Source organism: Lissotriton helveticus, chromosome 5_1 (genome assembly GCF_964261635.1).
Source record: "Lissotriton helveticus chromosome 5_1, aLisHel1.1, whole genome shotgun sequence".
Taxonomy (NCBI): Eukaryota; Metazoa; Chordata; class Amphibia; order Caudata; family Salamandridae; genus Lissotriton; species Lissotriton helveticus.
Genome location: NC_136065.1, coordinates 1,768,934,729 through 1,769,006,817, shown reverse-complemented (window position 1 = coordinate 1,769,006,817; position 72,089 = coordinate 1,768,934,729).

The window sequence follows — 72,089 nt, the reverse complement described above, 5'->3', positions numbered from 1 at the left end:
CAGTTAGGACATTTACAAGATTTCACTTACAAAAAGGAGTCCCAAATGTTCTCAAATTTCATTAACGATTTGGTGCCTCTTTGTTTAGCCAGAGCAAATTCCATCACATAAATTTCATTAAGACCACCATTCCATGATATGTGGAGGAGTGGGAGAGATCCATGCACGAGGAATTGTTAACTTGGCACATGACAACATAATCGAGATTAAGGTTTGCTGGGGTACATTAACTGGACAAATATCCAGTAGAATTAGGGGTGCAGTAAGAGATGGGGGTTGAGTCAATTTTTGTTTCATTACTTTATATAAGGCCTTCCAAAATTCAGATAGCAAAGGACACGAAAATAGCATATGTTCCAAATCCGCTGCGACCAGAGCGCACTTGGGGCATTTAGTTTGTTCAGTATATAAAACATTTATGGACCATTTTGAGATCTTTTCAGGAGTGTGATACAACATGCAAGTGGTTTTAAATTGCTGAAGTCTCAGGCTGGAAGAAGAAGTGACGCTATAGCAGTTTCGAAGAGATTGACTAATCATACTTGGGGTAATATTAATCCCCAGCATTTGACTCCACTTTACCGGTAAACAACCTTTACAACGAAACTTTTACAACGCACTACCATTACAACGCGGTCATTACAACGCAAACCATTACAACGCATTGCGCTAGGGGGCGCTCTAGGATAGGGAATAAGTTTAATTTACTATCCAACACCTTCCCTAGTGTCCACGGGGACTGGAGTTGGAATAGTAAATTAAACTATTCACTATCCAACACCCCAAAGCACTATGCGTTGTAATGGATTGCGATGTAAAAACCGCGTTGTAAAGGCAGGCGTTGTAATAGCCTTTGTTGTAACATCATACATCCCACTTTACCACCAGCCTGGAGCAGTCAGCGATCTTATACACCCCAAAACTTTTATATCCAATACTAATTAAGGATTTATTTTTGTCAGAATACAGATAATCCCAAATATTCGAGTCCAATAGCTCAAAAAGTTTCATTTTCCGAATAAAAAAATCAAACATCTGTATATATTTAAACCTCATTAGTTCTGTGACCTTATACAAAACCTTTAGTGACTCAAAGCTCAAAAAACCCTGTGCCCCGTATAAGTCCCCCAGTGTTTTTATACCACATGTACCCCAACTGTTAGTTGCCCCGTCATTAAAAATGCCGGGAAGGCCAGGGTTCCCCCATAATAAGAGTTTAGGGTGATAAAAGAAGGTGTGACAAAAAAAAACAAAATTTTACGCCAAATTTTAACTAGGTCCCTAGCCGTCTTAAATTTTACTCTTTTATAATAATTAGGGTTGTTTACTCTTAGCAAAAATAAATTAGAGTCCATGTTTAACATGAAAGTGAAAAAATAAGGTTTATTATCTGTGCAGAGTAAACCCCGCAAACGTCCTAAAAAAGTTGCCCAAAAATATACCTTAAAGTCTGGGAAGTTCAACCCACCGTCCTCAGGGGCAGCTTTAAGCAGTTCCATAGATCGCCGAGCTTTACGATACCCCCAGATAAAGCTCCTGAAAATTCCGTCTAGCTTCTTGAAAAAAGAATTGCTCAATGACAAAGGGATAGAGCGAAATAAATAAAGAAATTTGGGCAGTATTTTCATTTTAATCAAATTAATCTTGCCTATAATGTTGAAGGGAATTTTGTGCCATTTCTTTAACGTCATTATCATATTTTTAACTAGAGCGTCATAATTGATAGTTATTATATCTTTAATTTTAGCTGAACTTCTCACCCCTAAATATGTAGCTGTCTTGCACAGTCCAGATACTACAATCGCCGGTTTGTAATTGGCAATAATTTGATTTTTGTTTAAATTTAGTTTATAACCGGAAACATCTCCGAATCTGTTTGCCTCGCCAATAATTCCCTTCATTGCCTTTATAATATCTGTGGAAAATATGGCAATATCATCGGCATATGCCATAATCTTCAATAAATGAGGACCCCGCTTAAAGGTAATAATATCAGATTGTGACTGTAAAGCATAAAGAAAAGGTTCCATGGATAAAGCAAACAAAAGTGGAGAGAGAGGACACCCCTGATGGGTGCCCCGTGATATAGAAAAGCTAGAAGAAGTCAAACCCGCATAACACACTTTCGCAGTTGGGTTATCGTACAATGGTTGAATCCAGCTTAAACATTTTCCACTAAAGCCAAATATAGTCATTACTTGTCATAGGTAGTCCCACCCCACTCGATCAAAAGCCTTTTCTGCATCGAGCATAATCATACCGAGTGGGGTGGGTTCTGTCTCTGCAATATCAAAAGCAATGATGGCCATATTAATGTGAGCCGTAGTGTCCCTACCTGCTACAAACCTATGTTGTTGCGGGTTAACTATTTTAGTGTCCTTAATCTTTAAAATTCCAACCGCGACTTTCCCATAGAGTTGTACGGAGCTCGCGCCTGTGTTCTCACACTGCACCCGTCCTCCGTGGGTCCCCTGTGTCATTACCTTGGACTGTTTCTTGGGGTGCCAGCAATTCTACGTGCTCTAGGCACTGTGTCTAGTCAAGTCGTGGTTGTTATACCACTTTCTTAGTATATGGTTTGGTCTCCCCTGGAGCCCACTGTGTATTGTGCTATTTACTGTTGTTCTATTGATTTAATATTGTGTGCTTTGTTCTCTAATCTCAGAAAGAGGTTAGTAGAGTGTGTTTAGTAATAAGTACATATATTTTATATATTCCATGTGAGGTTCTCCTTTCATTTGGTCATTCAGGAGGTTCTGATCTGGTAAAACAAGCTGCTTTACATTACTTCGAGACCTAGCCTGAAGGCTGCTCTACATAGCTACCACTAGCATAGCTTTCAATAAAGGTTGTCTTTAACCTAATCATCAATAAGGGTTATTTAGACTTGTACAAGGTGCCCACTATAATTAGTGGTCAGCATTTACCAGGTCAGCTTCTCACAAAGATCATCGCAAAGGGGGCTGATTCCTCTGTGGCTGGGCTGGGGGGTGAGAGAAGACCTGATTCAGGGGAGGTATAGAGACCGCTGGCCACCTGTAATTCATACCAATTGTCCTCAGTGTAGTGTTGAGCGAACTCATCTTCAACACCATCATTGTTGCCCAAGTCCATGCCAAAAAGGGATTGTAGTGTTTGTGATCCCTTGTGGAGGCGGCAAATCATGTGGGGAAGTGGCACTCAACAGTGGTCAGTAGAGGTCATATTGGTGGTGACTTGGTGACTGAGAGTACTATTGTCAGGCCAGACGTTGCAGACACTTATCAGTCTGCGATGTGACTTTGTAGAGCTAATATCAAGCCAACTCCTTATGCCTAAGCCTTCCTACTCATGTAGGTATGAAGACCAAGGAATATTGATCAGGATTAGGGAAGAGGGTAATTTTTTCTCAATTAGCTACCGGACCTTGGAGAGAAAGGAGAACTTGCTAGAATCGTATTAACTGCATATACTCTAAGTTCTTCTAGTTGACTAAGTGCCCACCCACTTGTTTTCAGAAACTACCAGCGATTCAGCTTGCTATTCTTTGGAGAATCTGCACCGTGGTATGGATTCTGGGATCGCTTCTGGTTGCAGTGATCTAGGTCAGTTCATCACGCTTATTCTCACATAGCAGAGATTCAGTTATCTATAAAATATGTGCAATGATTATCACATGATTTCATGCACACAAAAAAACAATTTGGCATTGCTTAACTCAAGGTTACTTACAAATGTCTCTGAGTTAAAACTCCATGATCTAGTCTCTTATCAGTTTGTTCCAAAGGTTTTCCCTCACACTCAAAGAATATTCACTGATAAGGAGGGTGCTTAAGTTAAGTTTGGTTTTCTCAATCCTGGTTCAACAAACTTTACACAATGATTTCCAAAAACATTTCTCTTTTGCCAATGAGTTACCTCTAGTAGGAGTTGACCAGTCCTTTAGGGCTTTGAGAAATGCAATGCAGGATTTAAGTATTTGTTACATTCTGCACGTTACTTTTGTTCAAATGATTGCCTTTTCTGTCTTACAGATTGCGCGCAGAACAGGGCGCCTGAAGTTGGCGAAGATTACAAGGCTATGAGTGAGGAGCGGATCTGAAATCTTCCAAGGTGAATTGCTGCAAAGTTGCAGTTGAATGCGTCTTCATTGAGCAGTCTTGATGCCAAGCAAGGACGGGAGCATGGGCATGGTTTAACTACCAGCAGCACCTAATATATATTTTTTTTTTTTTTAGTTTCAAAGTAAGTTTATTGGCAAAAAGTAATATAGTAACTTATACAATACAACAGCATGTTAAAGAGATAGATATATACAGTATAACGGTCAGGAAAAGCAAATATACAATAAATACGAAAAGAATAAGCACTTCTGACATGTCAGAGAAATACAAGAGTGAAAAGCTATAAGCATATTAATGTCAAATAACCAACGTATTATGCAAGCTATGCAAAAGAAAAGTGAAAGTAATGAAATTGAATTGAGAAATAACAACAGAAAAAGAAGTCATGGGGGTTTGGCTACCTCTTGTTGCAGAGGTGTTTGGGACAGAGAGCGCTTGGCACTTGCGTCAATAAACAGGTGTCCAAAGGCCAATTCGTTTCAATGCCATGTGAGGGGGATATACGTATGTTGTGTCTAGTCTATGATTGTAGCAAATGGCGTACCACCATGCCTGATATGATAATTTGGTAAAGTCCTTCCAATTTCTAGTTATCTGTTGGAAAGCTACTGCTAGTAGAAGGTCAATTATCTTTGTGTTAGAATCGCAGCCATCCCAAATAGAAGATATGCTGCCCAGAAAAATGTGTAAAATGGAAAAAGGGTGACTAGAGGAAAAAATAGAATTAATTTGGGACCAAACCTGATTCCAGAACTTCTGGACGAGGGTACAATTAAAAAGTAGATGAAATAAGTCTGCATGTGGTGAGGAACAGGTCCAGCACGTATCTGAGATTTCAGAGTGTCTTTTACTAAGAACAGCCAGGGAGAGTAAAAGTCTATTGTAAATGAAAAAAGTGTCTGTGTAGTATTTGCGGCCCTGGAAGATTTCCGCAATTTGAGCCATATCTTGTCCCAGAATTCTACAGGCCAGGTCACTGCTAAATCCTCCTCCCACATAGTTTCTGTCTTAGATTTAGCTCTTGGGACAGATGGGCTGTTTAAAAGCCTATACATTATAGACGCTCTAGTACCATGAGACAACAGTGGCCGAAGTGCTAATGTGTGTGTATGTTCAGGGGAAGGAGCTGAAGGAGGATTCGTATGTTGCGTATAAGCAGAATGAACTGCTCCTGTTAGGATAGAGTACTTAGATCGGAAAGAGGCTGGTAGAGCAAAAGAAGCTGCAGCCTGTGAGAACGGAAGGAGCACATTATGTTCATATAATTGATGTACCCAGATTAGGCCTTGTTGTCTCCAGGATTTCCAAAAAATGGGTTTATTATGTATTAAGATAAAGACATTATGCTAGATGGGTTGATCAAGAAATGAGAGTAAGAGAGGAGGTAGAAGAATTTTGGAAGTATATTTAAGAATGGGAGTGGATATAGATTGTGGTTTCCGAGAGAAGGAAAGATATTCAGAAAATGAAAAGGGGGAAAGAAATGACAGTTCGAGCTTAGCCCAGAGAGGAAGATCTGTGGAAGTTGCAGAGAGCACTTTCGATGCTTGATTTAATAAGAAGGATTTGTGATACAAAGAAAAGTTAGGGAAATTGACTCCGCCCTCCGTCTTTAGACGAATTAATTTCGAGATGGACATTCGCGATTTCTTATGTCCCCATAGAAAGGTAGAGAAAATAGAGTTAATTTTTTAAAAGTGTTTAAGAGGAATAGAAAGAGGAATATTGGAGATGGTATAAAGAACTATAGGAGAAAGCATCATTTTAATGGTGTCCATCCGGCCCCACCAAGACAGGTATAGAGGATGCCATTTCACGGTCAAGGTAGATATTCTTTGTGCGCAATTGTCCATACAATGGGTGATTGTACCTGAAATGGAAGAAGTAAAATGGAGACCTAAATATTTAATATATTTGGAATTCCATGTAAAACCTGAGGTTGCAAAATCAGCCGGAAAGGTGTATTTGGTGAGCGGTAATATCTCGCACTTATCTTTATTCAATTTATAACCTGAGAAAGATGCAAAGGAGTCAACCTCTTCCAGGAAAGTGGGAAGAGAGATTTGAGGTTGTGAGAGAAATAAGAGAACATCATCAGCATAAGCTGCCATCTTAACATGAGTTTGTTGAAAGTTGAAACCATGAATATCTTTATTTTGACGAATACGTATTAGGAATGGCTCTAAAGCAAGATTAAAATGAAAAGGAGACAGTGGACAGCCTTGTCGGACACCCCGTACCTAGGGGAAAATAGGATGAAATCCCGCCATTTGCCGATACAGCCGCCCTTGGATTTGAATACAAAATAGAGATCAGTGCAGAGATTTTTGGGCCAAAGCCAAACCAATCCAGCGTACGGAAAAGATTAGGCCATTCTACTCTGTCAAATGCTTTTTCAGCATCCAGAGCAATAGCTGCTAAAGATTGGGAGGAGTGAGATGTTTTAGAGAGAAAATCAAAGAATAACCGAGTATTGTCTGTCAATAGTCTACCTTTGACGAAACCAGATTGCTCTATTCCCAATAATTTGGGCAGTTGGGACTCCAAACGCAAGGCGAGAGCCTTGGAAAAGATCTTGTAATCAATGTTTACCAAAGAAATGGGTCGGTAATATTTGCAATATTGTGGATCTTTACCATCCTTAGGGATGAGGCAAATAAGGGCGTCCCAAAAAGAGCCAGAAGATACACCAGATTGTAAAAAAGCAAGTATTAGAGTGTGAAGTTTAGGGATAAGCAAAGAGGCAAAATGGGAAAAAAACTCTACAGTGAAACCGTCCGGACCAGGAGCTTTGTCATGTTTGAGTGTTTGTAAGGCGGCAAGTAGTTCCTTTTGTGTAATGTCGATGAAAGATCCGGACAATCAGTAGGGATACGTTGAATCTTGGAAAGGAATTGAGAGATGGTGTGATCGGAAGAGAGAGTTTCAGAGGTGTACAATGATTTATATAATTGAAGAAATTCCGTTAGGATGTCATCATCTTTGAATTTCAAGGAATTATCGCAACCATATACCGAATCTATATTTATTTTGTTCCTTTTGACCTTTAAATAATTAGCTAGTAACTTCCCAGCTTTGTTCTGCCCCCATAAAATTTTGCAGTAGATTTGAGCAAATAATTTAAAGCATTGGTAGTCGTATCTTTATTAAATTGAAACTTAGCCTGGAGCAAATCAGATAAGCATTCTTTCGATTTAGAAGAGTAATAGGAGTTTTCTAGTTTTTTAATTTTGGCAAGCAAGTCATTAGTGATTCGCTGGGATTTCTTTCGTTTATTGGAGACGTACCTTAAAATGAAATCCCTAGCTGATGCCTTGAAAGCATCCCACACTACAGGGAAGGGGATATCATCTGAATGATTAAAGAAGAAGTAATCGTGAAAAAAGGAAGGGAAAGAGGAAGTAAAATCTACGTCTAAAAGCAAAGTATTATTAAAGCGCCATTTCCGAGTCAATGTAGGGTTGTGCAAAGTGTCTAAAAGGATGGCAACTGGGGCATGATCAGAGATCAAAATGGACCCAATACCTGCTGATATAAGTGATTGGGAAATATGGTGAGAAAAAATAAATAATCAAGTCCTGACGGAGTGTGATGTGTCGGCGAGTAAAAGGAAAATTCCCTCAGTGTAGGACTGCAAAGTCTCCATGCATCAATAAGTTTGTGTTGTTTAATTGTTTGTGTGAAAAGGTTGTGAGATTTATGGGGGATAAAAGGACTGGATGACTTTCAGTCCAAAAAAGGGTCAAAAACCTCATTGCAGTCACCTGCAAGTATAAAATTATCATCATATTGTTGTGTGGGTTGTTGGGCTAGGGAAGTCCAGAAGGAAGTATCTCCATTTGTGGGTGCGTAGATATTCAAAGGTGAAAGTTGGACACCATTTACCATAATCTTGACAAAAACCCATCTACCCATTTGATCGGTGCATTGCAATGTTACCGTGGCTGAAAGGGATTTACGAAGAAGTATAAGGACTCCATTACGTTTACCATCTCCCGGGGAAAAGAAGACCTCCCCTACCCAATTCCTCTTCAGCTTTGCAGATTCTTCGGCTGATAAATGTGTCTCCTGTATACAAGCAATATCTGTGTTAAGATTGGCTAAGTGTGTCAGGACTCTCTGTCGTTTGATGGGTGAGTGCAAACCCCTGACAGTCCATGAAACAATCTTTAAAGGCATATAATAAAAGTGTAGAACTGCATTTAAAGCCAATTAAGACAGAGACTTAAGCTAAATGAAATGAAATGAAATGAAAAAGAGACTTCTAAAGCGCACTGTGGCCAAGCGGCTTCCTGGCGCTGAGGATCACCTCAATGTCTAACCAGAGGGCACGGAAAAGAGGGGATTAGTCTGGGAAGGCCTGGAGAAAGAAGAAAGTTATAAGGGCTTTACGAAAATGAGAGAAGATAGGAATAGAGCGAATAGAGAGAGGGAGAGTGTTCCAAATCTGAGGAGCCCGCACAGAAAAGCGTGTGCCACCTGTGCGGGATTTGCGGAAGCGGGGGACGTGAAGAAGAGAAAGGGATGAGGACCGAAGAGTGCGGGTGGGAACGTGAGAGGAAATCACCCGCACTCTTCGGTCCTCATCCCTTTCTCTTAGATTGTAATCAACATCAATCCAACTGTATATAAATTGAAACATTTTAAAACAAAGTATGAGAAGGAAAAGGGAGAGAGAAAAGTAGAAAGATGGTAGCCGAGGAAGATAACAAGAGATCAAGTTAGAAGAAAGTGTTGAAAGGAGAAAGCAGGAAAATATAAGCCGTGGAATGTAAGGAGAATAAAAGAGAGGGAAAGTAACAGAAAATAAAGAGATAATAGGTAGAATAATAGACTTACAGAACATCCAAAACATAGAAGGGGTGGAGGGATGGAGGCCACACAGAACAATGACGGGTCCAAAGCTCAGGAGGGAAGGCGGACAAGGAAAACGCCATCAACGAACTCCAAAACATGAGGAAGGGTGCAATGATCAAGAAGAGACCTGTGGAAGGTAAAACAAGAGAATAATATATAACTGGGGGAAAAGGAGAACAATAAAACTGTGTCAACAAGTTAATAGGCTAAATATAATGCATAAACAAAAGCAAAAACAGCGAGATAAGAGTGAAACTCATGAGATGAACTACAAATGATCATTTAGAGGTCGATGAAGAGGCAGTATCCATTGTGTCAGTAGTATGAGAGTAAAGGAAACTCTTCAGCTTCAATGGGTCATCATACGTAATTGTGTTGTTATTAAAAGTCACTTTAAAAAGCTGTGGGCGAAGAGCCAAAAATTCCTTTCGGCGATTTGCAGTTGATTTAGCATAATCCTGAGAAAAATAAATGGATTTTCCCGACCAGGTGATGCGGTTTAAGGCTCTGACTGCCGATAACATTTTCAGTAGATCCGAGTATTCAAGGAAGTAGAGGATCACATCCCTTGGCCTCTTTGTAGGAGAAGCAGAAATTATGTTGGGTGTGGGACCTAAACGATGAGCTCTCTGTATATTCAGACTGGTATCTTCTGGTAGCTTGAGAAGTTTTGGTAAAAATGACTTGAGAAAAGCAATGGGGTCAGATCCCTCCGTTCACTCGGGAAGACCATGGATGCGAAGGTTGTTCCTCCTATTTCTGTTTTCCAAATTTTCAATTTGTTTGTAAAGACCTGAACCTTGTGCGCATAAGGGGTCCACTTTGGAAACAGAGGAATTGAGGGAGGATACATTGTGTTCTAAGGAGGTAACTCGCTCATCCACATTTGACCATTTGTCAGAAAGCATCTGCAATGTAGATTTTGTGTCCTCTATGAAAGGGCGTAGGGACCTGATTTCTTCCAGCAAAATATCCATGGTGACTGAGGCAGGTTGTTTAGGAGGAGAAGGAGGGTCTTTTTTCAGTCTTTTAATTGATCCTTTGGTGGTAGAAGGAGCCGAGGAAGTAGAAGATGAAGGTGAGTCCTTGGGCGCGATATCAGATAAGTCCTCCATTGATAAACACTGATATCGTGAACTTGTGTGTATCAAACATTTGCGTGGCGAAGAAACATATGTGTATGAGTTCTTAGTTAGCCTTCCCATAAAGGAAAATAGTGTGGTAGAGTGAGGAAATTATGCACAGAGAGAATACAAGTCAAAGAGACTAAGATATCATTTCCATAACATGAAAAAGTCATCAACAGGGTGCGTAGTATACCAGCATATCAATAAAACTGAATATTAACACTAATACACAAATTGAAGGAAAACGCTCAGTAACGTAGGTAGCGGTTACAAGATAGGGAAAAGCTACAATTAATTCAAATTACGCCCTGTGAAACCTGTCATAATAAAGAGAAAGAAAACATAAGCTACCTATGATTGGTAAAACCTAAAAAAAACAGTGTTATATGCTTGTCTGGAATATCAAAGCAACCAGAGATGGGGTAACATAGAACAACAGCTGTAAAAGTAATAGATTAGTGCATGACGTAGTGAAGAGCTGAAGAAAAATATAGCCAGTCACTTGTTGAATGGACCGTTGGTTGAAGCCTAGATAGTCCGAGGAGTCATGAAAATATATGCTTAACGGTACCTTAAGGATGAATTAGGTGTACATGGTGGACAAAATGATGGAGCTGCAAAAGCATATGTTGAGGTGAGATACCATTCAATCCTTCCTGAATAAGCAAGTGGAAGTGAACATTGGTTCAATTAATCCATATTGTCACCATATAAAAAACATGAAAAAGGAAAAAGGAGTGCTCAGGAATAACAACTATGGCCGCACACAACTGGGTGAAGAAGGTTGCATAGGGGCAAAATCCCCGTCAGCAGAGAGTCACAAAATGGCGGCATATATTATAGCAGCATGAAGTATCAAGTACAAGTGCTGCAATTGAGGAGAAGCCCAAAACCGGGAAGCACTTAAGGCTGAACGAGGAATATTCGTTGTACAAGGAGGATGGCTTAGAAATCCTTGGCAGAAAAGAATAATCACCACATTGGAGCAGAGCTCCATCAGTGGTGAAAACAAAATGGTGGCCGCAACATCGGGAGAGGTGCGCCTCACTCACTTGGCGGGATACATTCAGAATACGCCAGCAACAGCCACCAAAGTCGGTTCTCCCAGGTCCTCAAGTGTTCCGACGACGTTACCTTCAGTCAGAGAAGGTCACATGACTGGGTAAGTCGCGTTGTGAGCGCCGCCTTTTCCGCCGCCTGGGAGAGCTATGAAAACACCCTCATCTTCTTTGGGTGTTGGCCACGCCCCCAGCACCTAATATGTCTGCCAAGATCTCAGCATATCTCAGTGAACACATTTGAGACCATGGCAAACCTCAGCAAAACACAGTGAACACAACTGACACCATGGCAAACAAGTCAAAGTAAGCACACAACAGTGAACGCTAAGTGCCAAGTCCCGTAGACACACCGGGGAGCACACAATGAAAGATGCTCGGGCTGAGACATAATAGGAAACATTGCATCCTAACTTACCATCAGTAAACAAATTCATAGCACAGGATATCAGTAGTGACAGAACCCTTCCCATGATGCTCCCAACCGTGCCAGCAGAAAAGTAATTGGTGGTGTGGCGAATCAGAGGAGGGTTAAAATCACGATAGGAGGAGGGTCAGGGAGGCTGAGCTGATTGTGACAGTATTGTTATCTCCTTGTCCGACATCAATGGATTTGGCACCGGGTACGAAGTTCCAAGAACCAGAGTGGACCTAGGTGTCAGAGGCATAGTGACAGGCTCGGAGGATGCAAATCAAGCACGGGTCGAACCTGCAAGTGGTTTGGCAGGTTGGGCTGTGGGGGGCAGTCAGCTGAGTGGCACGGTCACCTTGACCATAGTCAGTAAGCATCATAGCCTCGAAATGGCTGGGCACCATGATGAGGTTGAAGTGGCTGGCGGTAGGGGGTACCTCTGCCAAAACCGCAAAAGGAACGATTAGGCTGCTGTGGCTGGCAAGGTGGGGCAGATAAGTAGCCCTGCTCTCTTTGAACCACTCCAGGTCAGAACCTGCCTTGTCTCCAATGACTCGAGTCCCCTCACAGGGTATGTCCAAACCTAAAAGGGACAACTGAATATCGTCTGAGAACCCCTTCGACAGGCATGGAGACGAATGGAAGCACTGGTTCCAATGACTCTACCGATGGAGTCTGTGGTATCCAAGGCACAAAAAAGTGTGAACTTTGCTGAGTTTTCAACCGTCCTGTATGACTTGGGTCAGAACAGGTTGAACATATTCCGGGACACATGGTAGGACTTGAGCCATTGAATACCAAAAAAAGGTGCGGCCCAGCAATCAACTGCCATTAAGGGACCTGAGGGCCAAAATGCAAGAAAATATTCAGGTTCGTCCGACTGGTAGATGCCTGCACCAACAAGCTTTCAGGGGGAGGGGTTTTAAGACAAAAATGTGTAGGTCACACAGGGTGGAGGCGTCTTGCAATCTGGCGGCTGGCTAGGGAGCCAGGGCAATGAATGGCCTAGGTCCCTACCCTAAGATTGTATCTGTGAGTGTCTCATTGAAGTGAGTAAGGGTTCAGTCAATGTCTACTCTGGCTAAAGTGGGAAACTGAAGGTCAAGAACACTGGCTGCCCCTTGCATGACCATTGCGAAAGATGCACTCTACCCAGTGGAAGGGCCTGGGGTAAGAGGAGTCCAGACTCAGGTGAAGGGTCAAAGTCAATGGCTTCTTGGAGGTCAACATACCAATTTTCTTTGGTGTATGGTTAACTCATCTCATCACCTGCATCATAATCGTAGTCCAAATCTGTACCAAATAAGTAATGAAACGTAGGTGGTTTTCCTGGCGGAGGTGGTATGTCAAGTAGAGGAGGTTCTAATTGGCCTGGAAATAGAGCGCATTATCTGGAACAAATTATCCTTCAGTAATGCCTTATATGGTAGAGACAGGATATAGCAGCAGATTTGTTACCTTTGAATTCTATGTCAGGACTGGAGGCGAGGATTATCCTATTCTTCAGTTCACTTTATTGAATAGCAGCCATATAAAGTAATCAGTAAAATACAAAAAACTACCATTCCCATGGAACATTGGGAATAACACACAAGGTTTAACAATAGTGTGTCCAGGATAGAGTGACCATGTGTCTCCACCAATCCTGGGGCTCCAGGCACATCATAGTCCTCTGTTACTCTCCATTCCCCCTCTTTCTTCGCTGCTCGCAGCCAAGATAAATGTGCTTCTTTACCTCTCTACAAGAAAAAAGTACCTGCAAGGGTTTTATTTGTGTATCTTATCAGAGCTCAGACTTCGTAGATATGTCTCATTGTTTGTCTGGTCCAGCTTAATTTGGAGTCTGTACAATTAATATTAAAAGCTACAACAAATTGCCAAATTCTTAATTCACTGACAAATGTGTATATTAAAAAGGAGAAGTTAACAGCAACACGGGAAAGTTTTCTTATTCAAAAAAGTTATCTTTATATCTTGATACATAAAGTAAAATAAAGGGTACAGATCATAAAGAATCAATCATTGTGACAAATGACCAAAGGAATTAAATATTTATCCTAATGCACATTTGAATAACACAAGTCCAATCAAAATTAATGAAAGCCTAATACTCCTATTTAAATAATAGAGAGGATAAGTGCAAAATCAATTGAAACTGCAGAGATGGACTTGCGGTCTGACGAAACAAGGATAGAGGAGATCCGAGTGCTGCGAGTACTCTCTGCGTCGGCACAAGGTAACTCGTTTGCTATTTGATGAAAGACGGATATTGGGAGATCCGAGTGCTGTTAGAACGCTCTGTGCCAGCACAAGATTGGTTTGCAGCCAACAAGAAATTGTATCCAAAGAGGAAGTCTTAGCCGAACCAACATTACCGCCTCTATATTTGTGTCTTAAATACACATCCAGAAGCTAATACAATCTGGGTCAGAAATTATTCACATCTGCGGACTTAGTCCCATACTGATTAAGGGTTCATCGTCACACTGTAATTTTTAGTCCTGAAGATGGTTGTCAAAATTGAATAAGAAGACCGAAACGTCGACTATCAAGTCCATCTCTGCAGTTTCAATTGATTTTGCACTTATCCTCTCTATTATTTAAATAGGAGTATTGGGCTTTCATTAATTTTGATTGGACTTGTGTTATTCAAATGTGCATTAGGATAAATCTTTAATTCCTTTGTTCATTTGTCACAATGATTGATTCTTTATGAACTGTACCCTTTATTTTACTTTATGTATCAAGATAAAAACTTTTTTAAATAAGAAAACTTTCACGTGTTGCTGTTAACTTCTCCTTTTTAATATACACATTTGTTAGTGAATTAAGAATTTGGCAATTTGTTGTAGCTTTTAATATTAATTGTACAGACTCCAAATTAAGCTGGACCAGACAAACAATGAGACATATCTACGAAGTCTGAGCTCTGATAAGATACACAAATAAAACCCTTGCAGGTACTTTTTTCTTGTACATTTGCCCGAACCCGCAAGGGTATATTGGGTTACCCACCCCCCTTTTTTCATCTTTACCTGTCTGACAGTTTCTAGAATGTTCTTTGCTTACTAATTTGCATAATTAATTGCTTGCTGCTTCATTGTTATGCTGTCTTATGTTGTGTCAACTGTCTCGTTGCCTCGCTGCTGCGCAGGCTGATTGCTCTGGTCACGGAGAGCGGACGCGCACTTCAGGCGGCTGTAACGCCGGTGCGAGTCAGGCTCCGCGTTTCATTGCATTTCTGTGTTTTTTAGGTCTTGCCTACGCAGCGCGCATGTGCTGTATAGCAAGGATACCTTTAGCCATCGGCAGAGCTTTTCCGGCAAAAACGTGCACGCGTTGCATTGCTTCCAATGGCAATGCTTGCACGTTTGGTGATTTCCTTGCGGGAGCGCGTGACGCCATATGGTGGAGCAATATGGCTGCACGCTCACGCAAAAAGATGGCATGATGGTTTTGCTGCTGGGGTGACACTGGGGAAAGGTTAAATCTACTAGAAAGCATTGTGTTTGGGTAAGGGGGAATTAAAGGTAGCGAAGATGGGTCTATGCACTGCCTCGAAATGGATGTGGCTTTTGTTTGGTGCTGTTGTATATAGCGCCAACTTGACCCAAAGGTTTCAGAGCGCTTTACATGAGCACCAGTTGCCTTAAAGACTGAGACATTCACTTTGTTAGGCCTGGGGAGATGAAGTGATTTGCCCATAATCACAGGATGTTGAGTGTCCCTGCCAAGACTCCCACCCAGTTCCCCAGCTTCAAGGTTGACCTTTCTATTGAAATATTCGCAGTCACTGGCAATCGCGGAGGTCCGCATCACAGTCCATCGTTTTTCAACCACCATGCCACCTCAGTTTGGACCCAGACATATGCCAATCAGTCTTGACCCTGTACCAGTAGGAAGAGTCCAACCCGAACTGCCAGGCCAGGTTGTCAATGAACCAGAACACAAGCAACCAGTGACTGCATCCAAACCCAGGTATGCAAAATAACAATGTATTGGGATGTAGCCTCGTTATTACTAGTGGATGAGATTGATTCACTGGTAAGATTTATAGACTAGTCGTCGGTGGTAAGGAGGGCCTGCTATCTCTGGACTTGATAAGGGGCTTCTGTGAGTCTCTGGGGGTAGTTTCCAATGTCACAACCAGATGTTCCAAAACCTGAGGAACCACTTCTTCGTTGAGATCAGGTGATAGGTGGAGAGGCAGCATCACCCATCTTGCTTCAATAAGCAATGTAGAGAACCAAGAAATCATTGGTTGATGTGCTTAAAAAGCAAGATAGACCCCAGATTCAGGTTACCAGGAGAACCTATAAAAAAGTATTAATTGATGCTAAAGAAGATAAATAGCAGAGAAAATGGGAAGGCCTCTAGCCGCTGCTAGATCGAACCACCATTGCTCCGTCTGGAATTTGATGTCCTATAGTAGCAGGGATAGGTTTTCTTTAATTGAAATCAACATTTCAGTCAGCGATTGGGTTACCCATTTCTCTAGTCTATACATGCAGAAGGGAGATTTCACGGACCCTTAATGTGAACAAATGGGCCTGGGGCCAACAGAGCAGCGTTGTGGAGATAGAGTGGAGGAGGTTGTAAGCCCTATGGCAGAACGCATCAATGAGCCTGATGCCCTGGAGATATCAGCTCATGAAATAAGCTTGGCTATTAAGGGAATTGTCCCCACTAAGCCCCTGGGTTGGGTAAGATACCTAGAGATTTGTTTAAGAGCGAGATAGGTTATCTGGAGTAGCTATTTCTCAGTGGTAATCACTGCTATCATGAAAGGAGCACCTATCCCACCAACTTGGACAGAGGCAGAAATTATCCTCATACTTAACAAGCATTGGCATAGCCAATAGGTCTCGCCTTTGGGACCTTATAAGTGTATAACCATGCAACAGTTAATGTTGTTGCACCATGGATATTGTGCTGCATAACTAAATACTTAAAAGGTCCCAAAAGCGAGACCTATTGGCTATGCCAATGCTTGTTTCCCTAGGTTTTTGCCTCGAGTCACCCGCTACTCAGGTTGACCCGATCTGGCCATGGGAGCGCCTCCGCTCCCTCACGGCCGAGTATACCGATGCTCGGGGCTCGGCGGAGCTATCCTCCAACCGGCAGAGGGCGCCTCCTGGTGTTCTCAACCCACGGCATGCTCCAAATTCCGCGCATTCTGCGCATTCCAACAATCAAAGCCACGAGGAGCCTTGTCTGCCTGTCTCCTCTACGCCCGCATGTCGGGTCTGTATCCTTGCCATTAGGCAAATTATTCTCCTACGTCCCAGGGGTTACACCTGTGTATCGGGTCTGTATCATTGCCATTAGCAAATTGCTTCAGCACGCCCCAGGGGTCGGTACCTCAGTTCTTCCATACGCTCGGGCACGAGTCAATAAGCAGGTTCTACTGGACCTGCGGTGACCCTTTTAGACAGACTTCCCTTTGAATTACTGCATCAGGGCTACAGGGTCCTGGGCTTCCAGCCCAGATTGCGAACTTTGCCCGCCCATAGTAGAGGCTGACACCCAGCCCCCCATACTCAACATTACCTGTCACCCCTTACTTACCTGGTCTTGGACCCCAGTTTGTAAATCCAATTTATGGATCCTACCAGGATGATGACAAGGGGAGGAGGACCCCAACTCGGCGCTACCGTGGGATGACGACTTTTATGATGCAGTAGTTGTATCCATACACAGGGCGCTCGCTGAGGCTATACCCCCCCGGAGGGCTTGCTGGCCGCTACCCCACCCAGTGCCCCCCCCCACTGACCAACAGCCTCCATCAGCCAAACGCACCCGCGACACCGGTGTAGACACTGATGCTTCCGCACCACCCCACCAACACCCCCCACAGACCCGTGGGGGTGGCGATGATGACAACGACAATGCTGGCCCGTCTCGCCCCTGACGCCCCTCCCACCCAACATCCTCCCAGGACGACCAAGGCCTTTGCCTTGACATGTTGGACCCGGACGACATCCTTCATCCGAGGTCCTCGGACTGGCCCCCACAGATAAGGTTGCCCAGTATGTGGCGAGTCGTAGCCGACACCCACTGGAGCCCAATGCCCGCAACTGCCTTCGGGCAGAATGTCCACGTCCATCCCTAGAGGGTAAGGTGGCCTCCACACCTGATATTGATCCTCGTATGGCCACATTCCTCCGAGAGTTTGTTAAAGATCACAAAAAGGGGATCGACAGGTCGCGGCGCACTTGTCAAGACAAGCTTTTGGACACCCTAGGGCCACTCACAAAGATCCTCGACATGGCCGAGGAGGCTAAGTCATCGAGACCCCTTATCTCCCCTGAAAACCTATCTCCTTGGGCACAGCGCGCGGTGGTCTTCTTGGACAATGCCAACTGTGCCCTGTCTACAGAGCGGCACAAGTCCCTACCTATTAAGGTAGACCCCAAGCTTGGGGACCTGGCAGATTCTGAGGCAGGCCCGTTGCTCAGGGCAACCTCTTCGGGGAGCCCTTTATTTAGGAACTGGGGAGGTTTGTCAACAACTTCACGTCCCTCTACAAGACGCAGTCCTCGATCAAAAAGGTGTTCCACCCCCGGGTTTTCCGCGGGCCAGACGAGGAAGGGGCCGCTCGTCTGGCTACCCTAACCAGCACAGAGGACAAGGCTCCACCCAAGGAAACTATCAGGACCAGGCCAGATTTGGGAATTTCTATCCAACCAGAGGTCGGCGCGGAAAACACAGAGGAGGCAGTGAGTGTTCTCCCTTCTTTCCTTCTAAAAGTAGGGGGCTGTCTGGCGCATTTTTTCCAGGCCTGGACTTCCATCACGAGGGACGCCTGGGTCTTGCAAATGGTAAGGGGGTTTCGAATAGAGTTCCACGAGGAACCCACGCAACTCGTTACTCCACGGTCCCTCTGCTTCTTGTTGGCAGATGCCACCTTATTCGGCCAAAAGGTCAGCTCACTCCTAGACAAGGGAGCAATCGCAGAAACTCAACCTCACCCAGATGTTTTATCAGCAACCTTTTTCTGGTGGACAAGACAGATGGGGGCCAGCGGCCTGTTAACAATGTCCGCAAGTTCAACAAGTGGCTGATCTATCGTCACTTCAAGATGGAGGGGATTCATCTCCTTCGGGATATCCTCGGGCCTCATGACTGGATGGCATGCCTAAATCTCAAGGATGCCTATCTTGCAATCCCCATTTTCCCTCCACACAGGAGGTTCCTTCAATTTTTATGGAAGGACAAGACTTACGAGTTCACCACTCTCCCATTTGGCCTCTCCTCAGCACCTTGGTGCTTCACCAAGGTCCTCTGACCGGTAGTGGGACGCCTGCGGGTGTCGGAAATGAGGCTCAAGGTCTACCTCAATGACATCCTCCTGATGCCCCAGAGCACTCTCGGGCCAACTCCAAACTGCGGTCGACCTCCTTCAAAGCCTGGGGTTTGTCATCAACAAGGCGAAATCCACCCTGACTCCCTCCCAGTAGGTCCTCTCATAGTCTACCATCCCGGAAGATGACAAAGATCTGCCACGAGATTCGGAGAGCTCTCACTCAAACGTGGATCTCCCTCAGACAGCTGACACGCATAGTCAGACTCATCCCAGTCTCGATCCAGGCCATTTTTCCGGGGCTGCTGGACTACCGAGCCCTCCAACGCCTCAAAGCAATGCACCTATGCAGATGCCTATCCTACTCACAGAAGGTGTTCCTTTCCGTGGAGGCCAGGGAAGAACTCCAGTGGTGGCTCACCAATATGGAGGCTTGGAATGGGAGAGCAATTTCCGGTTCCACGCCAGATATCGTTATAGAGTCTGATGATAGTAGATCAGGCTGGGGCGCAAGGTGTGGAGAGTTCACCACGGGAGATCTGTGGTCGCCACTAGAACAGCGGTTACATATCAAATGTCTGGAGCTCTTAGCGGGCGTGTTCATGATCCAATGCTGGACCAAGGATTCAATCCGGTCCTGCGTCCTCCTCAAGTTGGACAACATTTTGGCGGTCCGGTATATCAATCATCTCGGGGGCACGAAGTCGGAAGCCCTCTAGGACCTTGCGGCAAACTTTTGGCAGTACTGTCTTCACCACCAGATCTCCATCACAGCAGAGAGCCTTCCCGGGCAGGAGAATCAAGTGGTAGACATTCAATCACATCATTTTCATGACATGAGTCTTTGGAAGCTACACACAGGAGTGTTTGTGGACCTCCAGAGCATATGGGGTTCCTTTTCAGCGGACCTCTTTGCCTCCCGCTTGGACCACCAACTTCCCCGGTTCTTCAGCTGGAAGCAGATCCCCTGGTGGAAAAAATGAATGCGTTCCTTCAGAACTGGCTAGAGGAATCAGGCTATGCCTTTCCCCCATTCGCCATAATAACGAGGGCATCAGCCCAGGTTTGCCGCCAAGGAGCAAGCATGGTGATAATAACCCCGATTTGGAGGTCACAAGTTTGGTTTCCCGTTCTTTTGGAGCTTTCTTCGGATTCTCCAATCCCTCTTCCCCGCTTTCCAGCTCTCCTCCTCAATCCAGACAAGGATCCCCACACACTCATCGTGCAAGGCTCCCTAGCCCGGATGGTGTGGCGGATTACAGGGGACGATGGGCAGTCCCAGGCCTTTCAGGAGCGGCTGAGAAGCTCATGTCCTAGGCCTGGACCGACAGTACTGTCAAACGCTATCGCTCTACCTAGAGAAGGTGGTATCGTTGGTGTGTGCGACTGGGTATCAATCCCATGTCAGCAGATGTGAATTTTCTTGCCACCTTAGCGGAGGAAGGCCTGGCTTATAGAACCATTTTTTTTTGTAAACCTTTTTATTGGATTTTACATTTCATACAAACATGTCATGCAATAATCATTCGCAGCTGTCGGGATACAATATTTCATGGGTCTCGTTATCGGGACGGGGAGCGGTGGGATGTGATGTACGCCCCTTGGTGAGTGACTCATGAACTAATGGAGGGGGAGCCTCCTCATCACCTCTGATAGCGACGTCAGGAGACATCGAGGATATGGTCGGTGGTGAGAGCACCTCAGTACCTTGACCCGTGTGATCGAGGATATGGTCGGTGGTGAGAGCACCTCAGTACCTTGACCCGTGTGACAGTCTTTAGTCCGTAGTCCCTTGGATAAGGGTATCGTAAAATGGTAATCCAGGTTCAGAACTGAACTGGGGGACTTATAACTAGGGTAATACGGGGCCAGGGGGAAGCGGGGGGATGGGAGGGGCTTGGGGTCACAAAGGGCGAGAGCCCGAGTGGTGATGCTCCGCTTCAAGCTACTAACTTCAGCTACTGTGCATTTTCCTGTCCGTTGAGGTGACTCCTAAGCCGCAGCCTATGGGGAGCAGGTGGGGCGGGGGGAGTGCGCGTGGACAGGTGAGGAGACGTGGGGTCTCGGTGTGGCCTGTGGATCTTGTGTGGGGTCAGTACCGGTAGTGTGCTCTTGCTTAAAATTATGTAGGAGCAGTGCCCATTCCAATGAGATAGGGCGCCTTCGTATACCGCGGGCCTACTCCTGGCGGATGAGATCCTCCTCGGCCGCGGCCCATTTCTGTACCGCCCCCCACCAAGCCGCCACTGGGGGACCGTCAAGTGCGCGCCAGTACATTGCTATACTGCGTTTTGCCAACAGAACAGCCAGCAGCGCGAATTTGGTCTCTACCTTTTTTGTTTTATTACGTTTAAAGATGCCTAGGGCGCAAGCCTCCCAGGTGTGAAAAACTGCTAGGCCGGTGACGGTTTGTAGTGTAGTGCGTATTGTCGTCCAGAGGAGCTGGAGCCCGGGGCACCTGGCTTATAGAACCATTAATACCTTCCGTTCCGCTATTTCAGCGGGCCATACCATGGTGGACGGGTTTCCGGTGGGTAGAACACCCTCTGGTCTGTCGCCTCCTCAGAGAGATACGCCTCTCCTTACCTCCAGAGCTCAGGTACTCAGCCCTTTGGGATGTTAACCAGGTCTTGAATTTGTTCCTGTCCTGGCAACCGCATAGGTTCCCTTCCAGGAAGGAACTTTCGGCGAAGCTGGCCATGCTCCTTTGTCTAATCTCTTGCAGACGGGTCTTTGGACGTCAGGGCCCTGGACGTCTCCGGTCGGATCTTTTGCCCTACGGGAGTTACTTTTACGATCCGTAGGTGCACTAAATCTGGGACAAAGACCATTTCATATCCTGCCTTTCCGGATTCCGCAAAGCTGTGTGTGGTCTCTTGCCTCAAAGCCTATGAGGAAATGTCGGAGCAGTTCCACCCTCCAGGAGAGCATCAACTGCTCATTGCCATCAAGAAGCCTCATAAAGCTTTCTCCTCCCCCACTATCACCCATTCGGTGAGATGGGTGATGCAGGAAGATGGCATTGATTTACGTGTCTTCAGCGCACATTCTACCAGAGGGGCAATGGCCTCTAAAGCCTTTTATCCTGGAAGATCGTCTGGAGGACATTCTGAACGTAGCAGATTGGTCTTCAGACTCTACCTTCCAAAAACATTACATCACCATATCAACAATTATAACCTATAAATATAAGTCTTCCGTTAACCAACTCCCATGCCTACCTCTTCACATCTGTCAATCCCCCAAAACGTGTAACACAACTAATAACAACCAACCCATCCTTTCCCTGTCGATAACACAACTTACCCATAATCAACAAACATCAGCTAAGAACTGCCCAAAAACAAATATACCCCGCACGGCACCTGCTCCAAGAGACAGAATACAATAAAATACTCCCCTGCTCCCCTGTTCCAACGAAACCAACCAAAATAGAAAAAACTAACAAACATTATAAAAATATATGAAAAAACTGTAAATGGCTATAAAAGGGGGGGGGGGGAACTAAAATCTATAGAAAAATATATATATAAAAATTCCTGCCTAAGCTCCCAGCCACCAGGTCACCAAACCTAAAATGGTGGCTGGGAGCAGGAGCCCAAAGTATTTATGATTGGGCTCCTATTGGCCTCTGCCCTGCTCTATACCCCCCACTACCCCTCCCAAATCGCCCGGGGGGACCTCCCTCCAGTCTGCTGCCCCCCCCCTCAAGCCACCCTTGGGAGGGTGGGGTGAGGGGGGGGTGAAGCAGACCAATGCAAGAAAAATGGGGATAAGGCCGCTTTATTGGAACAGGTGCACATAACATGTTAAATAATCCTCGGCCAAAAGCCTTCCAAAACTAAACCTCACTAAATACGTAACAACCCTAACCCCCCCACCCCCTCCCCTAAAATTTCATGACCCCGCCCCCACTCATACAATACAACATTTCAAACATTACAAAAACATTACATCACCATATCAACAATTATAACCTATAAATATAAGTCTTCCGTTAACCAACTCCCATGCCTAACTCTTCACATCTGTCAATCCCCCAAAACGTGTAACACAACTAATAACGACCAACCTATCCTTTGCCTGTCAATAACACAACTTACCCATAATCAACAAATATCAGCTAAAAACTGCCCAAAAACAAATATACCCCGCCACCCAGAAAGGCGGGGAGGGAAACTGCTCCTTGCCATCAAGAAGCCTCATAAAGCTTTCTCCTCCCCCACTATCACCCATTCGGTGAGATGGGTGATGCAGGAAGATGGCATTGATTTACGTGTCTTCAGCGCACATTCTACCAGAGGGGCAATGGCCTCTAAAGCCTTTTATCCTGGAAGATCGTCTGGAGGACATTCTGAACGTAGCAGATTGGTCTTCAGACTCTACCTTCAAACGGTTTTACTTTCAACCGGTAATTGAAATGGCTCACTTGGTGGTGAGTAAGCTTTAAACAAGCATAATCCTCGCCTCCGGTCTTGACATAGAATGAAAAATTTCCTAGCTATCGTAACGGAAAGTTTAAATTCTATTAAGGACTCAGAGACGAGGATTATCCCACCCAGGGTACAATTTCCTTGTAACTTCCCACCCTCGTACTGGGGTAAGTAAATCCTTTAATCCACTTTGATTCACATTGATTGTGCATGTTTACACTGGAACCTATCTTCTCTATTTTTTCCCCTGCAGGGCTAATCCTTAGCCATGACTGTCTCCTAAACTATGTTGTTTGCTTTCAGCAGGAGATTCCAACAAGCAGGATTCGTGAAGCGGCCATGCTGGCTGATCTTGAGTGACGAAAGAGGGGGAATGGAGAGTAACAGAGGACTATGAAGTGCCTGGAGCCCCAGGATTGGTGGAGACACTTGGACACTCTATTGTTAAACCTTGTGTGTTATTCCCAATGTTCCATGAGAATGGCAGTTTTTGTTTTTTACTGATGATTTTAAATGGCTGCTATTCAATAAAGTGAAGAAAGAGTAGCATAATCCTTGCCTCCGAGTCCTTAATAGAATTGAAGCTTTCTGTTACGATAGCTAGGAAATTTTTCATTCTTCCCTGGAACCAGAATGGATCCTGAATAGCATTTCAGTCGTACCTCTGAATGTCGGTAGAGGGCGTTGTGCGACTCCGTAGTAACGTCGACCATTGGATGAGAAGTCGACAGAGTCCATATATAGCCCCTCCCAATGCGCGGACGCCAGTATCTTCAGAGACTACATTCCACGCCAAAAACACAGAGTCAATTACAGAAACTGGACATGGAAACAGTGTGCCAATAAAGAGATATCTCTCTCTGGGAGTCAAAACAGACCTATCTGCAAGGAGAAATATTCCAATAGTAAGCAGGAGGAATATCCCAGTATCAAGCAGGATATTGTAGATAGGAATAAATCAGTTCACAGAATGGGGAGGGTGAGTAAGTAATATATATATATTCATCCCAAAGTGCCTGAAGCTTCTGAGAGGCACACGACAGTCGTCCTCCCTCCGGGTTTCTAGATCAGCGCATTTCTCCCTCTTGCAATTATCACACTTGCCCGACGCGTTTCAGGGAATTGATCCCATCATCAGGGGCTGCCAGCAGGAAACACTCGTTCAGGCGTCTATGGTATCTCGGATCTTTATTTAAACAAGTCACCTGGTAGGCGTAGGCTCAATGCCGCGCCATACCTTCCTTTCTGGGATTTGTAGTCCGTTTAGATGACTGTTAATTTGTTTTCCTTTTGAGTAAAGTCAAGTGTTTGAAGAAAAATATGTAATGTATATATACACACACAGGTATATATAGACAGAAGGAAAATAATGTCTGCTGACACAGGAAAACAAGGCCAACTGACTGGTGCAGCTGCACCAGACCCAGAGGGTTATCTCGTGAAGGAAGACTGCAGGTTGAAAAACCTTGCTAGAGAGAATTCAAGACTTGCATCTTTGATCATGAATTGCTAACACCAGGAAGATTGGAATAGATCTAACAAAGCCTTCAATATACCTCTGTATATGAAGAAAAAACTACAGCACAGCTTCCAAATGTAAGTGAAGACACAAAGACACAATAAGAGGAAAGAACTCTCACGAAGAGAGAGTACGAATTCAAAGGTACAACTAACCCCGAATAGGTTAAACACATAAGTGCATTCCATATCAGAAAAACAGAAAACCACAAAGAAAACGGCGTACGAAAAGAGGAACCAAGGGAACCAAGGGCCAAAGACCCTTGCTAAAAGAGTTCAACAGCCACCCCACAGAACAAGGGCCGCTTTAGTACTGTTTTAGAAGACACGCTCGCCTAATACATCTCTGAGCGTCGCATGCGCGGTTTCATGACGTGTGGCACACTTATTATTTACAATGGACTGTTGGGAGGGAGGGGTGAGGGGGGGTGAAGCAGACCAATGCAAGAAAAATGTGGAAAAGGCCACTTTATTGGAACAGGTGCACATCACATGTTAAATAATCCTCTGCAAAAAGCCTTCCTAAACTAAACCTCACTAAATACGTAACAACCCTAACCCCGTCCCCGCCCTCTCCCCTAAAATGTCATGACCCAGCCCCCACCCATACAATACAACATTTCAAACATTACAAAAACATTACATCACCATATCAACAATTATAACCTATAAATATAAGTCTTCCGTTAACCAACTCCCATGCCTACCCCTTCACATCTGTCAATCTCCCAAAACGTGTAACACAACTAAAAACGACCAACCTATCCTTTCCCTGTCAATGACACAACTTACCCATAATCAACAAACCTCAGCTAAAAACTGCCCAAAAACAAATATACCCCGCACGGCACCTGCTCCAAGCGACAGAATACAATAAAATACTACCCTGCTCCCCTGTTCCAAAGAAACCAACCAAAATAGAAAAAACTAACAAACATTATAAAAATATATGAAAAAACACTAAATGGCTGAAAAAGGGGGGAAAACTAAAATCAATAAAAAATTATATATGGGAGGGGGGTTGGGAAAAAATTCCTGCCTAAGCTCCCAGCCACCACGTCACCAAGCCTAAAATGGTGGCTGGGAGCTGGAGCCCAAAGTATTTATGTTTGGGCTCCTATTGGGCTTGAAACTAAAACAAGGCCAAAACCTAAAATGGCCACTGCCCTGCTCTATATACCCCCCCACTACCCCTCCCAAATCGCCGAGGGGGACCTCCCTCCAGTCGGCTGCCCCCCCCCCCAAGCTCCCCTTGGGAGCGAGGGGTGGGGGGGGGGTGAAGCAGACCAATGCCAGAAAAATGTGGATAAGGCCGCTTTATTGGAACAGGTGCACATCACATGTTAAATAATCCTCGGCAAAAAGCCTTCCAAAACTAAACCTCACTAAATACGTAACAACCCTAAGCCGGCCCCTGAAATTTCATGACCCCGCCCCCACCCATACAATACAACATTTCAAACATTACAAAAACATTACATCACCATATCAACAATTATAACCTATAAATATAAGTCTTCCGTTAACCAACTCCCATGCCTACCTCTTCACATCTGTCAATCCCCCAAAACGTGTAACACAACTAATAACAACCAACCCATCCTTTCCCTGTCGATAACACAACTTACCCATAATCAACAAACATCAGCTAAGAACTGCCCAAAAACAAATATACCCCGCACGGCACCTGCTCCAAGAGACAGAATACAATAAAATACTCCCCTGCTCCCCTGTTCCAACGAAACCAACCAAAATAGAAAAAACTAACAAACATTATAAAAATATATGAAAAAACTGTAAATGGCTATAAAAGGGGGGGGGGGAACTAAAATCTATAGAAAAATATATATATAAAAATTCCTGCCTAAGCTCCCAGCCACCAGGTCACCAAACCTAAAATGGTGGCTGGGAGCAGGAGCCCAAAGTATTTATGATTGGGCTCCTATTGGCCTCTGCCCTGCTCTATACCCCCCACTACCCCTCCCAAATCGCCCGGGGGGACCTCCCTCCAGTCTGCTGCCCCCCCCCCCCTCAAGCCACCCTTGGGAGGGTGGGGTGAGGGGGGGGTGAAGCAGACCAATGCAAGAAAAATGGGGATAAGGCCGCTTTATTGGAACAGGTGCACATAACATGTTAAATAATCCTCGGCCAAAAGCCTTCCAAAACTAAACCTCACTAAATACGTAACAACCCTAACCCCCCCACCCCCTCCCCTAAAATTTCATGACCCTGCCCCCACTCATACAATACAACATTTCAAACATTACAAAAACATTACATCACCATATCAACAATTATAACCTATAAATATAAGTCTTCCGTTAACCAACTCCCATGCCTAACTCTTCACATCTGTCAATCCCCCAAAACGTGTAACACAACTAATAACGACCAACCTATCCTTTCCCTGTCAATAACACAACTTACCCATAATCAACAAATATCAGCTAAAAACTGCCCAAAAACAAATATACCCCGCCACCCAGAAAGGCGGGGAGGGAAACTACCCTCCTTTCTGCCCCCCAGTAGGAAAAAATTCCCAACAAACTCCTTACTTCTGAACATTCAAGCATCTAGACAACACTTCTCTTATCTCCAGCAAATAAAGATCCATACCCAACCTGGATAAATGGACTCCATCATCACAGAAAAATTCAACTGACTCAAAACGGATATCCTTGTAGGACACACTCCCGAAACCCAAATGACGGCAAAACCTGGAAATCTCTGCATTCACCTTCCTCCTAGCACGGTCAATGGGTCTAGGATTCACTGCCCCTCTCCAAAGCTTTTGCGGAATTAATTCTGTCCATAACACATGGCAACCAGACCAACGCTCTTAATCAAAGATAAATCTTTCTTAATCGCCAGCAGCAAAACCGCTCCTTTCACCCCACAAAGGTCGTTCTCTCCTAGATGTATCAACAGAATATCCGGGCATATCACTCTCACCATCGCTTTATTCAAACTTGGAATGAATTCCCTCCAAAGCATGCCCCTTTTCCCCCTCCACACAATATTAAACATTTGATCATTAAAACCCAACATTTGTCCAAAATAACTGTGCCGCCTGAACCCGGGCCCATTTGATGAACAAATGCCCCACTATCCAAACTGTCACTTCTCGAGACTGGGGCCCAGCTACTGAACCTGTGAAGAGAAAAATAAAATGAATCTCAAGGCAAGGAGGATGACGCATGCACCTCCCCGCGTTGCTCCTCACATAACGCTGAAAACAATTAGAAGACCAGCACCCTAACCGCATAATTTCCCCTTGAGACCAACCCCCATTAAGCGCTTCTGTCGCCGCCGCGCCAATCCTAAAAGAATGCGTCCCATATTGCTCGCCCTCCAAGCCAATTTTCTGCAAGGCTTTACGCAACACCATACGCAGTTGATATGCTGTAACGAGCGACCCATTAATGTGTTGAAAAACAAGGTCGCCGTCTGACCCCCCTGACATTGTCTTCCAACAGCGAGCTAAACGCAATGGACAGGTAACTTTAGGGGACCTTGCTTCCAACCAGACCCCTTTCCCCAGCTTCCTCTGATCGGTTTTAGAACTAGAAAGCCAAACATGCACACCTTCATCAGAGAAAAACACCTCTCGCCAATAAATTCCCTTCTTTGATTTGGAACCCAATAACTCCGAAACCCGAAAAGCCCCAAAAAACATAAACGCCATCAACACGGCAAACAAACAAGCTTCAAAATCATCCCTGCACACTAAAGGTAAAACTTCCAATAAATTATCCAAAGTCTGCCACGAGAGAGGAGCACGGGACAACTGCGTACCTCCCCACTCCCTGGCCCAACTTTCAAGCATCCTCTTATCAACTTCACCAGCCGAAGGAGAATAACCCCAAAAGAGTTTCCCCATAAACTAAATACCGGCTAACTTCCCTGCAATGGTCACCCGTGAAAGGCATCTTTCTATAAGGTCCAAAATGAACTGTACTACATCTTCAGACCGACGCCAAGCTTCTTCGCGTCTACATGCCCCGGACTCCAAGTATTCCTTCCATGCCAAGGAATATGCTGTACGCGTGGACACAGACAAAGAACCTACCACCAGTTGAAATACCCTACGTTGCCTACATACCAGAGATGTTCCGGCATTGGGGTCGGTGTCCTGTCCGCCTCCTTGGCTGCGAACGAGACAAAGCATCAGCTATGTCATTGTCCACACCGGGAATGTGCAAAGCTCGAAACGTAATATCATGCTTCAGGCAGCCGAGCACAAAAACTCTCATTAACTTCAAAATCTGTGCATCTCTAGCCGACTGCCTGTTGACGATCTCAACTACCGCCATGTTGTCAACTCGAAACAGGACCTTCTTGTGTGCCAATTCCTCCCCCAAAGAGTCAATGCCACCAACAATGGGAAAAGCTCAAGAAATGTGATGCTCCTCCCACCATCCTTCCAGTTCTTCTGGCCACTTTTCTGCACACTACCTCCCGTTCCAGTAGATGCCAAAACCGTCACTGCCTGCCGCGAATCTATGACAGAATATCGAGAATGCAAATATTGACAGACAAAATATTGGCGCTGGAATATCGAAGGCAAGTATATCGACACCCTATCTACAACATGGTAAGTACAAAAATAACGAAAATAAAATATCGATGTTAAAAATATCGTAATTAAAAATATTGTTTTTTTCCAGTAAAAAAAAAAAATTTAATTAAATAAATGATACTTATATATAATTTAAACTTATTTAAAAATTTATTATAATGTTTAAAATGAATAAATAATACATATTTAATATTAAACATTTAATTAAAATTAAACATACAATATATAATATATACTTAAGATATATATATTTATTAAATTATTTAAAAATATTAACAAATACTATAAATTAAAAATACATCAACATTCATAAATTAATAACATAAATAATAATAAATAATTATATTTAATAAATAACAACAATTAAATATACTTTCAATATTTTAAAAATTAATTAAATACAACATTATGTAACATATTAAATACATAAATAAATATAAATAATATTGGATAGCGGAAGGGTAAAAATTACTATTCAAACTCCAAAGGGTGCAACAGTAGGGAAAGCGTTGGATAGCAGGTGGGTAAAAATTACTATTCCCACTCCAGTAACTGCAATAGTAGGGAAAGCGTTGGATAGCGTAGGGGGAAAAATTACTATTCCCACTCCAGAGATTGCAACAGTAGGGAAAGCGTTGGATAGCGGGTGGGTAAAAATTACTATTCCCACTCCAGTGAGTGCAACAATAGGGAAAGCGTTGGATAGCGTACGGGTAAAAATTACTATTCCAACTCCAGAGGGTGCAACAGTAGGGAAATCTTTGGATAGCATAGGGGTAAAATTACTATTTCAACTCCAAAGAGTGCAACAGTAGGGAAACAGTTGGATAGCGTAGGGTGAAAAATTAATATTCCCACTCCAGAGAGTGCAACAATAGGGAAAGCGTTGGATAGCGGGTGGGTAAAAATTACTATTCCCACTCCAGTGAGTGCAACAGTAGGGAAAGCGTTGGATAGCGGGTGGGTAAAAATTACTATTCTCACTCCAGAGAGTGCAACAGTAGGGAAAGCGTTGGATAGCGTATGGGTAAAAATTACTATTCCAACTCCAGAGTTGCAACAGTAGGGAAAGAGTTGGATAGCGTAGGGGTAAAATTACTATTCCAACTCCAAAGTGTGGAACAGTAGGGAAAGAGTTGGATAGCGTAGGGGGAAAAATTACTATTCCCACTCCAGAGAGTGCAACAGTGGGGAAAGCGTTGGATAGCGGTTGGGTAAAAATTACTATTCCAACTCCAAAGAGTGCAACAGTAGTGAAAGCGTTGGATAGCGTAGGGATAAAATTACTATTCCAACTCCAAAGAGTGGAACAGTAGGGAAAGAGTTGGATAGCGTAGGGGGAAAAATTACTATTCCCACTCCAAAGAGTGCAACCGTAGGGAAAGCGTTGGATAGCGGGTGGGTAAAAATTACTATTCCCACTCCAGTGGGTGCAACAGTAGTGAAAGCGTTGGATAGCGTAGGGATAAACTTACTATTCCAACTCCAAAGAGTGGAACAGTAGGGAAAGAGTTGGATAGCGTAGGGGGAAAAATTACTATTCCCACTCCAAAGAGTGCAACCGTAGGGAAAGCGTTGGATAGCGGGTGGGTAAAAATTACTATTCCCACTCCAGTGGGTGCAACAGTAGGGAAAGCGTTGGATAGCGTAGGGGTAAAATTATTATTCCAACTCCAAAGAGTGCAACAGTAAGGAAAGAGTTGGATAGCGTAGGGGGAAAAATTACTATTCCCACTCCAGAGAGTGCAACAGTAGGGAAAGCGTTGGATAGCGGGTGGGTAAAAATTACTATTGCCACTCCAAAGAGTGCAACAGTAGGGAAAGCGTTGGATAGCGGGTGGGTAAAAATTACTACTCCCACTCCAGTGAGTGCAAAAGTAGGGAAAACGTTGGATAGCAAGTGGGTAAAAATTACTATTCCCACTCCAGTGGGTGCAACAGTAGGGAAAGCGTTGGATAGCGGGTGGGTAAAAATTACTATTCCCACTCCATAGAGTGCAACAGTAGGGAAAACGTTCGATAGCGGGTGGGTAAAAATTACTATTCCCACTCCAGAGAGTGCAACAGTAGGGAAAGCGTTGGAGAGCGAGTGGGTAAAAATTACTATTTTCACACCAGTGAGTGCAACAGTAGGGAAAGCGTTGGATAGCATAGGGGTAAAATTACTATTCCAACTCCAAAGAGTGCAACAGTAGGGAAACATTTGGATAGCGTAGGGGGAAAAATTACTATTTACACTCCAGAGAGTGCAGCAGTAGGGAAAACGTTGGATAGCGGGTGGGTAAAAATTACTATTCCCAATCCAGAGGGTGCAACACCAGGGAAAGCATTTAATAGCGTAGAATTTTATTTTAACATACTTATAAATTATTCTTATATTTGAAATAATGTATAAATAATTTTTTTAATACATCAACATCAATAAAATACAATTACTAATTAATAAAACCAATGAAATATAAAAAAATTAATTGACAATAAATTAACAACAAACACCATTAAATAATAATAATTAAATATTACTCACCAAATAATGAAAATAATAAAAATAACTATTTATCATAAAAATAAAAAATACATTTAATGTAATTTACAAATTACATGTAAGAAACAATATACAATATATAAAAAAATTGTAAAAAAGTTTATCAATTAATTAATGATTTTTTCTAGTTATTAAAAAATAATTATGATTTAAAAATATTAATTCCCAATTAAATAAATGTATTATGTTTAAAAATAATTATTTGCCATTTAATAATTAATTAATACATTAATTATCAGTAAAAAATGTGTTAAAAAAATTAAATATTTACAATTAAATTACTTCCCACCTAATACCCCTATAAAACAACAACACGCTCCAATACTAAAACATCACATTTAATCAAAATTAACAATAATTACCAATTAAATAATTAATTTATCAATTAAAATAATTAATTTCCAAATAATAAATATTTACAAAATACATTATACATCAAATAAATTAATTATTTACAATTAAATTATTTCCCACCCTATTCCCCTATAAACCCACAACCCACTCTGGTACTAAAACATAACATTTAATACAAATTAACATTATTTATCAATTAATACATTAATTTATCAATTACAATAATTAATTGCCAATTAATGAATAATTACAAATTTAATTATACATAAAAATAATTAATTAATTACAATAAAATCACTTCCCACCTTATTCCCCTATAAACCCACAACCCGCTCTGATACTAAAAAATTACATTGAATAAAAATTCACATTAAATACCAATTAAATAATTAATTTATCAATTTAAATAATTAATTGCCAATTAATAATTAAAATAAAAATTAATTACACATAAAAATATCATTAATTATTTACAATTAAATTACTTCCCACCCTATTCCCCTATAAACCCACAACCCGGTACTAAAACACCGGTACTCCGGTACTAAAACATATAATTTACTTAAAAATTAATTTATTACTATAAAAAAAAATACCCATATAATATAAATTAATTTAAATACTTAACAAATACATATAACACATATATAATAAAAAACATAAAAATAATACTAATATCGATATTAGTGACATCGAAATTAGTTACATCGATATTAGTGACATCGAAATTAGTTACATCGATATATATGCTATCGATATTACTAACTTCGATATTACTTACATCGATATAAATAAATTTGATATTACTTACCTTAGGATCGATATTCTGTCCAACGATATTCTTGACATCGATATTCATGACCTTCGAAATTTCAAACACGATATTTTGGTAGGTCGATATTTACAATTTGATATTTTGACTGTGTACCGCCTGCCGCATCCGAAAACATTTGCACATCCCAAAGAACATCTTCTTCTCTAACCAGTAGCACACCATTAAATGAAGTGAGAAAAAAGGACCACATACGCAAATCCTCCTTCACTCCAGCTGACATGCGGACACGATGGTGAGGCAAATGCTGACCAGCCAAAGCTCTGCCCAGTCTCTGACAAAAGGTTCTACCCGCCCTGACCACCCTGCAAGAGAAATTAAGATGTCCCAGCAACACCTGAATCTCCTTCACCTTCACCTTTTGTTTCGACAGCATACCATCCAGCAATTCTAGCATTTTCAGTTTTTTATCATCAGGCAAGCGAGACCGCATTGCCACTGAATCAATCTCAATACCCAGAAATGACAACACTGTAGCAGGTCCCATTGTTTTTTCAGGAGCCAAAGGCACCCCAATCTCCTCCATGAGCCCATGAAAGGTGTCCAGAGCTCTCTGGCACTCCGCGGAGCCCGGGGAACCAACAAAAAAGAAATCATCTAGATAGTGTGTTACTAACGTATGACCTGTGTGGTGCGTGAAATACCACTGCAAAAAGGTCCTGAAACATTCAAATAGAGCACATGACATGGAGCAACCCATCGGTAATGCTTTGTCCACGTACCATTTACCTTCAAAACGGATACCCAGAAGATCCCAATCATCTGGATGGACTGGAAGCAACCGAAATGCAGACTTTATATCACATTTTGCCATCTCAGCCGTTGCGCCCGCGGTCACTACAAGTGACATGGCCACGTCAACCGAGGAATATGAAACCGAGACAGCCTCCTCGTCAATGAAATCATTCACCTAAGACCCCTCAGGCCACGACAAATGCTGAATTAGCCTGTATTGCCCTTGCTCTTTCTTGGGCATCACTCCAATAGGTGATATTATCAAGTTCTGGATCGGCCAGTCATTAAAAGGGCCTGTCATCCTTCCTTCCAGCACTTCTTTGTTCAGTTTTTCTCGCACCACCCCACTATGCTCAGACGCTGACTTCAAGTTATCCGCCCACCTTCTCTGTCTTGGTCCCAGATAATCCAAATGAAAACCATATTGAAAACCTTCCAAAAGCTTCTGTTTCACTCCTACTTCCTCATACCCTTGAAGTGCCTGTTCTAACTTTGACAGTCTAACGGGCGTAGGAGCCCTTTGGCCCAGAGCCCTGTGCTCCTCTAACCCCCGACCCCCTTGAAACTGCTGTGGGGTGGCGGCTGTACCTGTACCTGTCTGATTCCCTTGCTGGCTACCTGGTGGTTTTGGCCCCCAACATCTAACAAGGGGATGGCGCTTACCACAATTGGAGCATTCGTGTCTGTACCTGCAATACTCCCTGGTGCATAACCCTTTGTTAAAATCCCAGCATGCCCCATTTCCAGCCTGTGTAGCCGATCCGCTTCCCACCCCACCCCGGGTGGGCTTCCCCTGAAAGGGCCGATAAATTAACGGCAAACCACTAGCTGTAAAGATAGTTTTGCCGCCTGCAGCCGCACCCATTGTATGCTGCCATAAATCTGTATATAACTCCCCCCACTTTGCTTCTGGATCCCATGCCATCCGGGCCCGAAACTCCTCCTCGTATTGGGCCCATGCGTAACCTCCCCCAGTCAGCTGAGCTTCCTGAATCACATCCATATATTTAAAAATAGATATGCTGCGCTCCGGGACTTTTTCACAATATACGCTTGCATATATTAGTAACGCTGCTGTCCAGTTCTCAATAGTCAATGGCACTTTAGGGCGCTTAGCCAATTCATACTCTTCCTCCTTAGAACCTTCTTTTGACCTCACCTCCCTGAGAAGGAGTTTCAATATTTCCACATACTCACCCTTCCAAATGCACTCTTTTGTTGTCAACATTAAATGAGCGCCCAAAGGTTTGGTCACCCCCATGTAAGGCAGCTTCTTAATTTTCAATTCCTTATTAGCAAGCGGCTTTTTGACACCTCCTGCCGCATCTGTATTAGACCCACTCTCCACCTTACTCCCCGCTGCCACAATGCTGTTGTCAGTACCTACACCTGTATCTTTGACATATTTACCTTTTATCAATCTCCCTTCCGCCACCCCCCGATCCCCCTCCACTGCTGTCCCCACAGACACCATTTTAGGTTTGGCCTGTGTAACCTTGGTCTCACCTGACTCTAAAGAAGCTGTTCCAGCGGACTCCGACCGTCGCGCTGAGAATTCCAGTGCATCCCTTCTTTGAGAAGCTCTCAACGATGGGCCGCGCTCTCGACTATCCCGTGTCTGCTGCACCACTTCGGGAACCTGAAAAACACTATGCGACAATCCCCACAATTCCCCTTCCCCTGGGCTGTCATCATAATCAAGCAGAACCGGCTCCACCACCTGAAGCCCAGCATTATCCAAATCAACACCACGGGTCCTACCTGACCCTGCATTAACAACACTAGCCCTCAAAGGCTCTGAATGTCCTCCTTTCGGGGGAGCTGACTGTACACGCTGGTACACCCCCATGCGCTGACTCTGTAGCTCCGTAGCCGTCGGTAAGGTAGACCACCTGGACCTGCTATTCGTTGGGGCCAGCGAGGACGTGCCGGACCTTCGTGTGTTGACCGCGACGGGCTCCCTCGGTGGTACGGAAAGTGCAGCGCTAGGCTCTACCCTCCTTTCACCTCGACGAAAATGGGCCGTACAACGCCCTACCGAGTCCGGTCCACCGCGCCGATCTGAGGCCTGAAAAGAAAAAGTTTGGACTGGAGTGCTGGGATCCCTAATAAACAAAGCAGACTCAGCCCCCTGCCACCTAGGAAAAACTGAACCAGCTGACCGCCTTCTTATCCGCCCCGACTGCAAAGCCCTGCCCGTACCTACCAACATGGAAGAACCACCTACCTCTTCATCCTCACTCCAATCTAACATAGCCGCCACCACTGCTGAAGCTGGACCCCCACTCTTAACCCCTACTGCCACTCCAAACTCCTCACCTTGCTTCTCCACCCCACCCCTGACAGCATTCAAATTCCCAGTGCGCAACCTGCCAGAGGACAGACATCCATCCCCCTGTCCCCCAATCCTTCTGACCACGAGGGAAAGGTGTCTAAACTCTCCCAAGCCTGAAAACTACCTGCCGGCTCCAAAATCCCTGCCCAACTGTGCAAAAGAACTGGAAACAAAATTACCCCCACTCTCCCCTGCTGAAAAAGACCACGCACCAGCTGATAGACCTCCAAATGACTCCTTCCCCCTTGCCCCACACCAAAACAAGAAAAGCCTCCCTTGCTGGCACCCCCTTCTCCCACTTGTGCCCACTCTCCATCGCCTTTAGAACTCCCTACCACTGACACAACATCCCCCTTCACAGATCCTGGTGTAGAAAACAATAATGGGCTGCCCAAAATGCCTTCATCCAATTGCTGCTCATTCCCCACATCAATATGTGAGACACAACGCCCTTCGTCTAATTTAGAAGACACTGTGCCACAGATTATGCCTGGCGCTACCATGTTGCCGCCTGCAGCGCCCTCCACATGAGCGAAATCTTGAAATTGCTCCTGAGCGTTGAACAATGTAAAATCTAGCTTCCCGCCCGCTTCCCAGCCGCCCTGCCCCTCCCCCAACTGCACAGAACCCCTACGCGCCTCACGCATAGAAACGACCGCTCATGACTCCGGCAAACGCTCCAAAGCCGCAAGCGAAGAGGAGCGCTTCTTGCTCCCCCTCCGGCCTCCGTGCCTTCTTCCCACATTCGGGGAGGCCTCAAACCCGACCTCACGCTCCGCAGCACGAACTGCCCCGAAAAGCCCGCATCTGGATGAGACCACATAGCGACCTCCGCCCCCACGCGCGAAGGATCACCCGACATGCCAGGAGCCTCCCCGCCCCAACACGCACCGAACTTGACGGGGCTGGCTTCCGAGTATGGAACCGGCCCCTCTCACTTACCGGAGTCGCCCGGTGCTTCTTTGGGGATGAACAAGCGTCCACAACAGCCGCGACGCCAGCCGATGCCTAGCGCGGTGGGCGCGCCGGCCCCCTGCCGACAACCAGGTCCATTCTCCCCATTTCAGAGAGAAGACGAAGCGCCTCCACACCCTATAATCCTCCATCCTAACAGTTAGTCAACCACCAAATATATTACGCTAAATTTAAATCGAAACTAGCGCTACCTGCAATTACCTCAAAAATTAACTACAAAAAAATTCTGCCTAAGCTCCCAGCCACCAGTTCACCAAACCTAAAATGGTGGCTGGGAGCAGGAGCCCAAAGTATTTATATTTGGGCTCCTATTGGGCTTGAAACTAAAACAAGCCCAAAACCTAAAATGGCCACGCCCTGCTCTATACCCTACCCCCACTACCCCTCCTAAATCGCCCGGGGGAGGGGGGGGACCTCACTCCGGTCGGCTGAACCCCCACACCCCCTTCCGCTTGGTTTTGAACCATGGGCGGGAATTGAAAACGCTGAGAAGTCGAGTTGGGCGTACAGACCCCCTTGCAAGGTAAGAATGGGGCGATTTGGGCGGGGCTCCGTAGATACCAATATTGCGCGTTCTCTTTCGCTACTGCTCTTTCGCTTGCATATACCTACGGGGACTGTATTTCTGTGGGACATGTCATTGTATATAAGAAGATTGGGGGAACACGGGCTCAATGGTCTAAGGAGGGGACATGGGTATACCCTACCGTGTTCCTTCCCCGGTTTTTCGACATTTATTTCTAAACATGTATCACAGCGCCTGAAGATTCACTACTCCCGTCGGGTGATATTCTAGATATTCTTTCACTATAGTCGAGTGACATTTGAACTATTTAATGACTATGGCAACACTATACAGAAGATGGGTATGCACAGTGGGTGATATTAACAGCCTATGATTATACAATTTCGCATCTCGTTATCTTTATGCAAACACCATGACGATCATAGATTTAATATGCGCATTAATGAGCGTCATACATTTTGGGTGGATGGTTCGTGTTTAGAAATACACTTGCCCTAACATCGGTTGTGTCCCCCCAGGTACGATATGCGCTGGGTTTGACGCACATACGCTTTGGAGAATTTTGAGTGATTATCACATCACGATATTATACCCGGCAATCAACTTTGACCTGTGCATGAAGACAATAAGGTCAATATGCAAGGTAGGCTTTCTCTCACCTTTCAGATATGGAACACCGATAAGAGCTGTTTATCATATGCCCCTAAAGATTTCAAATGTTCTTTTCTCGCCCTTCTCTTGCTGTGCTCAATATAGTTAAAGGAGCATATCGCTAAATCCAAAGAGTGATACTCAGTCATCATTTATTTAATGACATTGCGGAATTTCCAAATGCTACGTCCTTTCTTGTTTCGGATTTCTGGTGTTATTCGATTGTAATTTATTGTTTTTGGCATCTGAATCTGTGTCAGTTTTTGCAATTTTTTGGCGTAGCTTTTCTTCCTTTTTAAGTATTATTATGGTCTATAGTGAGGTCAGGTATAGTGTATCTCTTTGACTTGTTTTCATTGGTGGGTTTTTGTAACAAGCCCGCCTTGCCCATTGTTGATTATCCTCAGCCTATGGGTTATTTAAGAGAGGGCGCCACAGAACAGATGTGTGTTCTAAGTGCTCCCCTTTCGGGAATTAGGCCCCATTATAAACCACTTTTTGGGGGTATTGATCTTGAAAAGGGATTCAAGTTATTATTTTATTTTTAGATATATCCAATCTATAAGCTGTTCTCACATTCAACCTTTTCTGCTGTTATATGTTGTCATATGTTGTAATATATCTGTTAGATATGGTTCATATTACTTTTGTTGTTGGTAGTATTGTTCTTTCTTTTTGTTTGATGTTATTGTATAAACCCTCGCTCTTCTGCTATTATTGTGTTGTTTTATCTGGTGTATGGTCACGCATAGAGTATAAATCTTTCTCTTTATATGCAACCCTAAAGAATATCCAATGATCTATGATGGTTGTACTGAATATACAAGATACGTTGACATGCATGTACTCATTTATATCACATATATTATGTTAAATGTGGTACATAATGTTTGTGTTAATCATTGTTTTTACATGTAGTGTTTTATATGTGTTTTAACTCTACAGCCCAGAAGAAGTTCTGTTTGCAGAACGAAACTCGCTGGCTGTGGATATTTAAAAAGAGAGAAAATAAAGAAGACATGTCAATCATCTTGTTAAAACGGACTGGATATAAACTAAGGAGCCGATTCCGATCCTGGAAAAACGCTGTACAAATTGTGGTATGGAGTGTTTTCCCCATACAACTCGTACTTGTAAGGAGGCCCCTACAACCTAGGAAGTACGATGCGTACAAATAGACGCACTCCATACAAATTGTAAAAAAGACCATACAACTTGTATATACAAGAGATTCCGATTCGGATTGCTCTGTACACGACGTTCCCATGTATTCCCGGCAGCAGTTTACAACCCGGCAAGTACGATTCGTACAAACGGCACTCCATACAGCTCTTTTTTTACAAGAGCCAAAAAGTGCTGGAAAAACCTTGTACGCCCCGAAAACAGTACGAGACAGACCCCCTCATGTACGCGTCGTACACCCCATGAATACAGGGGTACGGTGCATATGTACGGTGCGTACAGATGGCACGGAAAGTGGGGTACGGTGCGTACATACACGATGAAGGGGTACTGGTCGTGTACGCACCGTACAAGCACCGTACCCCAAAATCGCGTATGTACGCACCGTACCCCAAAATCGCGTACATACGCACCGTACCCCAAAATCATGTATGTATGCACCGTACCCCAAAAACGTGTGCGTACGCACCATACCCCAAAAACACGGTTTTGGGGTACGGTGCGTACGTACGCGATTTTAGGGTACGGTGCATACGTACGTGATTTTGGGGTACGGTGCATACGTACGCGATTTTGGGGTACGGCACGTACGTACGCGATTTTGGGGTACGGTGCGTACGTACGTGATTTAGGGGTACGGTGCTTGTACAGTGCGTACACGACCAGTACCCCAAAAATCGCGTACGTACTTTCTGTACATGCACGATGTTGGGGTACGCACCATACACACGCCTCGCATGTGGGGGTACCCCTGTACGCCTCATACCCCTATACGACCCGTACCCCGGTATGAGTCGTACCCCCAGAACGAGTCATACCAGGGTACGAGGCATATAGGAGTTCGCTTTTTTGCCCAGTATGAGTCATTCCCCGTATACAGGCCATTTTCCATACAAATCGTATGCTGACAACCCGGTACCAATCGTACTTGACGGGTTGGACAGCCTTTTTACAAATTGTATGGTCTTTTGTACAAGTCCGTGTCGTACAGCTTTTCCCGATCCGATTTGTAAGGATCGGGCCGATCTGTATGTATTTTTCCCATACGAATCGTACTACACGGGTTGGAAGGGACTTTTACAATTTGTATGGAAAAAAATACAAATCCTATTTGTATGGAAAATAAAAATCCAGGATCAGAATCGGCCCCCAAGTTGACTGTATATAGTTGGAACGTGGTGCAACTTTAATATAAGCTTATATAGCTATATACGTGTATTCTTTAACAACTTCCAACGATTTTCCCCCTAATATCCAAGTGTATTTTGTGTAACGTTTCCTTCCTGTAAATGGAAGAATTTTCATTTTAGTTATGTTTGGCACTAAGTTTTCTTCTGTATATTTAGTAAGTGCTTGAAGGTTCCTTTGAAGACCAAATGGAGTAAGGTCTAAGATGACTACGTCATTGGCATACAACAAAATATGAATTTTGTGTGACGAGATTTTTGGTGGATAATTGAAAACCTGATTAAAACATTCCAGCAGATCACTGAGGTGTAAAGAAAACAAGATAGGAGCCAAGAGACACCCTTGCCTGAGACCATCTGGTGTATCAATTGGGCTAGTAAGTCCCTTCTCTTTCCACATTTTAACTTTGCACCATGTTTCCGAATTCAGTGATGTAATTATATGCGGCATATTATCCGGGATTCCCAATTTTCTAAGCTTTCTCCAGAGTGTAATATACAAAGGACACCACTTCTTCCACAGGATGTAATCATGTTCAATTCGGCCAGATAGCGATAAATCAATACATTCCAGAACAATAAGCAAGCAGTTACAGTCCCAAATCATGTGTTATTGGTCAACACCTCCCCCTGGATCCCGATGAATATATGGTGCAGATTACAGTAACATGGAGACCCCGCATAGAGCCGGAAGGTGCCTTTGCCCAGTGTGACAGCACATAATTCCCCTATACCTTTGAGATAACTATATCCCAACCCCTCAGACCTAATCCCCTGACAGATCATGGTGTGTCTCCCTTGTGGGTGCGGCACTCTCTTCACGTGTAGCTCTATATGTTTTATACAGCGCCCAGAAACTCTCAGGACTATTGCGTGGAGGGAGAAGTTTGCTATAATTTTCTGTTTGTTTACTACAATATAACATGTCGCTGGCCCACTGTGCTGTGGTGGAAAGCGGCCCCCTCGACCAGCAAATTACCACTCTGCGTTTGGCCAGCAATAGGCCCATGGCGTCCAAATGCCTCACCCCCCTGGGCACCAGTTTTGAATAGCCCAGTAGGGCCAGCGCCGGCTCCAGCACCAGCTCTTGCCCGATCACCGACGCCAGCTCACTGAACACTTTCACCCAAAATCTGGCAATAACCGGGTAAAACCATGCTAAGTGTAGAAAATCAGCCATCTGTTTACTTCAGCGCACGCAATTCGAGTCAGCTCTGAGGCCATATCTGCACAGCCATTCTGGAATGCAGTACACCCTGTTGAGGTATTTAAAGTGAATCAATCTGTGCCTGCCATTGAGGGAAATGCGCTTCATGCTGGTACAGCAATATGACCACATTTTATCATCAATAACTCAGTCTAGGTCTCTTTGCCAGGCCAGACGAGACTTAGTGTAAAAGTTCTCCCTATAGGAGATGGTGCGTTTATAGATTTTGGACACTATACATGACAGGTCATCATTTTTTATAACATTCGTCGGGGCGGTCAGCTCTGGCGGCTCAGTCAAGTCACCCCCAAGGATCTGTAGTAAGGCATGCCTTGTTCTGTAAAATTGGAATTGGTGGGGTATCTCCTGAGTCCAAGTCCAAGTCTTCCCAGCTTTTCACTACACCATCTCTGAACAAGTGGCCTATAGTCTGAATTCCCAAGGAGTCAAGGTATCTCACCACACCTCCATCCCTACATGGGGGGGGCCAGCGGCACCATTCTAGAGGGGAAAGTGGTGAAAACAGAATGGTGGTATGGGAGAGTATGTGCCACCTGACCCTGGGTTGCTTGCCGGCCCACACCAGCCTGACCATTAGTGTAGTGAGTCTTGAAAAATTTACTCGGAAGTACCAATGGAATTTTGGCAAAAAGAGTACGCGGGGCAGAACCACCATTTTCACTATAGTAGCCGGCTTAAGGGAAATATAATAGACTTTGGCCAGTTGACTTGAAGCCCCGACAGCCCCCCGAAGCGCAATACTTCACACAGTACTGGAGAGAGGTTGCGTTCAGGATCACGAATATAGAGGAGTGGGTCATCCGCGTATGTGGAGACCACGAGTTCATAGCCAGGAAACCTAATACCTTTGTATCTATGGTATTCTTGCAGAGCACATGCCAACAGCTCGCCCACCAGCTCATAAAGTATGGGCAACAGCGGGCAGCCCTGACGCGTGCCCCTAGAGATGCCGAAAGGTCCTGTCACCAGGTTACCGATTTTTACCCTAGTGGTAGGCGAACTCTATAGTACCCCAATAAGCTGCCCAGTCCCATTCTCCACATAAACGGCCACTCGACCAAGTCGAAGGCTTTTTCCATGTCAAGGAAGACCGCAACTGCTGAGATATCAGCTTTAGTGTGCTGCATTGCTCCAAACGTAGTCCGGAGGTTATAGGTAAGATTGCGGCCCGGGACAAACCTCGCCTGCTCCGATGCAACTAGGGTAGGGACCAGAGGGATCATCCTGTTTGTCAGGATCGTTGCAAATATTTTCGTGTCAACGTTTAGTAGAGAGAGTGGCCTATATGATGCACACTCCTCGGGGGGCTTGCCTGGCTTTAGGATAACTACTATGACCGCGCTCTCTCAGCGATTGAGGCATGGTGCCCGAAACACACGTCATCAAAAAGAGTGGATAAGTGTGCAATCAGAAGGTCTAGGTAGGCCTTATAAAAGGTCACGGTTAGCCCGTCCGTGCCCGGGACGCCCTGGCAGGCTTCATGCTGGATAAGACCAGTGTAAGTTCCTCCCTCTCCAGTGGGCGCCTCAAGAATTCACGATGCGTGTTCGTTAGCCAGGGGAGCTTAATGTGTGCTAGATAGTCTAAGATTTCCTCATCCGTACCCCCCCTTCGGGTCGAGTAGAGCTGTGAGTAATATTCTTTGAAACGTTCCACTATGTCAGGTTCAACAGCAAGTATATCACCATCAGCCGATTTAATTTCTGCGATTACCGTTTTTTATCTGGTGTTTCTTCAATAGCCGGGCTAGTACTGCGCCTGGACGCTTGCTTTCTCCGTAGGTACGGGCTGTAGCATATTTGCCTAGGTGTTTAATTTCCGCATCAGCAGATTCATTATATTCCTCTAGTTGGGTCTTATATAGTAATTTAGGAGGTCATCATCAACCCCAACATGGAGACGTGCCTCCAGGCCAGCCTGGCTCGTTTTCCAGAGCATTAAGCCTCTGGTGAATAGCACAGAGGATGCCAGAGTGCTTGGACATAGTAACTCCGCAAATGTAAACTTTAAAAGCTTTCTACAACACTTGGAAGCTGTCAACAGAGCCGACATTGATGGAAAAGTAAGTTTCAATAGCTTCTGCAAGCTCCTCTTTAAAAACCACATCCAGAAGGGAGTGCAGAGAGAACTTCCAAGTGAATGGGGGGACTGTCTTCCGGGGCACCCGCATTTCGAACAATATCGGGGAATGGTCAGAAAGCGTATGAGGAAGCACCTTGCAGGAAAGGATATTTTCAATCAACTGTCCGGAGGCAAACCAGTAGTCTATGCGTGTGTGGAGATCGTGTAATGGGTATAGCTCCCTTTGTCCAGGAACCTGTGCCTCCAGGCATCGCACAAGCCAAGTTGGAACAAGGTAATGGATACCACTCGGGCTGCAGCTGTGACTTGGCGCACCGGCCCACCTAATCTATCTCAATCCGGATCCAAGACCAAGTTTAGATCTCCCCCCCAAAGCTGGTGCTCCTCATCATGAGAGCTTGCTTTCTTGAACAGAGCAGCATAAAAGTTAGGGTTATAATAATTGGGACCATATATGTTAGTTAAAAGCATGTCTTGCCCCTCACCCCAAATCCTTGATATGACACACCGCCCATTGCTGTCAGTGGTTAGAGGGTCTAGCGAGTAGGAGGTCTTGTGATTAACCCACGTGAGGACACCGCGAGCATGTATGGTGAAGCCGGAAGCATTTATGCAGCTCTGCAATCCCCTGCGGGTAAGCATGGGGCTGTTGAGGGGAAGTTGAATCTCCTGCAGCAACGCAATATTTATCTCATGTCTCGTAAAATAGGCCAAGACCTTGCACAACCTTCTGTGGTCTTTTGAGACCTCTCACATTCCATGTGAGTGCGTGCAGGTTAGGTCGTGTTGTCCTATTTGCGAGATCACTGCTTGCTTTCCTATGAGCTGCTGGCATGATCTTATCCAGTTAATCATCTTGGAACATAACTGGTAGCTTCTTGTTGTGTGAACTAATTCTGCAAACCCTACTGCCCCTTACCCAGGCCAGGGCCACCCCAACTAAGCCACTGGCGGATTCCCAACAACCAACCTATTCGCCACATTTCAATAAACCAATTAGCTGAGGAGCTGTTCAACTACGAACAAAAGAAACCACCACCCGCACCACTCACCCAAAAATAACAATACCCCTAGTGTGTGCTTCACGCGTGGGCAGAGGTTGTCAACCCAGACCAGCAAAACTTCAAGGCCTAGTAAGCTAATCACCCCACACACCATCAAGCTAATATGACGCATTTGCCAGAGAGAGGATCTCCGACCCCCACAGGTATTACGAAGTATAAGGTCTGACTATATCCTAACAGTGCCATTTCCTTGGACGTTTAACTAGGGGGGGGGGTCTGGGAACAACAACTTAAAAATGACTCCCACAGTTTAGCCAAGACCCAATGTGTCAACCAGAGTCACATGGTCACAGAGTACTCTTACATATTACAATATGTTATACCATTCCACTCTCAATATAATAATCTTATCTGCAGCGCGGTCGAGCATGAGTTCACTCTTGTTCATCAAAAGGACCTCTGTCCACTCCAGCCAAGGCAACCCTGTCTGGGCTGTGATGCTGTTCTTTAGCCCAGTCCTTCATGGCTTTCTGTAAAGCCTTAGGGGTCAGTGAAGATATGTGATTGTCCCTGGTGGTTGACACGAAGACAGGCCGGGTACAGCATGGCGTAGTCAATGTTATATTCTTTTAGCTGCTTCTTGAGTAGAGCAAACTGGCGTCGCAACTCTTGAACATTAAAGTCTGGAAACAGCGAGAGCGTAGAGCCTTCATAATGTAAGGTCTGCTTCTCCCTGGCCACTCTCAGGGCTTCATCTCTGTCGCGAAAGTTTAGTAATTTTGCAATTATCAGCCTGTGGGGGAGGGGGCTCCAGGCGGCGGGCGCAGGCACGGGCCCAGGGAGCGATGTGCCCTCTCAACTACAAACATGGGAGAGAAGGTATCCCGACCAAGGAGCGCACCAGTAGCTTTTCGATAAATTGTTCCATACTGCCAGTGGGCGTCGACTGCGGCAGGCCTGTAAATCTCATGTTGCTCCTTCAGGACCTCGCTTCTAGATCTTCCACTTTGTCTTGTAACATCTGCAGCACCCTACCCAGTTGTTTGGGGTCCGAGTCTAACGTTGTCTACGACTCCTCCACTCAGTAGGAGGTCAACCGCTACTGGCTGCGCACCAAGGCGCCAGTTGTCACGGGCCTCCGGCCATGAAACACCCACAGGTCTCGGCGCGTCTTCAAACAATTACGTCAAGACCCGGGTAAAAGCGCACCCGCTGATACCTGACTACATCGACCATAATGCTCCGGGGTCACACGCTGATGGGACGAGCAGTGTGCGACCTCATGTGGACTTACTATTTATACAGGCTCCCTTGAGCCGGTGTGAGGTGACGACCTCGAGATAACGCATCTGCGTGCCTTAAAAGGTATCTGGACCTATGAACACTTTCGGCAGCCCATGCAGCAACCCCGTGCACACGCCTAATCCCTGCTGATGAGCGTTAATGAACGCGAAACACGTGTCCAGGGATGGCAAGCACACCAAGTGAATACCTTGAAGACTCAAGACCCGGGTAAAAGCGCACCCGCTGATACCTGACTACATCGACCATCATGCTCCGGGGTCACACGCTGATGGGACGAGCAGTGTGCGACCTCATGTGGACTTACTATTTATACAGGCTCCCTTGAGCCGGTGTGAGGTGACGACCTCGAGATAACGCATCTGCGTGCCTTAAAAGGTATCTGGACCTATGAACACTTTCGGCAGCCCATGCAGCAGCCCCGTGCACACGCCTAATCCCTGCTGATGAGCGTTAATGAACGCGAAACACGTGTCCAGGGATGGCAAGCACACCAAGTGAATACCTTGAAGACTCAAGACCCGGGTAAAAGCGCACCCGCTGATACCTGACTACATCGACCATCATGCTCCGGGGTCACACGCTGATGGGACGAGCAGTGTGCGACCTCATGTGGACTTACTATTTATACAGGCTCCCTTGAGCCGGTGTGAGGTGATGTAAATGTAAATGTATAGGCATTTATATAGCGCACTACTTACCCGTAGGGTCCCAAGGCGCTTCGACCACTGCGAAACCCTTCCTGGCTTCCCTGAGAGATGGTCCCTTAATGGGTATCTCCAGGGTGAGACCAGGCATCCCCGGCGGTCTGGTGGGGCCGTTAGTGAAGATGAGGCAAGCTAATGCCCAGAGTTGCCGAGTGTGATCGCTGATCAGAGTGGGCACCGAGGCGAGAGAATTATCGAGTCCGCTGACCCTGGTCCAGAAACCTGCCGCGCCGGGAATCGAACCCTGGTCCCGGGCCGTCCTCTGCTCTCGGGTCTGCTGCCTCTAACCAGTGAGCCACACTACTTCATGACCTCGAGATAACGCATCTGCGCACCTTAAAAGGTATCTGGACCTATGAACACTTGCGGCAGCCCATGCAGCAACCCCGTGCACACGCCTAATCCCTGCTGATGAGCGTTAATGAACGCGAAACACGTGTCCAGGGATGGCAAGCACACCAAGTGAATACCTTGAAGACTCAAGACCCGGGTAAAAGCGCACCCGCTGATACCTGACTACATCGACCATCATGCTCCGGGGTCACACGCTGATGGGACGAGCAGTGTGCGACCTCATGTGGATTTACTATTTATACAGGCTCCCTTGAGCCGGTGTGAGGTGACGACCTCGAGATAACGCATCTGCGCGCCTTAAAAGGTATCTGGACCTATGAACACTTTCGGCAGCCCATGCAGCAACCCCGTGCACACGCCTAATCCCTGCTGATGAGCGTTAATGAACGCGAAACACGTGTCCAGGGATGGCAAGCACACCAAGTGAATACCTTGAAGACTCAAGACCCGGGTAAAAGCGCACCCGCTGATACCTGACTACATCGACCATCATGCTCCGGGGTCACACGCTGATGGGACGAGCAGTGTGCGACCTCATGTGGACTTACTATTTATACAGGCTCCCTTGAGCCGGTGTGAGGTGACGACCTCGAGATAACGCATCTGCGCGCCTTAAAAGGTATCTGGACCTATGAACACTTTCGGCAGCCCATGCAGCAACCCCGTGCACACGCCTAATCCCTGCTGATGAGCGTTAATGAACGCGAAACACGTGTCCAGGGATGGCAAGCACACCAAGTGAATACCTTGAAGACTCAAGACCCGGGTAAAAGCGCACCCGCTGATACCTGACTACATCGACCATCATGCTCCGGGGTCACACGCTGATGGGACGAGCAGTGTGCGACCTCATGTGGACTTACTATTTATACAGGCTCCCTTGAGCCGGTGTGAGGTGACGACCTCGAGATAACGCATCTGCGCGCCTTAAAAGGTATCTGGACCTATGGACACTTTCTGCAGCCCATGCAGCAACCCCGTGCACACGCCTAATCCCTGCTGATGAGCGTTAATGAACGCGAAACACGTGTCCAGGGATGGCAAGCACACCAAGTGAATACCTTGAAGACTCAAGACCCGGGTAAAAGCGCACCCGCTGATACCTGACTACATCGACCATCATGCTCCGGGGTCACACGCTGATGGGACAAGCAGTGTGCGACCTCATGTGGACTTACTATTTATACAGGCTCCCTTGAGCCGGTGTGAGGTGACGACCTCGAGATAACGCATCTGCGCGCCTTAAAAGGTATCTGGACCTATGAACACTTTCGGCAGCCCATGCAGCAACCCCGTGCACACGCCTAATCCCTGCTGATGAGCGTTAATGAACGCGAAACACGTGTCAAGGGATGGCAAGCACACCAAGTGAATACCTTGAAGACTCAAGACCCGGGTAAAAGCACACCCGCTGATACCTGACTACATCGACCATCATGCTCCGGGGTCACACGCTGATGGGACGAGCAGTGTGCGACCTCATGTGGACTTACTATTTATACAGGCTCCCTTGAGCCGGTGTGAGGTGACGACCTCGAGATAACGCATCTGCGCGCCTTAAAAGGTATCTGGACCTATGAACACTTTCGGCAGCCCATGCAGAAACCCCGTGCACACGCCTAATCCCTGCTGATGAGCGTTAATGAACGCGAAACACGAGTCCAGGGATGGCAAGCACACCAAGTGAATACCTTGAAGACTCAAGACCCGGGTAAAAGCGCACCCGCTGATACCTGACTACATCGACCATCATGCTCCGGGGTCACACGCTGATGGGACGAGCAGTGTGCGACCTCATGTGGACTTACTATTTATACAGGCTCCCTTGAGCCGGTGTGAGGTGACGACCTCGAGATAACGCATCTGCGCGCCTTAAAAGGTATCTGGACCTATGAACACTTTCGGCAGCCCATGCAGCAACCCCGTGCACACGCCTAATCCCTGCTGATGAGCGTTAATGAACGCGAAACACGTGTCCAGGGATGGCAAGCACACCAAGTGAATACCTTGAAGACTCAAGACCCGGGTAAAAGCGCACCCGCTGATACCTGACTACATCGACCATAATGCTCCAGGGTCACACGCTGATGGGACGAGCAGTGTGCGACCTCATGTCGCAGACAACGTTAGACTCGGACCCCAAACAACTGGGTAGGGTGCTGTAGATGTTACAAGACAAAGTGGAAGATCTAGAAGTGAGGTCCCGAAGGAGCCCGGCACCCACACTCGGGAGGCTAGTGCAGTGTATGACGGTCACCACGTGCGGACGCTGGTCGTGAGGCTCCAGGAGTCGCAACCACTGTCTCTTTTGAACAGGCTTCTCCAGTGCGCCCCACGTCGCAGTGCAGCTTCACCTCCGGCGGGCATAGGGTATTACAACAGGCCGGGGCTTAAGGCCTGTACAGCACGCCACAGGCCACGGGCCTCCCGCTCCATATCCCGGGCACCTGAAGGGATCGGAGTCAATTGTTCGTGAACCGGAGTGCTTTCAAGAGCAAAAGTGTCACTCAGATAGATTTGTACGTTCAGCAAATACAGGATTTATGATGGATTACGGGATGGTTGTGCGGAGCACTCCGCTCAGGCGGCCATCTTCGGCGCTGGCAAGCTCTGCCCCCACCCTTCTTATATATTGGAATCACTATGCTTCCCTTCCAAGATTTTGGAATTTCGCCAGTTGCAAAACAGTGTGGGAAAATGGGGACTAGAAACTTGCTCCACTCTTTTGGGTTACTGTGAAAAATCTTAATCGGGATCTGGTATGGACCCATTGCTGCAGACATTCTTGCCGTTTTTATATAATGTTCGATTAGCAGAGGAGATGGAGCACTAGTATCTAAAGTTTTACCTCCTCTATTGCTTAATACTGGGGTCGCACTTTATTTCCTCTTGTTTAGTTTGTACAGGTTACGTAGGTATGATTCCCATTTGTTTGGGGAAACTGGTGAGGCTTGTAAATATTTTTTCGTGCCGGTTTCTTTGGCTATTAGACTCCAGAAATTACGTTTATTTTTTTTTGTTTTTCTGCAATCTACATGTCCACCCAATTTTAGCCCTGCTTTACTCTATGATTTTTTGCTTTTTCCCTCTTACGACGATTTTTTTAAGTATTGATTTTGTGTAGGACAGCCATAAAGTGTATAGGGTCTGGGAGTTGGTCATTAAGAACTCCACAATAGCTACGTAGTTTCAAGTCACAGCACACCTCAATCCACAGCGGATTGAGAGAACCCCAATGATGAAGCATGCCACGTGGGGGTAACCCTGGTGGGTGAGGTGACTCTAGAAAATAATAAATAATTTTTCTTTCTGGAAACAAGGTTTTTCACACATGTTCAAAGGAATCCCTGTTCTTCCTATGGTTAGGTTTCTAATTGCGGTATTCTGGATGTTGTGGAACTAATCCCGAGCACCACAGGCAGACCTGATGAGGATCTGCTAGAGACATTTCTTTGGAGCAATCCTTACAGGGCTTAAAACCTGTTTAGGGTGGTTCCAATTCCCTTGCAAACAGAAAAGCTTTTTGAGGTAAAGTGTTTCTCTGGTGGTAGCTTCAGATCTGCGTCTATTGGCGTGGAAAGAAAGGCATTGGCGTCAGCATGCCTGTGTGGTGCCTATATATGTTTCGCACAACATTACCAGCGCGGAACTGGAGAATACTGTGCCTTTTTTTAAAGATAAAGTGACATCAGCTGGCAGAAACTCTGGTCAAGGTCCTTCCATGATGGCATATTACAGATCTATGAACGCTAAATTGGTATAATAATTAGGCAGTAAACTGTCTGCCTCACTGTCCTCTTTTCCATTATCCTTTCAGAAGCACTGAGGAGGCCAAATAGGAAAGGATAAATGCTCCAAATACAAACCAAAGAAATCTCCATCCTCTTCAGATGCTGCTGTCTGGACATTGGAGTATATGGAAAATAGATCTAAGTAAGACCAGTTTTCCTCCAAGCATTCTAACAATTTATTTGAGATCCCCATAGTTGGAACAGACTCAAAAACCAGATGCCCTACAGAAGATTCCAACTTTAACCTCTGCTTAGGAGAAGTGACTAGCACTGGCAGTACATCAGATGCCATAGCTGAAGATTACTGTAAGCTGCCAAAAAGGACAAACACCACTTCATATTAATGCCAGCAGACAGCATTGGTAACAGATCGGTCATGGAGGCTCCCAAAGGTGCACCAGAAGACATTTGGTTGACTTCTTAAAATCCTTCAGCTGCTGATCCAAAGAACACTTTGGTGGAAAACTTACCTTTTGTACAGGCTGTACAATAGGGATTGCAGAGTAGGGATTACCTTTGAAGATAAAGAGGACATCTCCTTCAAACCTTTGTGCTTCCTCTGCTTGGACGTAGATTACGTCCTCTTATGTTTTCAAAGGGAACAGTTCCTGCAGCGCAACAGGCTATTGTCTCAACCACCTGGATGGAGACCCCGACTTCTATGAAGCCATAAGGTGCTTAGCTTCCCTTGTTCTCTCTCAAAGGCTTGGACTGAGCCCTTCACACCACAAACTGTTGTGTAGTTCCTATAAACCTATATAGGATTTGCGCGTTTAGACAACATACACTATAGGATTGGTGTCAGACTGATTCTTGACATCTCTACAGGGCATGTTAGCCTGTATACCAGCTAGCTCACAGTGCCACTAGAAACCACTCTTACCAAGGAGAGAATAGTTCTTGGCAACTATCGAACATGACAACCCTGTCCCATCAGGCATCGTGGAAACAGTGTACTACTTTTTGCTCAGTCACTCGTGCTCACTTCGTCTCAGAAAGATACACAGAATAAACGGTGGGGACATTTTTCAATAAGTATTTATTGAACCAGCGTCATTCTAGTGTAAAAGAGGTGTCCTGAAACAACCATTAGAGAGTAACAGATATCAATGATTATAAGCACTAACAGAGTACAAGGATGGTAGATTTCCACCATCATACTAAAACAATGAATACAGGCAGGTATAAAAAATGCACAACATTAAAATACAAATTCCTACAATGCGACCCTAACTAGATGTACCCAAGTGTACCTAGCATATATATGAGTGTAAAAGTCAAGAATCCCTCTAGGATAAAGTCAACCCCATTAGCTGAAGTGAGAGACTGTGGGACCCCGTCTTGGTCTCGAGATGGACTCCCCGCAAGGAATGTCAGACCACTGTGAGCTGGAGTGTCTGCGTGCAGGAACCTCAGCGTCTCGAATCAGTGTGTCGGCATGGAAATCCTTTTCTCCTCAGACTACCTCAGCAAGATATGGTGTATATATACTCAAAGTGGTATCCCCTGGGGATAAACATTGCTGTGTCCTGTGGGACTAGGATGACGGAAGGAATGACCCGTATACAGTTACTAAGCAGGAGATGGTAGGCCTGCTGTCCTGCTGCGAGTCCAAGAATCCTCATGCATAATGAATGAGGCTTAAGATTTTCGGAGAAAAGCCCATGTCATCTTTGGACATTACTATAACTACGTAAAAGGTCAGTACTAAGAATCATTATGAGGTGTAATATGAGGGGAATGTAGGTGAACAGTGCATTCACTACCTGAGCCGATATTGGGGTACCTATATGGAACATAACACCCACTCCTCATCCGACTGGACAATGTACTAAAACTTTTAACGTAACGCTAACAGTTGTACACAATAAGTTCATTAAAAATATTACTAAAAAGTAAAATTTCTAAATAATGATAAAAAGAGAAAAATATTGCATGCAGTAGAAGTCTGTACTAAATAAGTTTGTATATATAATTCGAACAATGAGTGACTGAAAACCATGCAGTTTATAAAACGTGTCTATTGTTTAAAAATCCAAATTTGTTTGTTTTGAAAAAGGCTGAATTTTCCCAGCACACGATGAGCTAAAATGTTTATGTGTCCTGGCTGGGAGACGCAATATCAATGTTGCCTGTATGGTCCCTGAAACACCTCGTAGATCAGGTTAATTGAGCACAGATGTTCCTCCGTATTCACCACAGCCGTTGCTGGGGAGGTACTAGTATCATCCGAGGCCTGAGTATCTGTTGAGGAGCCGGTATCCTTCCCGACAGGAGCTGCAGCATCCCGTGGTGGCTCTAAGAATGCAGACATCAACATATGGATACCCGGAGGACACTGCAGAACATGGGCCGTTATTGGGTCCAGTAAAGCATCAACGTCCGGTGGCGCTATTGTTGGAAGTGTTAGACTGAGATCCAACATGCATTCTTGTCCGCAGAACAGGCATCGGAGGACAGGCAGATTACAGTCGATCCAGACTGGACTAAATGACAAAAACAAAGATTCTATCAATTCTCGAAGACGAGGTGTGCCCAGAAGGATTACCATGCGATCACGGTATTGGCGCTCCAAGAGCTTTCTTTCCATCTCCTTGGTGACAAGGACGTCCATTGTGTCAGAAAAATTACAATCAGTATACCTGCTATTAGAAACAGGATCAGAGGAAGCCCTCCAAAAGCGCTTCGAATACGGAGTGTATGAAGTTGGGAATAACTCCAAAGATTGTCTGAAAGATGCTTCACAGTCCAAAACCTATGGTCTCCAATAGGTGGACGATACCCGTCGTATCAGACATGTTAAAGATACATTGTACCATTTCTGTGAAATGGAAAGGGGAGTTTGTTCGTATCCATGCCTGTATCTCAGCCGAGGACCTTCAACCTGGCGATCATATGTTTCTCGACTGGAGATTAAGGGCACGGTTTGATGTAAAAGCATGGCTTTCAATCGGCTCAGATTATCAAACCGTATAAAGGAAACAATCAACGAATGACAGAACGGAGCCTCCCTGACTGTATGGGTCGGTAGAAACACTTGCATACAGCAAGTAACCCTGGAGCTTACAGTGAATAGATATGCGATGCCCGGGAGCACCCAACAACAACCTTGAGCATTCAGCATCAAGTAAACTCCCATTTGAAAGCAACCTGAACACCGGATTAATCACTGCAGCTGGGGAACCTTTCAAGTGGCAGGATACGTTAGCAACTGAACCATTACAGGCCCCATGAAGCATGATATCCTGCCATATGAGAGATTCATTTCAGGAATTCCCGCAGTTAGTACTGCTAAGAAAAAATTCTGTGTCCCCATTCCTGAATCAAAATCAGTATGGCAATTCCCGAGATTCCTTGATGAATTCCCTACCCATCGCTTCATATCTGCCCGCCTGTTGTTGTTCTAGGCAATATTGAAACTGGAAAGTTGAGACTGGTAATGTTATATGGCCATGAATTAACCATTCTGTGGACGGTGACTCTGCCACAGTAAAAGGTAATTTGTCAAGTTTTTCAATACTCAGCATTATATATTTTGCTCCCCTTTGTGCCATCGTTATCTGCTTTTCAGTTAGATTGTATGCAGGAAATAAGGACGTACTGCTGATAAATTGGCAAAGCACATGACCAGCGCGCAATGATTGCAGCGTCCAGCTTATTCACATAATAGAACATTGTTGAGATTGACCGTGTTGTAGTATGGACAAGTCCTGTTCTAGAATATCAATAGCAAAAGATACCATGTTGCCCAATGGATAAATCCTGGATGTTAATGTAGTCATACCATTGTCAACTACAGCTAACGTGTTTTCTAGGTTAATTCTATCTATCTAATGGAGTCTCTCAGCGGCTTCTTGTTGAGAGATTTTCCATATTTCAATATAGACAGCGTAATAGAAACATTTCTGACGTGGCTTTTGGGGACCTAGTAAAAAAGCCCTTAGATCCACATCATCTGAGAGTAAGGATAAGTGCTGTTTCACCTGTGACAGTGTTGAGGTTTTCAGCCAATCAAGGCACAACTTCCCAACACTGTAGGATGTCACTACCCCCGGATGTTCTCTCTGTACATATTGTGGGTCTGGCCTATGAATACTAAACCCTTCAGTTGTACCCCTGAATCTTGATTGACATCTGTTTGTGTCTGTGGGCCAAACTAACCATCCCTTCCAATTGTGGTCTGAAGTATTGTACTGCATGATGTCATCTATTGTATTCCCTCCACATGATGTAAAATTGATGTGTGAAGGTGTGGGACACCGTGGTGTGTTCAAATCCTTGTGCTTGGCTAGTCCAAGACAGGGAGTCTGTTGCACAGTTTAATTCAGAAATATTATTTGTTTCTGAATTAGGCACGCTCCAAATGGTGCTTCTGTTCCCTGAACCTGCCATTCCTTGGAACTCTAGACGGATTTTGTGTCTATGGTGTCCTTCCATATGTCGAAACCATGGTCAGACAGTTGAGCAATAAAGGATGCATATTTTTCTGGGCAGGTGTAGGTGCAACCTTATAGTAAATGAGGCCGGGTCAGAAGTGTTAAACCCTGAAAAGTATGAACATTTCTGTACACACGTTTTTGAACTACCTCTTGGTGGTGTTGGGCAATGTTGGTGGTATGTGAACGCATTTTGTGGGACTGTATTTGTATCAAAAGTGATGACCATAATGGTGGTAACAGTATGTCAGAGCCTCAGTTGGTATTCTCACCTTAGGAGATCTTGCGCAGGAGCAGAAGTCGATAATTCCCAACTCCCGCCCAAAGCTCTCCCCGAGCCAGTTATTAAACTGGTCTCTGGAAGATCATCAGGGGGGAAAGGGGAGTGGATAAAATAATAAACTGACAAGAAGAGACTGCTCGGGTACTACCTTCTGGCTTCTCTTGGGTGTCCGTCCTGCAGACTCCTAATTCAGAGAAGACCTGTAGTATGATGACAAAACTCAGTCAAAAAGCCCTTTTCTACTCTTTATCTAACAATTCTCTTGTTCTATCCTCTCCTTACCTAGTTACCCTGAGTTATTGCTTCTCTCCTGTTCTCTCAACTTTTAATGCTCTTCAACTAGTAGATATCTGTATCAAAGGAATATACAGGTGCAAAGGTAAGATTATTGTGTGCCCTCTATTCTCCTCATGTATTTCTTACTATTTTAAATATTGTTCCTCCTCTTACCTTCTCTCACTAGTCGTAATCTGTGAATTTATTCACCTTTATAATTTTCCAATCTCTACTCTCTGTAACTTGTGCTGTCAAACCTATGTGTTACTACACATTCTCTGTAAATTCCTTTTACATGCGCTTCAGAATTAAACTCTTATTCAGTCTTTTCGCTATTGCCACAACTGCCTTGTAATTCGTACTTTCTTTCCTTCTAGAAACACTATTCGGTTGTCTTTAACAAATGCGCAATTTATTAATTCCTTTTTATACTCCCCCATCTCTGGTAAGTGCCAGTCTTTATTATCTTGTGACTCCTGCTCACAGTAAGCTTTAACTACATACTTATATTCTAATCTTTTAACTTATCTTTCTTCCTTGACAGACTGCTTCCGTCGGGCTGGTTGCTCTTTCTGGACGCGTTGGAGGCCTCTTGATGATGCTCTGCTCGCTCTCTCATAAAAGGTGTTTATAATCCTTTCTCTCGATTTCTCAATATTTCTCTGTGTCTCATAAACAGGTTCGGAACTGCGCTTGACCTTCAGCGCCAAAACAAAGGTTCTACAATGACTCTTTACAGAGCCCTCGAAAACGCTACTTGATGCCTGGAAGACTTCAGGTGAAGTGCGCCGTTATTTGGATTCACGTGCCTCACCTCACATTCCTGCACCTGGGGATTCTTCAGGAACTAGACCGCTAACTCGCAATTGAGTTTAGCGGCCATCTTGGAATTCCGCGATCGAACGCAGAGTCTCCAATGATTGCAAGCGGGTCTGTTTCTTAGCAAGGATAGCGGCCACTTCCCTACTAGTGCTGAAATATTGTGGCCTTGAAACCTCGAGGTTCTGACACAGTACATGCTATCAAAGTCAATGTGTCCTCGAACATTTCATTGTTTGAAAATGCCGTAGATTTGTCCAAATCAGACATTTACAGTTTCAAAATCCCAATCATCAAAAAATGTCCTGGAGATATCATTTTGAGAAATTTTAAATAAATGTGGTACTGTCACATTTCAGGTGCGTTAGGCTTGGACTCAATATCCCAGAATGCCTGTTTGTTAGTCTGTTCTTTGTGTTTTTCACCCTTTTCACTTCCTATATCTGCTTTACTCTGATGGCACTCGGTGCTTGTCACCTGAGGTGTTTGCCTTTGGTGTGTTTCGAATCTGGATTCCAGAGGGTTCTGTATCTCGTGTTTTTTGGATAACGAACGTTTGATTCTTGGAGACGCGCTGTGCACAGTGGGCGAGCCGCGCTGGAAGCAGGGAGAGACGCTTTCGGCTTTCGCGGTATCACTGCCCTTTGAACTCTAGAGCCGCGCTGGGGCGGGCTGTGTGCGAGCGGCGCTGGAAGCAAGGAGAGACACTTTTTGCATTTCACGGTGTATGAACCGTGTACAAGGATATTACAGAGGAGTACAGTTCGTTTGCTCTTCTGTTTACTGCTCGTGTTCATTTTCTGCTGGTTTGGCACTTCGTGGGATATTGTTGATAACCCAGAGTTGTTGAGAGGCTCGGATATTTGTGCTTTGGAGATCGTTTAGGAGGCAAGACGGATTATTTCCAAACAGTGCTCTGGAACTTGTGAAAGTATTATTCATCCCAGGAAGAGCCAGCCTTGTGAGAGCTAAGTGTTTTTTTTCTTGTATTGACTTGAGACTTTGTAACTAAGACTATTGCTCTTCAAGCCAGTGAACCACTATTGGCTCGAGTTTCTTTTCTTTACTTTATTTTTACCCTTTTTTTTTATGCCCTTTTTGCATGGATGTTTGAGGCAGCTTATACCAGTGAGTGAATATTCCACTATATAACAGTTCTACTTAGATTATGCTGGGACAAGACAGGGGGGTGTATTCATAGTGTTCCTTGTGTTTTTCTGCAGGAAAACAGAAAACAGATCTATCGTGAGGTTTCTACCTGTCCCCCTGTGCTGTAGATGATTTCTGGCTGCCAGTCCTTTACATTTTGGTTCTCCATTTTTTCCCATTCCCTGGGTGAGGTCCTCTCAGGGGAGTGTTATTCTTATTGCTCACTTGGGGTACCGCTCCTAGGGGAGAGAGAAACATACATCTGCATCGCTCCCGCTGTGCCTGAGTCATAAGGTGGGTCAATCTGTTCTGAGTTGTGACAGGTATTTTTAAAAGTTTAGTAGGTCCAAATACATCATAATCAACCTTGTCCTAAACTATACCATCAAGAACTGGAACAACTGTAATGTTCATGGAAAACAAGTCTCTTTGTTCACGTTGAGATGATGTATGAGGTTTCAGGACCAAGTTCACATTTGATACTGCAGAGCTTTCCGGGAAATAAGTACCATTTACAAGTAAACAAAAAGCAGTTAGTAGGCCAATCCAGAACAGAAAAAACAATATTTCAATTATGATCCACGGCTGGAGCCATGGTGACACTAAAGTCTTTTTCAGAATTCACTAATTTGTTGCTTACAGGAAATTGGAGCTAGCATTGTCTAAGGTTCACTGGGATCAAGAGAGAAGGTTTCAAAATGATGTAGTAGTCAGGTAGGTGTCTTGTCGAGGCATATTGATGTAGACATCGGTGTTAGGCCGAATTTATATTTGTCTTTCGTATGTAGTTTGAAGTTCTGTTTCCAGAGGAACGAGTTCCATTTCATTGTCGGAAATTCCATCAGTTCGAATTGGTGACTCTTCAAATGTTAGGAGTCTTTTTGTCTGAACTTCCTGTATGGTAGAGAGGAGAGCGTTGGCTACCCAGGAGCCCACGGGGCCAACCATTCAATATCAGCCACATAGTGTGGTTTGATCAGATTATTAGAGACAAATCTCTTCTTTTTTGCCAGCAAGAGGCGGAAGTAGTACAGTTCTTGTTCCTTTGACAGCCAGGGCAGGTACAAGCTTTCTGTAGGATGGCACAAATAATTTTTTGTCCTCGATCTTTTCTCTGACCAGATCGCCGACTTTTGTGATCCAGACAGATCTTGCCGTGACTGATTTGACTTCCCCAGTGGCGGTCTGTTTTACTTGCACGTTCCTTAGTAGTGCTCTGGATTCGTTCATATCCTGTAAAACAGCCAAGCGTTTATTGATATCAAATGGGTTGTCATCCACTACTATGCTTTCAAAATCGAGATCAGTTACCCACATTCTCGTCCCAAATAGGACTTCATAAGGAGTGACACCCCCTAGAGAACCTCTTGGCAAATTGTTAAGGGCTCGCTGTACCCCATTTAAGTGATAGACCCAACTGCCACCCAAACCTAATACTCTAGCTGTTAAAGATTTCTTTAAGTCCCGGTTTTTCCTCTCCACGACCAAATTTCCCTCGGGATGGTATGGAGAGGAGTACCGCAATGCTACACCCACACTTCCATGGCTTCCTTGTAAGCCCTAGAGCTAAACGCGGGGCCACAAGCAGAATGTATTGTGCCAACTGCGTATGTCCCTATAAAGACTCGCAAATCTTTGATAACAGTTTGAGCGTCAGCCGAGCGCTGAGGTCATACCCATAGGAATCTTGAGCAGGAATCCACTGCAACCATGATATATTTGTAAGCCCAATCAGATCGTAAGGGGCCGCAGTGGTCCAAATATACACACACAAGTGGTCTGTCCGATATTAGCAATGGTGTCGGTGCTGGACATGTTATGGTGGATCCCTTCATCTGTTGACAGATGTCACACTTTAAGACATAATCTTTGGTCTGCTTTGTTAACCCTGGCCACCAATAGCGTTGTTTCAGTAAAGAAACTGTCGCTGTATGTCCTGCATGTGCAGAACCCAGACCCTCGTGTGCAGCTAGTATTAAGCCCAACCTGCGAACCATGTTTGGTATTACTCTATCCCCCACTCCGGGAATCAGAGCAAATGGAACGTTATTTGCATCGAACTTGTAGGAGTACTTGAGTAGAAAACCTTTCGGTAATGCCTTATTGTCTTTGCGTGAAGCAATGACAGCTACCATTATCTGTCCATCTATTCTCGTTTTTGAATGAGTGATTGCAGCTACGGCAGTAGTATGTACTGCCCCCTTTGTAGATTCATAGGCCAATGAATTACCTTCAATGTGAACGCCATCATGTTGATGACTCAAAGTGTGTAGCTCTTGGTAGTTCGTTTTTCAACTCAGCTACCCGTTTCCATAGCATTTTATGTTTAATTGTGCCACCTTTTGAGTCTTTTTACCCTTTCTGACCCCAGTAGTGAAGATATTTGTTTTAGGACTGAACACAATAAAAAGAATCGCATATAATCAGTGTGGGGAATTCCTGATCTGTATTTATTAGTGCCAATGCAACAAGTTACTTACCTTCTGTAACAATATATCTGTAAGAAACATTGGTTAGTGATAGATTCCTTACGTTAGAAATACCCCCAGGCGTCAGACTGGCTCCAGAAAGTGTGCATCAGAAGTAGCCCTGCGCGTCGGTAGGCGTTGTCATGCGGCTCCGCATACGTCGCTGACATTGCAGTCGCCAAGATGACGTCGCTGGAGCTACTTAGACACACCCAGGCGCACTGACGTCGGTTCTGTACTCAACTTTCAGCACCAGGAACGCAGAGCCATGCAAGATACTGACCACTGTTGCATTGAAACTAGGGCTCTGAAAGGGATGACCGTAACCCCAGAAATCAGATCGTAAGACGGGGAAGATGGGTGGGACGGTAAGGAATCTATCACTAACTAATGTTTCTTACAGATATATCGTTACCGATGGTCAGTAACTTGTTCATCTGGAAGAAACAGTGATAGTGATAGATTCCTTACCTTAGAATAGATACCCCAGCAATACCAACCCCGGTGGTGGGTCTGCGACCCAAGATCACACCAGAAGCACAAGTTACTTACCTTCGGTAACGATATATCTATAAGAAGCAGTAGATAGTGTTAGATTCCTTACCTTAGAATAACCCCAGGCGTCAGACTGGATCCGGAAAGTTTTTGTCAGCAGTACCCCTGCGCGTCGGTAGGCGTCGTCTGCGGCTCCACATCCGTCAGCGTCGTGATCGCCGGGATGATGTCGGAGTACTTAGACGTCGCCCTCGTGCACTGTCTTCAGTTCTGTACATAGCTTTCCGCGCCAGGAACGCAGAGCCATGATAGAAACCGACACTGGTGCCATAAAACTATGGCCCTGAAAGGGATGTCCTTAACCCTAGATATCGGTTCGCAGAATGGGGAGGATGGGTGGAGAGGTAAGGAATCTAACACCAACTACTGTTTCTTACAGATATATCGTTACCGAAGGTAAGTAACTTGTGCATCTGAAAGAAACTGGTTAGTGTTAGATTCCTTACTTTAGAATAGATACACCAGCAATACCAACCCCGGTGGTGGGTCTGCAAACCAAGATCACACCAGAAAGTCCTGGAGAACGGAACGGCCAAAAAAGCCATCTCTCCGGACTTGGCTGTCCAGGCAGTAATGTCAAGCAAACGTGTGCAGCGAGGCCCACGTAGCTGCCTGACAGATGTCCTGCAAGGGGACTCCCCGACCCAGGGCAGTAGTGGCCACCATGGCCCGAGTGGAATGGGCACGCAGCCCAACAGGAGGCTCCTTTTTTGCCAAAGAGTAGCAAGCCTTGCTGCACAAGACGACCCACCGAGAGATGGTCCGCTTGTGCACCGCCTGTCCCTTCTTAGCGCCCAGGTAACCAACAAAGAGCTGGTCGTCCACCTGGAACTGGCGTGTGCGATCTAGATAGAAAGAGAGCGCACGTTTTAGGTTCAGACGGTGGAGCCTCTCTTCCTCTTTCGAGGGATGCGGAGGCGGAAATAAGGTGGGCAAGGTGATGGACTGCCAGATATGAAAGGCTGTGACCACCTTGGGCAGGAAAGAAGGACGAGTCCTTAGAACAACCTTGTCCGGATCGACAGAGAGGAAAGGAGGTTTAGAAGATAGAGCCTGGAGCTCACTCACTCTCCTGGCAGAGGTGATGGCAACCAGGAATGCAGTTTTAAGAGTCAGAAGACGAAGAGGACAGTTATGAAGTGCCTCAAGGGGGGCGCACATCAGATACGTCAGAACAAGATTCAAGTCCCACTGAGGCATCACGAAGGGAACAGGAGGAAACATGTGTGTGACGCCTTTCAAGAATCTATTTACAACAGGGGACTTGAAAAGAGAAGGCTGATCAGGAAGCGTTAAGAAGGCTGAAATGGGCGAGAGGTAGCCCTTGATAGTGCCCAGAGCAGAACCCTGCTGGGCAAGAGAAAGGAGGAAGAGGAGAACCTCTGAAAGAGGGGCAGAGAGTGAATCCACAGCCTTTGCTGTGCACCATGCCACAAATTTGTTCCACCTGGAGGCGTATGCCGTTTTTGTGGAGGGAAGCCTGGCTGCCAGAATCACATCACAGACTTCAGGAGGCAAGTCAAATGGCTTCAACTGTCATCGCTCAATCTCCACGCACGTAGGTGGAGACTGGACAGGTTCGGGTGGAGGACCGTCCCCTGCTGCTGCGACAGAAGGTCCTCCTGAAGAGGCAGATGAATCGGGGGATCGACTGACATGCTGAGTAGCTCGGGATATCAGTATCTTCGTGCCTAGTCCAAAGCCACAAGGATGACTTGGGCCTGGTCTCGCCTGATCTTCTTCAGCACTCTGGGCAGAAGTGGTATAGGCGGAAAGGCGTACAACAGACTGCAGCTCCACTCGTGACAAAAAGCATCGCCGAGCGAGTGCCGCCTTGGAAATTCCAACTAGCAGAACTGATGACATTGCACGTTCTCTTCGGTGGCGAATAGATCTAACCAAGGCTCTCCCCACTGCAGAAAGAGACCTTGTGCCACGTCAGAGTTCAGACGCCATTCGTGATCTATCATGCACCGGCGGCTGAATTAATCCGCACTGGCGTTCAGAGAACCTGCCAGGTGTTGAACCACCAAGGTAATGCCTTGATGTTCCAGCCATGTCCAGAGGTGCAGAGCTTCCTGACATAGGGTCCACAACCCCACCCCGCCCTGTTTGTTGCAGTACCACATGGCAGTGGTGTTGTCCGTGAACACCTGCACTACACTTCACCAGACAGAGGGAAGGAATGCTTTAAGTGCAAGTCGGAACACCCGAAGCTCCAAAAGATTGATATTGAGCCGGGACTCTGCTGGAGACCAGAGGCCTCTGATCTCCGCCTCTCCCAAGTTGCCGCCCCATCCTAGGAGTGACACATCCGTCACCACTGTGTGCTCCGGTTGGGGAAGGGAGAGGGATCTGCCATTGACCCAATCGCGATTCTTGAGCCACCCCTGCAACTGTCATGCGGTGCCTTCCGAGATCTGGACATGATCAGACAGGTTGCCCTGATGCTGAGCCCACTGGAACTTCAGGTCTCACAGCAGAGCCCGCGTATGCCATCTGGCATGTTGCACTAGCAAGTGGGTACTCACAAACTTTCTGTCAGGGGCCAAAATTACAGTGTGGTTTGTGGCCGAGGGCTGCACTGGTAGGGGTGGGGTCAGTGGGGGTTGGGGTTAGAGTAAAAAAAAAATCAAACCCGTTTCAAAACATTACACTGTGCGATAATGCTGTATTTCAAAAGCAGATGTAACTACAAAGAGCACATTTTGATAATACTTTTTTATTAGCAGACAATAGCAATCTTAAGAGGCATTGCATAGCTTCATACACACTTTGACCCCAATTCCATCACAGTCGTCCTCTCTCTTTCTCTCCCCAGTCCATCTCTCTCTCTGTCAGTCAGCCTTTCTCTCTCTGTCAGTCTCTCTCTCTCGCTCTGTGTCAGCCAGTCAGTCTCTCAGTCAGTCAGTCAGTCAGTCAGTCTCATGTAAACAAAAAATATCAGATATAACCAGTGACATTATACCTGCAACAAGTCCAGACTATTGGCTGTGCCAATGGTTGTTAGTTGCATAAGATAAATAAGCAACAACTATGGCTTTGTTGTATATATATTATAATACTGAAAATGCTTCAATTCTGAAACGATAAGACTATGAAAGAACTAAAAAAAAAGTCTATTTGATTTACATCAAAATCACTAAGCAGTGATGCTGGTATTGAGATGAGATATTGTTGGTTCACCCTGAGGGCGAAAATGGAGACCCCAATAGTTGTTAGTTGCATAAGATAAATAAGCAACAACTATGGCTTTGTTGTCTATAATATATAACATTGAAAATGCTTCAGTTCTGAAATGATGAAACTGTGAAAGAACTAAAACGGGCCTATTTGGAATTGCATCAAAGGCTTTGTGCTGCTGTTGAGTTGATATTTATCTAAGGGCGAAAAAGGAGACCCCAGTAGTTGTTAGTTGCATGAGATAAATAAGCAAAAACTTTGGTTTGTTGTATATAATAATGAGAATGCTTCATGTCTGAAATGATGAGACTGAAAGAATGAAAACAGTTGATTTGAAATGACAAAGGCTTTTTGAGCAGTAGTGCTGCTGCCAAGTTGATATATATTTTTTTTCACCCTGAAGGCAAAAATGGAGCCCCAATAGTTACACGTCTCTGCAGCTCAGCCTGCTAACTCGGGGAGAACAAATTTGCAAAAAAACTACATTTCAGCCGATTAACTCACAATTGGTCATAGAATACGGCTACAGCGCCATCTACTGTCTTATGCACTTATATTAATATGCAAAACCACTCGTAATAAATCGAAAAGAAAACCATACATAACTCTTCTGCCCAAGATTTTAAGCGCCCTGAACAATATCTTTACCTTTATTGTGGTGCATGAACAAGGTCTAGCAACAGAAAACCACAAAGTATGGGGGCCCAGCAATAACAATTATGGCATTGGCATACACTTACTGCTTTCAAAGGCGAGGAGATTCAATTGGTGCCAGTTTGCAGTGAATCTCGGCTCGGTTTCAGCTTGGCACACACTGCTTCCATCGGCGCTGGGGCGAGTCCGAAGTAGGTTCTGCTGCTACACAAGCCTATGACTCACGAGGGCAGATGAGGGGGGTGCGCTGGTGAGCATGGAGACACTAATTGTCTGCGCATGCCCTTTGACCTTTGACAAATGCAGCCCCCAAGGAGACACCACAACAGCAGTTATGGTGCTGAGTCCGTGACTTCTGTTGGGGCCGCAAGTAAAGGTCATGCGGGCCGCAAGTGGCCCGCAGGCCGTACTTTGAGTACCGCCGCACTAGCAGGATGCAGGAGGCCATCAGGCCCAGGAGCTGGAGGGTCATCCTGACTGAAACCCAGGATAGAGGCAGAAAGATCAGAATCATAGCCTGAATATCCCAGACTCCCTGCTCGGGAGGATAAACACAAAACTGCGTTGAATCCAGAACCGCACCGATGAAGGGGAGCTTCTGAGAGGGACTCGGGTGCAACTTCGGCACATTGATGGAGAACCCCATCAAATGCAGGAGGTCGGCCGTAGTCTGGAGGTGGGAGACGCCTGCCTGGGGCGAGCCCGCCTTCAACAACCAGACTTCGAGATAGGGGGAAGACTGAAACCCCTGATCTGCGCAGATGAGCTGCGACCAGTGCCATCACATTCGTGAACACTTGAGGGGCACTGGTAAGGCCGAAGGGGAGCACGGCAAACTGAAAGTGCTCTTGGCCTACTGTGAACTGCAGGTAACGCCAGTGGGCCACCAGGACGGGGGTATGAAAATATGCGTCCTGCAAGTCTAACGCTACCATCCAGTCTCCAGGGTCGAGGATAGCCAAGACCTGAGCCAGAGTCAACTTCTTTAACTTCTCCTTCTGGAGGAAGCGATTGACGTTCCTGAGGTCCAAGATGGGGCGCAGGCCCCCTTTCTCCTTTTTGGGGACCAGAAAGTAGTGGGAATAACAACCATGTCCTACTTCTGGCCCAGGAACGCGCTTGATGGCCCCCTTGGCCAAGAGGGCCTGGACTTCCTGTTGGAGAAGCGCAAAGTGATTCCCCGACATGCGGTGGAAGTGAGGTGGCATGGCTGGAGGGGCAGACTCGAAGGGGAGGGAGTAGCTCCTTCGGATGATTTGCAGCACCCACCTGTCTGAGGTGTCAGAATGCCAGTGGGGGAGGTGATGGCGAATCCTGCCGCCAACCGGCGTAGGGTGCACCCCAAAGCTCGCACTAAGAAGGCTTTGAGGCGGATGCTGCGGGAGCAGAGGTGGACTGACCCGCAAGCTGGCCCCCTGTCCCGCCATGGCGGGAACCACATCCGCTTGAACAAACGTGTTAGGGGGCCCCTTACGTGCCCACAAAAGGAACGAAAAGTTGACGTGGCTGGGCACATAGTGGAGAGACCAAAGGACTTGGCCTTGTCCTTAAAATGCTCCAGCGCAATATCTGCCTTATTGCCAAACAGGTACCATCAAAAGGCATGTTCAGAAGAGAACTTTGAACATCCCCTGAAAACCCAGTGGACTGCAACCAGGCTTGGCGACGAAGGGCCACTGTCTTGGAAATCGCCCTACCCAGGGAGCCTGCAGTGTCTAGTCCACGCCTGATGGCGAACTTAGCTGAATCTTTCCCCTCAGCAACAGCTTGGGAAAGCACTGCCTGAACCTTCCCCGGACATTGAGGCAGTGTCTGCGCAACCGTGTCCCAAACAGCTTGAGAGTAGCAGCCCAAGAGGCATGCGGTTTCACCAACCGCAGCTGGTAGAGGAAAACAGTTTCTTGCCAAATTGTTCCAGCTTCTTAGACTCCTTATCCAGCGGGCGGTAAGGAATGTGCTTTGGGAAGTGGAGGCCTGGATGACCAGGCTCTCCGGAGTTGAGTGGGTTATCATAAAGGCAGGGTCACCCGGGGCCGGGCGATGATGCCTGGCCACATTTTTATCCACAGGAACCCCCGTGGTTGCAGCGCCGGGGCCTGGGAGGGCCCTCAGCTGGGACCGCGGGGCCTGAAGGCGCGCCCGCAGGAGCTCGAGGCCTGAAAAGGTGGTCTATGGCAGCAAGAAAATCTTGCACCAAGGGTCGCCTATGGACCCGGATAAGGTGGGTAGGCCGCGGGACTCACAGGATACAAAGGAGCCACGGGGAAGGTACCCCCGGCCCCCGTCTGCATCTGGAGACCGACGGGGGGACGTCTGAGAGCGTAAGCACTTCTTCGACTTCTTCTTATGACGTCTCTTACCCAATTCAGAGTGTGAAGACTTCGACCCCGAGGAGCGATGATGACGGCTCCGCGGTTGGTCCTACGATCGACCCCTGCACCTCGAACGGCGCGGAGACGACTGCAGGGCCTCCAGCAGTTTATGGGACCGCTCCCGCAAGGCCTTGGTAGCCATAGCCAGCCAGTCTGAACATGACCAGGAGTCATGGTCGCGCTCCATTCAGTAGAGACAGACGCCTTGGGGGTCGGCCACCAACATCGTACGGCGACAGGCCCCACAGGATTTAAACCCAGGCATCCCTATGTGGCAATAGGAGTCAAAGACTCAAAAAAGTGGAGGCAAAAAGTCTCAAAAAGTCAAAAAGTGACTAAGGTACGTGCTCTAACCGTATCTACGCTTCCTGGTGCGGAAAAAGAAAGAACTGACGTCAGCGTGCATGGGTGGCACCTAAGTAGTCTCTGTGATGTCATATCAGCGCCTACGACGCCAGCGACAAACGCAGAGCAGCACAATGCCACCTTCCTACGCGCAGAGGTACTGCTGACGAAAAACTTTCCGGATCCAGTCTGACGCCTGGGGATATTCTAAGGCAGTGGTTCCCAAACTTTTGACTCCTGCGGACCCCCATTGAGTCTCCACTGGAACCCGGGGACCCCCAAGCAATTTGTAGGATTTAAAATTCAAACATTAAAACAGTAATTCAAAAAAAATAAACACCTGTGTGCACACAAAACAAATACTTGAATTAGTAATATTTTAGGGGCATATTTACAAGCCCCTATCACCATAAGAATGTCACTTTTTGTGACATTCCTGTGACGAAAGGGGCTTCGCTTTACTTGCAAGGAAGCGTTAAGCCACTTAATATGGCTTAACACTGGCTTGTAAATAACACCCCCTTTCACCCAATGCTTAGCGTGAAAGGGGTGGGCAGTGGGTGTTGCGGTGGGCGTTCCTTCGCAACACCCATTGATTTTGACACAGCCCCCTTTTAACAAGGCCAGCGTAATTGGGAGGTAGCGCCAAAATTAAGATCAGGGAAAAAACCTGGTCTTAACTTGGCGAAACAAGGAGAAATGCTTTAATTCTCCTTGTTTTTGCGAAACGCCATCAATTGTTTATGTTCAGGAAGGTGTCCCTTCCTGCACATAAACAACCTTTTTAAAATATGACATTTCGTAACTACCATGTGTGCTGCATTAACCAGCACATATAGAAGTGACAAAATGGCATTTCAAAATTGTTTATGTGCAGGAAGGAGGACCTTATTGTACATAAACAATCTACCCGTGCACTATGGTGCTAGGGTGCCTGCGTTGGTGCCACAAAGTTTAAGTTTAGCGCAAGCGCAGTGGAAACACAGGGCTGCATCATATTCTTGTAAATATAGGCGCAGCTCTGTGTTTCTGAAGTGTGTCGTTAAGCCAAGGAGGCTAACAACTCTCTCTGCCACTTCTGTTGTATTTTATATTGAAAGAATTTGGAAAAAATTAAGAAAATTATTGGGAAGGTTGGTGCTGCATCTCCGTGACTAATAGTGGAAAAGCACAAACTCAGGATTTAGAACATAACACACTGGGTAGCATTAACTTTAACAATAAAATGTATTTCCACCCAAATAAACCTTTTTAGCAGTATCAGGATAATAAAAGACTGAGAAAAACGTGTCACTAACTCATACCTTGCAGTTTGCAAGCAGCTCTTTGATGACAGATTATAGGTCACTGTGCTAGATTACAATTGCCACTTATGAACTGCACAGTACCAAAATAATATGTTTTTTTAAATGCATTATACATGTTTTTTCAGTAGGCATATTAACCCTCGGTGCTAGATAATGCAAAGCTGCCACTGGACAAAACTCTCATCTCTCTCCAGCAGGTACATTAATCACTGGTGTTATCTTGACACTTTTATTGTTGTTTAAAAACTGGTAATTATACAAGATACTTTCATGTGCTTTTAAAACTGTTGCCTGTGGACCCCCTGGGAATGTTTCACGGACCCCTGGGGGTCCGCGGACCACAGTTTGGGAAACACTGTTTTAAGGTAAGGAATCTATCACTTACGTGTCTCTTTCAGATACTGCCTTACTGCTCGACCAAGCTATCACAAATAGGGAGTAAGGTTCAATCTAACTTTAACCTCTGCCTACCTTTGGAGTCAGCTGAACCCTATACCTCATTTTAGTGTAGTATATATACAGACAGTTTCTTACATAAATTCTACATCTGTTGCAGTGAGAGAATTAGCTCATTGTATCCATCTGGGATGTAAGGCTTTAGCATTAGAAACGCTTGCCTTTGTAGCAGCCTCTAAGGCAGGTACCAGAGTTACAACAATTATTCATTTCCACGGAGCCGGTGCTCTTACTCTCACTACGAGAAAACAACACTGGGTGTGGGCTTCCCACAGTAAGGCCAATCCTCCTAAACGTAAAGCAACAACACAAACGCCAAACTGTCAATTCTTTCAAGAGGAGTAACTCAACACGAAGAGCTAAACTGAGTGCGACGAGGGACTGATTTGTCAAGAGTAAATCTTCTTTATTGATCACACTTTTTGAGAATGATCTGTTGGTTATAATTCACCAAACATTTCACAATTTATCAAAAAGACAAACATTACAAATACATTAAGCATAAAATTGACATTACAAAAATCAGTGCACAGTAGTGAAAAAATGAAACAATTAGAAAACAACCATAGTTCATCAACAATCACTTGCAAATCTCACTCGCTCTCACCAACCATACATACATACAGAAATATTTACAACTTTATAAAAATGAATTTGCATAAACACCAAGGACATATATTTGAGTGATTAGTGTTTCAATCTATTATGGAGCAGCTATTTGATGAATAGCGTCCTTATGGTGTACTTAGGCAGTCTACGCGTTTCGAACCCCTAATGGATGCGGGGGTTCTCATCAGGACCTCATAACTGTGGGGGAAAGAAATGAGATCGGGGTCACTATCATTGGAACATAACTGAAACGGAAAGCTGCCACCTTTCAAAATGCCTCTTACCTATGGTATGTGTGTGCACCATTTAAACTTTGGGGAGCGGAGGGTGGAGCGCCGGACGATAGAACACTGTGGGACAAATTGACAACAATTACAAGATCACAGATCTATTTAGAGTATTCTGGAACAAACTCAAAAACTAGCCCAGTCCCAATGGAAACAGGGAGAACTTACATGTGTTGAAACGTGATGTCAGGGCTCAGTTTCTGCGGGGGAGAAACAACCCATTAGTATGTGATCATAATAGTGTGTGTGCTCGTGCATTTTAGCGCGGGATCTGCGAAGCAACACTTACTTGGGGGAGCGTTTGAATCGATGGCACTTCAGAATGAGCTCGGAAAAATCTGTTGGGGGAGAGAGATAGAATTTAGAGGACGGGCTATGAGAGCTGCTGTGCACTCAGTTAAGCAGTGAAGTTGAAACCGATGGCAGGGCATGTATCTGCTCGGTTTGGCGCGGGCGCTCTGCTGCTATAGGTTCGTTGTCCATTTACCTTGCGTTTAATTGTGTTCATCCTCCGTCAAAGTCTTGATCGCGTCGGCTCGGCTTCCAAGAGACTCGAGTGCAGGGCTCGCTGGCGAGACTGGTCATATTAGAATGCCGGCCTACTTCCTGGTGCTAGTGTTTCTGGGAATTGTAGTTCCAACTATCCATATTGTTGGGAACTGTAGTTCATAATCGTTATTTCAAAATGCGCTGTGGGTAACAGAGAAATAGTCACAGTATTGTAACAAGATACGGAACAGATTTTCTAGATAAGCCGATATAACTCGGACATTTCATTCAGACCTTCTGTTGCTGCATTGAATTTTAGGATAAGCATTGCCTCACGTTGCAGCAGTTTTTTTTATCAAGATCGCCGCTGCGTGGATCATTTTCAACTTTTAGGAGCACGGTCCATTTCAGATTAGTTTCCTTATGGGCAGAAGTGAGCCAATGGTTCACTAGTGGTGCTGTCAAGGTCTTTAGTCTTATGCGAGATTTATGCTGGGTAATGCGCATTCGTACTTCCTGGTTTGTTTTCCCAATATAGAGGAGATCACATGGGCACTTAATCCCATAAATCACATTCCGTGATTTACAGTTGGTGAAAGAGTTGTGTCTCCAATATACATTTTTATGTTGGAAAATTGAACCCTCTTCTGTGGAAGAACAACACACACAGTTTCCACATTTCCTATGTCCTACCACAGGGGGCAGGCCGACATATGATCTCAACGATAATGCCTTTTTCTGTGGCATAGCCGCCCGTACTAGGTGGTTCCCTACAGTCCGATTTTTCCGGAAAGCAAATAGTGGCTTAACATTCAATGTGGCATGTATATTCTTAATTAGGTGCCAGTTGCTGGACACTACTTTTTTCAGTAGATTTGAGTTGGGACAGTAGGTGGAAACAAACACAATCCTGTCTGTTTCTTTTTTTGTTTTCCGTTCTAGTAGATTTTCCCGCGGTGTCCACCATGCCCGTTTTAGTGATCTTTTCCGCAGTTTTTTGGGGTACCCTCGTTCCAGCAAATTAGTTGTCAATTTAGCTGCATTATCAAAGAAATCCTCTTTGAAATGGCAATTTCGGCGGATCCGTAAATATTGTCCATAGGGCAGGTTGTCTTTCATGCTTTTAGGATGATTACTTTGGAAATGGAGAGATTTATTCCGATCTGTCTCTTTCTTAAATAAGGTGGTCACCAGTCCTCCATTAGCTGGGTATACTTCCAC